The following is a 72,089-nucleotide window of genomic DNA, read 5'->3' on the forward strand; positions in this document are numbered from 1 at the left end:
CTCTGTTGCGCACGCGCCCGGCTGCTCTGTAATGCCGGGACGCGGCGCTGAACGAGAGAGCTTCTTACCGTTGCCATGGCAACATCTGACGAGCCCCCGGAAGTGACGTCCCGGTCGCCATAGCGACGGCCGGGACGGAGACAGGGGAGTCGCGGCAGCTGGGCACCGTCGCGGCTCGTAACAGTACCCCCCCTCCTTGAGGAGGGGTCAAGGAACCCCGACATCCAGGTTTCGTGGGAAATTTATTAAAAAACTCTTTAATGAGCCTTTCAGCATGGAGACGCTTCTGTGGTACCCAACATCTCTCTTCTGGGCCGTAACCCTTCCAGTGGACCAGGAACTGAACTTGGCCTTGAACCATCCTAGAGTCGAGGATCCTTTCGACAATGTATTCCTGGTCTCCGTTCACAATCAAAGGCCTGGGCCTGTTAGAGGAAGGCTGACTGAATTTGCTGGGAGCCGCAGCTTTCTTCAGAAGAGAACAATGGAATGTTGAGGGTATTTTTAAGGAAGGTGGTAGTCTCAGCCTGAACGCCACTGGATTTATCTTTTTCTCGATTGAAAATGGTCCAATGTATCGGGGCCCCAGTTTCTTGCAAGGTTGCCGTAACCTGATGTTGCGTGTGGACAACCAAACTCGATCTCCCACCTTCAGAGAACATGGCACACGATGGCGATCAGCGAAAGCCTTGGATTTTTGCGAGGCTTGACCCAGGGCAGAGTGCACCTTTTTCCAGACAGATCTCAACCTAGCCGTAAAAGCAGGTGTTCCAGAATCCCCACTGGGAACAGCAGTAGAGAAAGAGTTAGACTTCGGGTGAAATCCAAGGTTGCAGAAGAATGGAGATGTGTGTATTGTGGAATGGCAGGAATTGTTGTAAGCGAATTCCGCCCAGGGCAAGAGAGAGGACTTTATCATGAAATTTTGAAACATAGATGCGTAAAAACTGTTCCAAGGACTGGTTGGTTCTTTCTGTCTGTCCATTCGACTGCGGGTGATATGCTGAGGACAAACTGATAGTGATCCCAATGAACTTGCAAAAAGATCTCCAGAATCGTGCAATAAACTGAGATCCTCTGTCCGAGACGATGTCTTCAGGAAGACCATGGAGACGAAAGATGTGGGTCAGGAACAACGTAGTCAAAGTGCTGGCATCCGGTAGTTTGGGTAAGGATATAAAATGTGCCATCTTACTGAATCGCCCCGCTGTTGCGCACGCGTCCGGCTGCTCTGTAATGCCGGGACGCGGCGCTGAACGAGAGAGCTTCTTACCGTTGCCATGGCAACATCTGACGAGCCCCCGGAAGTGACGTCCCGGTCGCCATAGCGACAGCCGGGACGGAGACAGGGGAGTCGCGGCGGCTGGGCACCGTCGCGGCTCGTAACAAACTATAGGCCTTGTGTCACCCACTGCCTGCAAGATGTCTCACAGCTCACTGGAGGCTGGAGAAGACAATTCCACGTTGGTCCCAGTTGGGAGAGCAGACCAAAAGAAAATTGTCCAGTAAATGATACATTAGTCTTGGCAGCTTTATAGTGGTAAGTACCTCTTCAGCGATAGCTTGTAACTGTTGTACACCGCAATTGCGGGGTAAATCTGCAGAGACAGCCTCTTGACATGATTTGTGGGGACATATTAGCCTGGCTGTACTATGGGACCACGTTCTTAGACTGAGGTTGTGCTTTTCAGTGCCTACAACGCTTGTTCCATGGTTGTTGCAAGTGGAGCTTTTGCAGGCCACTGTGGTCTTTTCAAATAGTAAAGTGCTGGAGGCCTCCACTGACTGCCTTTGGTGTGAGTGAGCACTGCAGGTTAGAGGAGGGCACTGGAAAATAATGCGCCATAAATTGGGCTTGCGGACTCTCTGGGATGTGATAGGCCAGAAATATAGATATGGGAACCTAATCTCTGTCCAGCCAACTGTGTTGAGGAGAACACTCATGGATGTTCAAAATCTTTTGATGTCACTCAGGAAAAGACCTCTATAGTAAGTAGGAGATTCAAGCAATCGCCGAGCAGAGCTCTGTTAAAACATTTCTTCCATGCCGGATAACTTAATAACTGTGAAGGAATAACTTTGTAAATTAATTACTTACTCTACCCTAGTGATATTTTCAGGGTGACTAGGGGGTATATTTACTAAACTGCGGTTTTGAAAAAGTGGAGATGTTGCCTATAGCAACGAATCAGATTCTAGCTCTAATTTATTTAGTGCATTCTACAAAATGTCAGCTACAATCCCGCAGTTTAGTAAATCTAGCCCTAGGGCTTTATTTTGGTAGAATGTTGAAGTACATTCTTTTTATTTTATTTGACTAAGGGAAAGATAGTAAAATAGGCAAAAATAGCAAACCACGTTTTATCCTTCAATTTTTGCACAGTTAGTGAAACCCCAGCTATTTGTCCTTCAATGTATTTAGAGTTTTCTGATGGTTATAGAGATCCAAATTATGTAATTTTTGTTGAAAGGTTCATCTACATGTGTGCTCTACATTAAAGTTTATATAGAAATATGTGTTTCTAGGTGGAGAGTGTTTGTTATTACTCTGACCCAACCACAATAAAGGAGCATCTATTTTTCATTTACTGTAGCATGTGCTAACATTAGGCTTGCATGTCAGTTTATTAGAGGATGTAATAGACCGTAAAACATACATACATTGCCTTTACATTAACATTACATATCTGCCTCACTATGAAATAACTCCTTGAATTAAACTGCAATTTCTGCTGGCAATGCCACAACCTTGAATACATATAAACATATATTTATATTAGACATATAAATTACCAGGCACTATCACCAATTGTATCAAATAAGTTACCCTAAATATTAACAGCTATCAAGAACAATTTAGCATCCTCAAATATTGATTAACCTTATGGATTAAATCAGAAAAAATTGTTTAAGATTAACTTCTTCCCAAGGCTACTTTGCCTTTTCTAGACACTATCTATACGAGTTCCTCCCCAGGACTTTTAAGGGAATATTTAACGTGCACTTAACATACAATTCATGCCCGATGTGTCCCCCGCATATTTATTAAAGATGCATCACAGCAGATATCGTGGATATCTGCTGCTTTGCATTCTGCTTCGTTTTGGGGAGCAGTCACCATTAAATAGTATGGTGACTGCTCCCTTTTGCAATCTAACAAGTTCCGAAAAATAGTTTTTTTCGGGAACTTGTCTTGATAATGTACGCCAGCTGGAGCTGGCGTACATTATCATATTTGAGAAATCTCAGTGCTGTCAGCTCTGCTCCGAAGAACAGAGCTGGACAGCGCATGTGTGGAGGGATCATGTGATCCCTCCCTGTCACTCACAGCTCTCTCTCTGCAACGATAGTTGCAGAGACAGAGAGGGGATCTTTGTGTGGATGTCCAGTTCTTGGAACTGGACATGCGCAATTGAAGAATGAAGAGAAGACCCGGAGACAGCGCTTCCGAAGAGGGGGGTAAGTATGATTTTTTACATCACAGAAACAGCATTTTTTCGGAACTGCTGTTTCTGTGCAGGGCTATACATAAATGTGAGAAATAGTTCAATCCTTATAATTGCGATAAGGATTGAAAACTATTTTTCCCTTTATGTTAATATTGATAAATGTGCCCCTTAGTTACTCCAGCATTATGCATCTTTATTTGGCAGAAGAAAACGCCTGAGGCACAGAGAGCCTGATGCCGAGTTGGACTTATACCCATTGTGTAGTAGAAAATCCACAAATTTGTACTGCGCAAGCCCACAAAAAAATCTGCATGTATATACAGAGTTACACGTATGTAGAGTTGCACACATCCTGCCTCTCCAGTGATATCTGCTTGCAACTGGAGAGGTGGGATGGGCAAGAAATGTGGCGGTCTAACATAGCCTGAGTACACGGTCAGTACCTTTTCATCCACGGCTGGCAGTCCTTGGGCTGAGCTGACATTATTACATTATTTTAAGTCTTCCCAATATGCAGCCACTGCCAAGTGGGGTCCAATCCATGGACCCAACTGCCAATATCATTATGTATAGCTCAATGGGAAAGTGTGAGCTGCCTACTGACTACAGAAAAGTCTGTTGTCAGGCGCCGTCTCCTCACAGACACTTGGCGCAGGAGACGGACGCCTGCACCTTTTCGGTAGCCGAGTCCTGTTGCCTAGCAGTGGGACGCAGCTTGTTCCTTGCACGCAATGCATGTACATGCTCTGTTCAGTCGCGTCCCGTTGCTAGGCAGCGGGACGCTATGCCCGCTCACCTACCGCCGATAGGTGGCTGACCACCAATTCGCCATCACTCAATCAGGATGCACCTTATGGTTTATAGAGCAACCTCTGACACATGTTGGGTGCCAGAGTATTGGTTCACTCCTTTTCCTGCATTTCCTGAACTTCTGATCCACTGTTCTGGGATTCTGACTCGGCTTCCTGTTACTATTCTCCTGTGTTTCATTTTGGTACCTCGCTGCCTGGCTGGTTTGACTATTTGGCTTGACCTGACTTCTCTCTGGAACCTCCCTGTGTACCACACCGCTTGTTTGGCTTTGACTTGGACTGCCTGACTACGCCTGTCTACTACTGTCGCTACACCGGCGACTGTCTTGGAGAACTGCGACCTGCGTACCCTCTGCAGCCAAGCCCAAACTCCCTTGCGGAGGTCCCTGGTGGACACCAGGGTTACGTTAGACTCCGTGCCTCCCTGTTCAGTTGCGCTAATACCGGTTAGTGGCCATCTCTGACATTCCGTGACACCTGTAATGTCATTAGGGGCCCTGTTTGGTGCAAAGGAGAGCACTCTAAGATCTCCCTGGCCTTTCAACAATGATATACTTTATGCATTGTAACCTGGATCTGATATACCCTTTTGTTAGATAGTTTACACCGAATTTATAAAGACTGACAATAGATTCCTTTCCCTTACTCAATACCGTAAAATCAGAACTACTAGATGTTCTTCATTTTGACAGGAGGGCAACCCTCCCCGACACAGAGAACACTTTTATGCAAAATGGGGAACGTATATAAAATCCTTACCTGATGAAACACAAACCACTATTATGAAACTCTTTGATTCTACCACATGGTCATTGCTACGACATTTGTGACGAATATCCCTATATCACATATCACATTATGAACCATATAGTTACTGGAATTGCACACCAACTGGACAGTTTAGATGTATCTGTCTCTGCATTCCTGTTTTATTTCCAGAGCTATCATATTCAACCGAGAGCTCCCCATACTCTCCCCTCTGCATTACCAGACTTCCTTACTGTCTATTAGTTACATAATAACCCCCATACCCTGATGGGAGATCCTCCGGATATGCTCCCTGCTATTCCCTATCTCCTATGAGCGGTTTTAAAAATAGTTTTATACCTAAAAGATTAGATGTACAAAAATAACAAAATAATACTTATAACATAGAATATAAGTTATGTTATTGTTATATATCACCATGTAACATGTTGTTTCTCATTGTTCATACCACACTGCGGATTGTGTTTCTGTCTTTATTATGTATATAAAAAAGAATTTAACAAAAAAGACTGATAATAGGGGAGATCTGAGACAAGCTTCTTTGGTTTAAAAAAGGTAAGAAAAGTAAGAATATAAAAAAAAGTTTAAAAAAAAAAGGAAAAAATAAATCACAACTTTGCACCTAGGCCTTATAACTCTACCATACTTTATATAACCTATACATACGTTTCATTTCCCTATGGTCAGGAGAAGAAACAAATTATTTTGGGGGTAATATTCTGGGTTGCACTAACAGGGTTAAGGTAGCTATGGGAAAAACATGGACATTTATATTATTTTGCAAAAGTTGCATATTTTAACTTGTGCTACCATTTAAAAATATATATGCTACCAAAATAAATCCCTTACAGTCTTGAAAAAACACTGTGAAATTTAGTAGGATACATAAAGCAATTACAAATATTTCTCAGTTTAACTAACACATAGCAATGTCAAAACTGTGAAATGTGTCTTTTTTTGTTTTTGTTTCATTTAACTGGTGGAAGAACCTGTCCAATCCATCTAATGTACCCCTGGAGCTATACATGCAACCGGCTGAGAACTCCTGTATGAATAATATATATAATATGCCTGCCAATATGCCTGCCAACTTTTACACTAGTCAAATAGAGATTCTTAGATTATGAATGTGAACATGAATGTGGAGATAGTGGTGTATGTTAACATTAAATGCCTTGGCCATTTTTAAAATTCAAATAAACATAAAACCATATCATATCAAGTTGTAAACACTACAAATCACTAAGGATAATAAAACACAGAGTAAGTAAAATATGTAGATGACTAATATAGTAGAACATTTAACTAGATTATCTCCTAGGTAGTCACTGTTGCCCTTTTCAACAATAGATTCCAGTATCTGGCCAGGGGAATGTGGATACTACAATTTCATTTCCTTTGTCAATTACTTTATCTGCCTGGCTAAGATCTGAAAATATCACAGGAAAATATTTGCCACCTTGCAACCTATAACTTGGGTATTAGACCCAGGGCTTTTACCGTTGTGGTAAATTGAGATGCATAACATGTACATATGAGGAACATAAATGTAATGCTTTTTCCTCATTTGTGTCAGGGGAATGTTTTACAATTAATAAGGTCATGGACTGTCAGTCCTCTTATGTGATATATCTCATTAATTGTAATTGTGGTATACAGCATGTTGGACGTACGAAAGAACTCTAAATACCTGTTTTTTGTAGCATTGTCACAATATTCTTAAAAACATAAAAACACATAGTCTTTCACAAAATGTTAATTTGTGTCAGAACAGGAATATCGAAGGCATTAAAATAAGAGCTATTGAGCACGTCAGTATCACCAATAGAGGAGGAGATAGATACAACCTCTGTAAGCGTGAGACGTATTGGATCTTCAGGCTGAAAACATTGATGCCGTTAGGCCTCAATGATTCTATAGAGCTTAATAATATCTGATAATCATGTTTATCAGTACTAATACTTGTCAGATTGCAATTTGATGGAATTATCTACTCAGGCAATCTGTCACCATTGGCTCTTCAACAAGGAGCAGGTGCTGATAGTTCTTAGGTTTTATGGTCCACTATTTTCAGTTGGGTATCTAGGGTTTCTTTGCTATTCAATTTAGTTTAATTTAGCCACTAGTCCGCCACAGAAGTCCTGGGGTGAAATAATTTGTTTTTATAGTCTATTTTATTTTATTTGACGAATACTTAATTTTGTATTAATCTATTCACCATGTACATGTTATACATGTTACATATATTTAATAACTTTTCTGTATAACTGTTGTCGAAGTCGTATAATTGGATGAACGAAAGTATATTGGTTAATATTGTTTTATCGTGCGATTGCACTCAGTATGCCATGCTACACGTGGCATAACGCAATCGCACGGTAAAATACGCACACACACACACACACACACTCGCACTACAACATTTAGTTATATATATATTTCATATTTATATGGATTCCATTCCACAGTGATTTATGAGCAGATAGTATTTAGTTTATTATTAGTTTATATATTATGATTATATGTACACTTCAGTGTTATTTAAGGTTCAGGTTATAGGAAATGTGTCATATCATTTTAATCCCCTATTCCTCAGCAGATGTCCGGTTCATTCGCCGAAGAGATCGCATATTGCATACTCTAGTTATTGATGTTAGGGAATAAATAGTCAGAGTGATACCAAACTGTAAAATGCTAATGGACTAGTTGTAACTGGTTTCTGGGCGGGAGAGTCATCTGCAATGTTGACCCTCAGCCTTTGAGGGGTTTGTTTGAACTAGCCTATGACCTGTTTACACTGGACCCATCTGAAGTCTGGACCTATAGAAGCAAGCCACGTCATCTGCATTGTTGTCTCTGTAACACTGAGTGTATATAATATAGCTGTGCTCCCACTGGCTTCAGCCATTCTCTGACCACAGTATTCTGGAGTGAAATACTGGTTACTGGTACCCGTGGGAGCGCGGTATGTATTTATCTCTTTTTGGTATTGGCTGTACTGTATTATAATCATGTATTGAATTGTTAAACTTTGCATCTGCTAAAATAAATTACTTTGTGCCTTGGAAACACAATACAATCGCCTATGCAATGAGCCATGTGATATTTGTGTTACCAATATGTATTGAATATGTTTTTTCCTATACATTTTATATTTGTGATAATCTAATGAGTACTAATCTAAATAGATGATCTCTATAAAGTTATGAACAGATGGAATTTTATAATTATTCAGAATTATTGTAATATGGGATCTAACATTATATATTTGTCTATCAAATTTTAACCTTGAAATATAGTATTACAATGGGGACCATATTTGTGAATTTGAAACGTGCCACATGATGATCAGCTGATTATTATTTAATCTACCAGGTTTATTTGAATAGAGAGACAGATCATTTACTTACCTAAATTGTATGAGAGCCATCCAATCAGGCTCTATTATAAATAATTATCAAATCACTGAAATTGCATGGTAGATGAAACAAAGATATTGTATGACTAACTCTATAAGCAATTATTACGTGAAGGTTTTGGAGGGATACTATTACATGATTACTTAGAGCTTATTATATGTTTGCTATATGTTTCTTGCTTGATTGCACTATAATCAGGGAAAGCCTTCTTACATCGAAAACATTTGCTTCTCTTTGAAGATTTCTTATTAATTGAATACTAGGGGGTAAATGTATGAACGTCCGATTTCTGCAAGTCGCCGGAAATCGGCGACTTTGCAGTGAAAATTTAAAGCAGCGATGGCTTGTAAAGGCAAGTTTACCTTTACAAACCATCGCCCCTTTAGGTGACCTCTACTGCTAATTCTAAAAAGTTATGACAGTTATAACTGGCAAACTGTAACATTATAACCAGTCATAAAGATTATTGGAGGATTTTGTTCTGATGGAATCCAGACAGCCTTGTTCAGCCCAGGTCTTGGCCTGCCACATCCAGACTTTGTTCCAAGTGGCTCAAAAACGCTCTCTTTGCTTTTTTAGTGCAAAAAGAAGTGTACAAGTACTCTCAGGCAACCCTGGCGCTGGTTTCAGAAGACAAACTAAATCTCCCGGATCGCTTCTCTAGGGATCGTAAACTATTCGCAATTTCAAGGAAAGTTGCAAACTTTATTTTCGTCATAGGCCTTGCTCCTCAGGTTCTGAGCAACAGAGAGAGGGGACTGTGATCTCCCTTCTTCAAGACGACCCACAGACTTGGTTACGTTTGAGCAGCCCTTCACTTCAAAATGTTTATGCTTTCTTTAATGCTTTAGGGCTGTTATACGATAACCCTGACCAGGTGGTCTCTGCCAAATTCCATCTGAGATCCCTGAAACAGGGACGTCGAACTGCAGAGGAATATTGTACAGAATTCAGGTGGTGGTCCACTGACAAGAGAACGGAATGACCCTGCACTCCGTAGCCAGGACCGTCTCGGTCTCTCTGAGCAAATTAAGGACTCCTTGGTGCAGTATCCTTTGCCTTGAAAAACCTTATGCAATTCGCCATCAAAATCAACTAGCACATTAAAGAAAGGAAAGCTGAAAGGGACTCATTTTCTTCCTATTCTCAGTCGACTTCTTTTCCTGTTCCTGTGAATATCTCCGAACCTATGAATCTTGGAGCTTATCATCTCTCTCCGTTGGAGAGATTTATTAGACGTTCCCTAGGTCTTTACTTATACTGTGGCAATAAAGGTCACCTCCTTCACTCCTGTCCAATCAAGACAGGAAAAGATCAGGCCTAGTGGGCGAGGAAGAGGTCCATCTAGGTCTGCAGGATATCTCTTTAAAAAAATCTCTTTTGGTTCCGGCTCAGAATTCCTTTAACTTCCCCATGGAAACTGTCTCCACCTTCTCGGATAGCAGTGCTGCTGGTAATTTCCTGATTATTGAATTCGCTGAGACCCTAGGCATTCCTTCTGTGAAGATAGAATTGGCAATAACCAGGGCTGGATTTACAGCTAGGCAACCTAGGCAACTGGAGGAGGGGCGCTCCCCTCCGCCTGCCACCCCCCTCTTTCTGCCGGCATGTTGAACAAAATTGCAGCCGAGATAAGAGAGGGGGGAGTCACATGACAGCGTGACGACTCCCGGCAGTCTCCTCTCCTCCTCTCCAACTGAATGCTCACTGGAAATGACTTTGGGCGTGATGACGCCACGCCCGACGTCATTTTCAGTGAGGATTGGGCGAGGAGCAGAGGCAGCGCAACGTAGAAGAAAGCAGAAGGCAAGATAAGAAGAACAAAAAATAAGAGAAGAAAAGAAAAAAGGCAACAGAAAGGTAAGAAAAATTATGTTATATTATGTGTGTGTGGTACCAGTGTATATATAAAATGTGTGTGTGAGGGGCCAGTGTATATATATTATGTGTGTGGGAGGGGCCAGTGTATTTATATTATGTGTGTGTGAGGGGCCAGTGTATATATATTATGTGTGTGAGGGGCCAGTGTATTTATATTATGTGTGTGTGAGGGGCCAGTGTATTTATATTATGTGTGTGTGAGGGGCCAGTGTATATATATTACGTGTGTGTGTGTGTGAGGGGCCAGTGTATATATATATATATATTACGTGTGTGTGTGTGTGAGGGGCCAGTGTATATATATTAGGTGTGTGTGTGAGGGGCCAGTGTATATATATTAAGTGTGTGTGTGTGTGTGTGTGTGTGTGTGAGGGGCCAGTGTATATATAATACGTGTGTGTGTGCGTCAGGGGCCAGTGTATATATATTATGTGCGTGTGTGTGTCAGGGGCCAGTGTATATATATTATGTGTGTGTGTGTTTGTGTGTCAGGAGCCAGTGTATATATATTACGTGTGTGTGTGTGTGTCAGGGGCCAGTGTATATATATTATGTGTGTGTGTGTGTATGTATGAGGGGCCAGTATATATATATTTTATGTGTGTGTGTGTGAGGGGCCAGTGTATGTATATTACATGTGTGTGTGTGTGAGGGGCCAGTGTATAGATATTACGCGTGTGTGTGTCAGGGGCCAGTGTATATATATTACGTGTGTGTGTGTGTCAGGGGCCAGTGTATATATATTACGAGTGTGTGTGTGAGGGGCCAGTGTAGATATATTACGTGTGTGTGTCAGGGGCCAGTGTATGGATATTACATGTGTGTGTGTCAGGGGCCAGTGTATATATATTACGTGTGTGTGTGTGTCAGGGGCCAGTGTATATATATTACGTGTGTGTGTGTGAGGGGTCAGTGTATATATATATTACGAGTGTGTGTGTGAGGGGCCAGTGTATATATATATTACGAGTGTGTGTGTGAGGGGCCAGTGTAGATATATTACGTGTGTGTGTGTGTGTGTGTGTGAGGGGACAGTGTATATATATTACGTGTGTGTGTAAGGGGTCAGTGTATGTATATTACGTGTGTGTGTAAGGGGTCAGTGTATGTATATTACGTGTGTGTGTGTGTGAGGGGCCAGTGTATAGATATTATGCGTGTGTGTGTGTGTCAGGGGCCAGTGTACATATATTACGTGTGTGTGTCAGGGGCCAGTGTATATATATTATGTGTGTGTGAGGGGCCAGTCTATTTATATTACGTGTGTGTGTGTGTGAGGGGCCAGTGTATATATATATTGTGTGTGTGAGGGGCCAGTGTATATAAATTATGTGTGTGTGTGAGGGCCCAGTGTATAGTGCTATGGATTGTTTCAGGGACACGGGGGTCCAAACCAGTATCTTGCCTAGGGCCCAATGAGGTCTAAATCTGGCTCTGGTAATAACGGACTGTGGTTTTGATGGGAATCCTCTGATAAGCGGCAAGATTTACTCCAGGGGGTAAATGTCTAAAGCTGCGATTTAGAATTCCCAGTGATTCTTTCGGGCGAGTTTAAAATCACCTATATATTAACCAGTGATTTGATTTAAAATCAGCAGAGATGTGTTTCTCTCAAAATCGCCGCAAATCGTGGTCCCGATTTTTTGCCATTGTAGCTATACAAATTGCCGAATGTATGAAGCTGGAATTTTGCAAACTCGCCCGAGTTTGAATTCAAATTTGCCAGATACAACTCGCTGCTTTCTATAGGCGAGATTGGCAAACACATCACTGTTACACTGCAGGGCAATGTTAATATAACAGGAGGCACAATGGAAGTTTCAATAAACCATCTTTTTTTGTTGTAGAGGGTCAAAAGTGATTATGAATTTTGTTACGGCGGACAGTTTATTTTAAGAATAAATTAGTGGCCCAAATGTAATTATAGATTAAATGTAAGTTGTTGTTTTTTTTTATTATAGTGTTTACTGTTTCATTAGCAGTGGGCCAATATTTATATTTTTATGATATGTCAACACATACAATTTCCTAATAGGGATACCATTAAAAGTACATACCTGTGGCACTACAAGTGTCAGCATGCACATGAGCACTTGTAGTGTCACCAGTCTGTACTTTAAATGGTGACCCGATCAGGTTCTCACCAATAATAAAAATCTTCTCTACATCGAGTCCGCCAAAAGACTTAATTCTAGACAACAGGGCCGGATTAAGGAAATGGAGGCCCCTGGGCTAAGGGGGCCTCCATTCCCCCTGTGAGGGCCCCCCCATGATCCGAGCCGCCCTCCCCGGTGAGCCGAGCCGCCCCGCCTCCAAGGCACTTACCTCCTTCTCCTTCTGGCATTGCAGTCCTTCCCCGGCGCACTGTACGCTCTTTACTGGGGAAATCTCGTGAGAGTGAGACTCACAAGATCTCCTCAGTAAGGAGACTACAGCGCGTCGGGGAAGGACCACAGTGAAAGTGCTCAGCAGCATTGATCGCGCCGGGGGCGCCCCCGCCCCCAATCGAATCGATACTGCTGCTCAGCACTTTCAAGGGCCCCCTGGATGCCCGAAGGCCCCTGGGCTGTAGCCCAGTTAGCCCTATGGTTAATCCAGCCCTGCTAGACAAGTATGTTGGGCTTTATTTTTTTTTTACTTTTTTACAGGTTCATCATCACCTTCAGACCTGGGTCAAAGAATATCAAAGCTGATGCCCTGTCATGTAGCTTCATTCCTCATCACCAACCTGCCGCAGAACCCTTGCCTTGCTGAACCATTCCCACTTCGTCCATCTTTACTGGGCTGGGCCAAGATCTGGGTTCAACACTCCAGCAACTACATAACCTGGCGCATCCTGAAAGCCCTGCAAACAAATTATTTGTTCCGAACCATCTCAGGAAAGTAGTTATCTTGGAATCTCAAGCTTGTAGGACCTCTGGACACCCTGGTATCGCCAAGATCATAGAGAATATTTCCCGTTCTGTTTGGTGGATTTCACTGTCCACTGATGTCAGGGAATTTGTCCTCTCCTTTGAGGTATGCACTAGAAACAAATCCTCAGAAGAAATCCATCGCTAATTGATGCCCTTATGACTCACATATCTATGGATTTCATCATAGAATTACCCTGGTCCTCGGCCATAACACCTTCTGGGTCGTATTTGATCGGTTCAGCAAGATGGCTCATTTCATTACTTTTGCCAAGTTACCTTGTGCTCGAATCCTGGCCTTCCTGTTTGCTCAACGTGTGTTCCGGTTCCATGGCCTTCCTGTGGACATTGTCTCTGACTGTGACTCTCAGTTTGTCACACTATTCTGGAGATCATTCTGTACACTGCTCAATTTTAAGCTCAGTCTGTCTTCTGTGTACCATCCACAGTCTAACGGGCAGACAGAAAGGGTCAAAAAGTCCTTAGAACAATTTCTCCAACTATAATGTTTCCAAATTCCATGATGACTAGGCCACTTTACTCCCGTGGGCGGAGCTGGCTTATAACAATGCCTGTCACACTTCAAATAACATTTCTACATTTTTCTGCAACTTTGGATTTCACCCCAGGACCAATTCCTTGTCCTCCATTATTTCTTCTGGTATTCCAGAGATACACCATACTGCTTCCCATCTCAAAACCATTTGGAAGAAGGTCCATTCTGTCCTACGTCATGCCTCCTTTCTATCCAAGTTTTTTGCTGATTGAGATTGCTGAAGTTGCACCTTCAAGGTTGGCAATAAAGTCTGGCTCTCTACCCGGAATATCAAACTCCAACAGCCCTTTACGAAATTTGGGCCTAGATTTATTGGTCCTTTTGTTAGTATTAAACAGTTGAATCCTGTTGCTTTCAGATTAAGGCTTCCTCAGTCACTAACAATCCCCAACACCGACCATTGCTCCCTTCTTAAGGCTGTTAACTCTTCCAGCAAATTCAGACCTCGTCCATCCGATCAAGGTTGATGGGCGACAGGAAATCATTGTTGAGAAAATTCGAGATACCAAGAGAGTTCAATGTGGGGTTCACTTCTTGGTCCATTGGAAGGGATACGGCCCAGAGGAATAGTCTTTGATTCCCCTGAAGCATTTGCATGCTGACAGGCTTGTTAAAGAATTCTTCAACCATTTTCCAGGGAAACCAGGATGTAGGGGTTCCTTAACCCCTCCTCAAGGGGGAGGGGGGGTTACTTTCACGAACCACTTCATTAGTTGCGATGACTTGGTGAATAAGGACCTCAACCATGTTCCAGGGCAACCAGGATGCCGTTCTAACACTGAGTCCCGGCAATTAGCAGACAGCTGGGGCACACAGTTATAATTAATTATCAGCCTCCTGTGTGTGCAGTGTGTGGTCGGCCCCTCTGATTGGTCATCTTTAATATATAAGGCAGGGAGGGCTTAGCCTCCCTGCTGGTTTTAGCGTTTGTGCTTAGCATTAGCTGACTTGCTCCTTGTACCTATGGATACATTGACTCCTGGACCCTGATTGCTTGTTGATTGCCCTTGACCATTTGGCTTCTGGATTATCCTTGTTTGGTGCCACCCTGACTTTTGGCCTGGCATCCGAGTACCTGCGATTACATCAAACTCTACGGGAAAGGTGGCTGCTATAGGTGAAAACCTCTACTGCTAGTTCTAAAAGCTTACGACAGTTGCTGGGAAGCCATAACACAGCTCTCTCCAACTACTGATCTTTCTCTCATCTCCTTTGCTTCCAAACTTCTTGAAGCTTGTGTCAACCATATAACCCCTTTTCTCTCACTCCAAACACCCTCTGCAATCTGGCTTTCGCCTAGGACATTCCACCAAATCTGCCCTCACATAACTGACAAATGAATTACTCATGGTTATGTCAAAGGGTCACTTCTCCATACTCATCCTCCTTGACCTCTCTGCTGCTTTCGATATGGTGGAAAATCCTCTTCTCATGTAAATCATTATTCATCATCATCATTACCATTGGTCTTTGTCCTGGTTCACTGTCTACCTTTCTGAATGGTCCTTCAGTGTCTACTTATCGCAAATGCTCTCCTCCACTCCCACTATTTGACTCAAGGCTTTGTTCTTGGCCCTCTTCTACACCTAAATGTACCTCTCCTCCTCACCTCTCTTCTCTTATGGAGCCTAACTCTTCACCATTTCCATTTGGATATCCCAAGGCTACTTAAAGCTCAACATGTCCAAAACTGAACACATCATCTATACATCTATAAATCCTAATGTCACTACCCCCTCCCCCAGTGTCCCTCGCTGTTGACATCAATCTCCCTCCAGCGTGCAATAATCATTGTCTTTGTGTTATCGACAATTCCCTCCTCAGCTTCACTCCACATATCCAGTCCCTTGACTGTTAGGTCGCTCACTCCTTTGAAACTACCAGAATACACTCCCTTCTCACCCTTACAAAGACCTTTATTCATTTTCTCATTATCACCCGCTTTGACCTCCTACTATCTGGTTTTCCCCTCACTTATTTATTCCTGCTCCAATCCATCCTAAATGCCTCAGTGAGACTGATCTTCCTCTCTCACTATTCCACATTCACTGCACAACTCTGTCTATGTTGGCTCCCTATAACCTCCAGAATCCAATACAAGTAACTCACCCTCACCAACACCTCTCCTGCCTACATCTCTGACCTTGTCATGAGACACTCTCCCTTATACCCTCTTAGATCTGTCTTTGAGCTGAACCTTACCTCCTCTCTGATTACCACTTCTCACTTTTGCCTCTAAGACTCCTCCTGTACTATGCCTCTCCTATGGAGCACCTTAGCCAGCCTGACCAGAATCTTATCCAACTTTCAAGCACTCTCTCCAAACCTACCTCCAATCGATACTAATCCCATTGTACACTACCATTCATCCCTGTAGCTATTATCGTCTCAGCTCTCCCTCTAGATTGCAAGCAAAGTCCTATCTACCGTCTATATGCACCTTCACAGTTAACATAATATGTCCTTGCTCTGTTTGTATGCAGGATGTGTTTGTATGATTTGTTGTACCAACTATCTGGCACTGCAGAGCTTTGTGGTGCCTTATAAATTAACAATGATGATTCTCGTGTCTTGTATTTTATTCTGTCATCACCTCTAGATTAGAAGGATTAGTAAGTAGGGCTACTGTCTGTTTCTGTATGGTTTTAATCGTATATTGTACAGTGCTGCAGAATATATTGGTCCTATGAAAAATTGTGTAAGGCACAGAGATATATTATATACAGTACATGTTTATATAAGAATTTATTTTAAAATGTTTCAGTATTATTATCTTTACAAACTATGTCCTGGTTTAATAAAACACTTTAGAAAATGATTAATTATTGAACAACTTTCATAATGACTATGAAAAAAACATTGAAAATAATTAAACAACCATATGAACAAAAAAGTAATTAAATAAATTGCTATAACATGTCCTTTGCAAAACACACGTGCAGATTTAAATGTGAAGAGGTTGAAAGCAGCAGCTAGGACATCCGATACAGGTATCACTAGTAATGAAACCTGTATAACCTGTGAACAAAGGCACACAAAGGCAGATATTGCCATTGGGCAGAAGCCAACATTTGCACATGTCAGGGAGCCTGGTAAAATGATAAAACTTCAAATAGAGCTTGTCCTGAATGGACTTGTGTAAGATTGAAATGGAAAGCTTCTATACTTACAATGTTCATTTGAAAATAAAATCATAATGTGGTGACAGGTAGCTACCAGGCATATTTTATAAATGTGTTGCCTGGGCCCCCCTCTTGCCCGCAATAATTATAGTATATATCCAATTACATACTTTAAATGTTTCATATGTGTGTGTTGACCTCTCCTTTGTTACCCTATCCCCAATATATCTATATCAACGCCTAGTACAAATAGAGGTAGACTGAATGCTGATACTTGACCTAACCCCGGTATAAGAGGAATGGCTTTAGAGGAACAGACACTCCTGGGTTACATGGGGGAAGGAGAATTCAGTCACAATTAGCTACTAGTTTACTTGCTCGGGATCCCCCTGCCCTGAGTGCTTATCTCCATCCTTTGTGGAACTAAATACAGCAGGTATGCTGGGGTAAAGAATCCAACCCCCTCACCATATCCTCTGTATAAGAAATACTAATAGAGGGAGATAATAAAAAGTGAGGCCGAAAGATAATAGGACACCTTGGATAGATTGTTACTGCTGGCTTAGGTCAATGAGAGAGAAGGGACTGCTACAAAGCCAACATTGCATCCAAAATGCCCCATGGTGATCACAAAAGTGTGTGTGCCAAAAGTGAGCTGACACTGGAGCTGTACTGCTACATCACTGGTAGTGAAGGAGTCTGAAGAGATCAACTATTAGGTGACCTTGGTAGCTCTCTCTTGTATCATCTGGTAAGTTTATCCCAAGGGCGTTTGTTACGGAATACCATAAAGTTGGTTACACATTTATTGATAGTGATTGTAAGACCTCTTGTTGGAATGTGTGGGTGATATCATCAGGCCCGACATTTTCAGTAAGGAGCGGTGCAGAGAGGAGTCAGAACTTGAAGAAAGAAGAAAAACAGAAGAAAACAGAAGAAAGAAAGCCAAGTAAAAGGTAAGTAAAGGAGCGGAGGGACAGCACTGGGCTAAAGGGGGCAGTGTAATAAAAGGAAAACTGATGAAGGGGCACAGTGTGATGGTGAAGGGGCACAGTGTGATGGTGAAAGGGAACAGTGTGATAAAGGGGCACAGTGTGATGGTGAAGGGAAACAGCATGAAGTAAGGCACAGTGTGATGGTGAAGGGGAACAGCGTGATGAAGTAAGGCACAGTGTGATGAAGGGGAACAGCGTGATGAAGGGGCAAAGTGTGATGGTGAAGGGGCACAGTGTGATGAAGGGGCACAGTGTGATGGTGAAGGGAAACAGCATGAAGTAAGGCACAGTGTAATGGTGAAGGGGAACAGTGTGATGAAGGCACAGTGTGATGGTGAAGGGGAACAGCGTAATGAAGTAAGGCACAGTGTGATGGTGAAGGGGAACAGCGTGAAGTAAGGCACAGTGTGATGGTAAAGGGGCACAGTGTGATGGTGAAGGGGAACAGTGTAATGAAGGCACAGTGTGATGGTGAAGGGGAACAGCATGATGAAGTAAGGCACAGTGTGATGGTGAAGGGGAACAGCGTGGTGAAGTAAGGCACAGTGTGATGGTGAAGGGGAACAGCGTAATGAAGTAAGGCACAGTGTGATGGTGAAGGGGAACAGCATGATAAAGGCACAGTGTGATGGTGAAGGGGAACAGCGTAATGAAGTAAGGCACAGTGTGATGGTGAAGGGGAACAGTGTGATGAAGGCACAGTGTGATGGTGAAGGGGAACAGTGTGATGAAGGCACAGTGTGATGGTGAAGGGGAACAGCGTAATGAAGTAAGGCACAGTGTGATGGTGAAGGGGAACAGTGTCATGAAGGCACAGTGTGATGGTGAAGGGGAACAGCGTAATGAAGTAAGGCACAGTGTGATGGTGAAGGGGAACAGCGTGATAAAGGCACAGTGTGATGGTGAAGGGAAACAGCGTAATGAAGTAAGGCACAGTGTGATGGTGAAGGGGAACAGTGTGATGAAGGCACAGTGTGATGGTGAAGGGGAACAGCGTAATGAAGTAAGGCACAGTATGATGGTGAAGGGGAACAGTGTCACGAAGGCACAGTGTGATGGTGAAGGGGAACAGCGTAATGAAGTAAGGCACAGTGTGATGGTGAAGGGGAACAGTGTGATGAAGGCACAGTGTGATGGTGAAGGGGAACAGAGTGGTGAAGTAAGGCACAGTGTGATGGTGAAGGGGAACAGTGTCATGAAGGCACAGTGTGATGGTGAAGGGGAACAGCGTGATGAAGGCACAGTGTGATGGTGAAGGGGAACAGCATGATGAAGGCACAGTGTGATGGTGAAGGGGAACAGCGAGGTGAAGTAAGGCACAGTGTGATGGTGAAGGGGAACAGCGTAATGAAGTAAGGCACAGTGTGATGGTGAAGGGGAACAGCGTAATGAAGTAAGGCACAGTGTGATGGTGAAGGGGAACAGTGTCATGAAGGCACAGTGTGATGGTGAAGGGGAACAGCGTAATGAAGTAAGGCACAGTGTGTTGGTGAAGGGGAACAGTGTGATGAAGGCACAGTGTGATGGTGAAGGGGAACAGCGAGGTGAAGTAAGGCACAGTGTGATGGTGAAGGGGAACAGCGTAATGAAGTAAGGCACAGTGTGATGGTGAAGGGGAACAGTGTAATGAAGGCACAGTGTGATGGTGAAGGGGAACAGTGTGATGAAGGCACAGTGTGATGGTGAAGGGAAACAGCGTAATGAAGTAAGGCACAGTGTGATGGTGAAGGGGAACAGTGTCATGAAGGCATAGTGTGATGGTGAAGGGGAACAGCGTAATGAAGTAAGGCACAGTGTGATGGTGAAGGGGAACAGCGTGAAGTAAGGCACAGTGTGATGGTAAAGGGGCACAGTGTGATGGTGAAGGGGAACAGTGTAATGAAGGCACAGTGTGATGGTGAAGGGGAACAGCATGATGAAGTAAGGCACAGTGTGATGGTGAAGGGGAACAGCGTGGTGAAGTAAGGCACAGTGTGATGGTGAAGGGGAACAGCGTAATGAAGTAAGGCACAGTGTGATGGTGAAGGGGAACAGCATGATAAAGGCACAGTGTGATGGTGAAGGGGAACAGCGTAATGAAGTAAGGCACAGTGTGATGGTGAAGGGGAACAGTGTGATGAAGGCACAGTGTGATGGTGAAGGGGAACAGTGTGATGAAGGCACAGTGTGATGGTGAAGGGGAACAGCGTAATGAAGTAAGGCACAGTGTGATGGTGAAGGGGAACAGTGTCATGAAGGCACAGTGTGATGGTGAAGGGGAACAGCGTAATGAAGTAAGGCACAGTGTGATGGTGAAGGGGAACAGCGTGATAAAGGCACAGTGTGATGGTGAAGGGAAACAGCGTAATGAAGTAAGGCACAGTGTGATGGTGAAGGGGAACAGTGTGATGAAGGCACAGTGTGATGGTGAAGGGGAACAGTGTGATGAAGGCACAGTGTGATGGTGAAGGGGAACAGCGTAATGAAGTAAGGCACAGTATGATGGTGAAGGGGAACAGTGTCACGAAGGCACAGTGTGATGGTGAAGGGGAACAGCATAATGAAGTAAGGCACAGTGTGATGGTGAAGGGGAACAGTGTGATGAAGGCACAGTGTGATGGTGAAGGGGAACAGAGTGGTGAAGTAAGGCACAGTGTGATGGTGAAGGGGAACAGTGTCATGAAGGCACAGTGTGATGGTGAAGGGGAACAGCGTGATGAAGGCACAGTGTGATGGTGAAGGGGAACAGCATGATGAAGGCACAGTGTGATGGTGAAGGGGAACAGCGAGGTGAAGTAAGGCACAGTGTGATGGTGAAGGGGAACAGCGTAATGAAGTAAGGCACAGTGTGATGGTGAAGGGGAACAGTGTGATGAAGGCACAGTGTGATGGTGAAGGGGAACAGCGTAATGAAGTAAGGCACAGTGTGTTGGTGAAGGGGAACAGTGTGATGAAGGCACAGTGTGATGGTGAAGGGGAACAGCGAGGTGAAGTAAGGCACAGTGTGATGGTGAAGGGGAACAGCGTAATGAAGTAAGGCACAGTGTGATGGTGAAGGGGAACAGTGTAATGAAGGCACAGTGTGATGGTGAAGGGGAACAGTGTGATGAAGGCACAGTGTGATGGTGAAGGGGAACAGCGTAATGAAGTAAGGCACAGTGTGATGGTGAAGGGGAACAGTGTCATGAAGGCATAGTGTGATGGTGAAGGGGAACAGCGTAATGAAGTAAGGCACAGTGTGATGGTGAAGGGGAACAGTGTGATGAAGGCACAGTGTGATGGTGAAGGGGAACAGTGTGATGAAGGCACAGTGTGATGGTGAAGGGGAACAGCGTAATGAAGTAAGGCACAGTATGATGGTGAAGGGGAACAGTGTCACGAAGGCACAGTGTGATGGTGAAGGGGAACAGCATAATGAAGTAAGGCACAGTGTGATGGTGAAGGGGAACAGTGTGATGAAGGCACAGTGTGATGGTGAAGGGGAACAGAGTGGTGAAGTAAGGCACAGTGTGATGGTGAAGGGGAACAGTGTCATGAAGGCACAGTGTGATGGTGAAGGGGAACAGCGTGATGAAGGCACAGTGTGATGGTGAAGGGGAACAGCATGATGAAGGCACAGTGTGATGGTGAAGGGGAACAGCGAGGTGAAGTAAGGCACAGTGTGATGGTGAAGGGGAACAGCGTAATGAAGTAAGGCACAGTGTGATGGTGAAGGGGAACAGTGTGATGAAGGCACAGTGTGATGGTGAAGGGGAACAGCGTAATGAAGTAAGGCACAGTGTGTTGGTGAAGGGGAACAGTGTGATGAAGGCACAGTGTGATGGTGAAGGGGAACAGCGAGGTGAAGTAAGGCACAGTGTGATGGTGAAGGGGAACAGCGTAATGAAGTAAGGCACAGTGTGATGGTGAAGGGGAACAGTGTAATGAAGGCACAGTGTGATGGTGAAGGGGAACAGTGTGATGAAGGCACAGTGTGATGGTGAAGGGGAACAGCGTAATGAAGTAAGGCACAGTGTGATGGTGAAGGGGAACAGTGTCATGAAGGCATAGTGTGATGGTGAAGGGGAACAGCGTAATGAAGTAAGGCACAGTGTGATGGTGAAGGGGAACAGTGTGATGAAGGCACAGTGTGATGGTGAAGGGGAACAGTGTGATGACGTAAGGCACAGTGTGATGATGAAGGGGAACAGTGTGATGAAGGCACAGTGTGATGGTGAAGGGGAACAGTGTGATGAAGTAAGGCACAGTGTGATGGTGAAGGGGAACAGCGTGATGAAGTAAGGCACAGTGTGATGGAGACACATAATCTGCATTTATTTAAACAGTATTTTTGTAATGTCATGTTTCTACATTTACCATCAACTATTACCACCTTCATCTTATACGTATAGATGTATATTACGATATCATTATATGTGCATATTTTTAATGAAATGTTTCTTAAATGTTTCAAAAGTCATTGAATTAAAAAAAAAAAATCTTGTTCCGTGACATATATCTTTTTACGATGCTTTATGAAGAACTTGTCACTCCCACTCCTTAATTGAAATGCTTGGGAATGAGATAAATTTTAACACATAAGGTAGTTAATGTAGGCATCAATAAGCGCCAGTAACTGTTGCAGATGGAGGAGAGCAATCACTAGGGGATATAATTTGGACATATACAGCAATACTGTTGTGACACTATTGTGTGGTGTCACCCTGCACCGTTCCCACAGTTTGAGTGGTGTTGCTTCTTTGAAGCGCAATTTTACTTCTTGTATAGGCGCTACATATGATTTGACTACAACTTATATTATTTATTGTGATTGCTTCAGGACGGGATTATTTTGTTGCACAAAAAATGAAAAGATTTAGGAACACTGGAAAGAAGTGTGTTAGTGAAGGGAGACGAACCACAGACCACTTAAAAGAAAACGAAACATCACAGATACGACAATAATTACCTAGACTCCAGTTTTACGTCAGTAGACGTCAACCATGAAGAGCGTCCACAGTGTGGATTATGCCTAAAAATATTGTCTCCAGAATGCATGATTCCAAGCAAACGAAAACGCCATTTAGGACCAATCAACCTAAAAACCACGTGATTACTTCACCAGAAAGTTAAAAGAATTGAAAGAACAAGATAAAAATTTTTCAAACAAGCATCTATACCAAGCAATGCTTTGCTAGCATAGGAAATAAGGTTGGTATATAAAGTGGCGAAGTGTAAACAGCCTCACATCATCTCTGAAGAACTGATAATGCTTTGTAGATAGTGAATATATTGTGGAAGACCTTCTCTTCTGTAAACATATTACCGCTGTTATAAAGACACAAGACTTGTTTGAGATCATTGACACTTTTATGAGTGAAAACAACTTAGACTAGACAAAGTGCTTTGGTGTCTGTACTGATGGTGGCCGCTCCATGTCTGGCTGTTATAGAGGATTGCAGGCGCTCATAAGAAGCCCGTTCATTAAAGCAACTGTGTCCTCCACTGTGGTGAACTTCATAAAAACTCAGCCACAGAAGACAAGGTTTTCTTAAAAAAAAATGTGTGAGGATATGAGCTCTGAGCAGACATCTTTGTTGTGCTACTGTAGCTCGTGATGGCTCACCTATGGCAATGTACGTTCCCATGTCTTTAAACTATGGCAGGATCTCTGCTCCTATCTCATGGAAGTACAGGAGTGTGTTAATAAGTACTTGGATACTGATTTTTTTGAATTAGCATAACTGTGCGATCTCTTTGACTGAATGCATTGAATTTCTCACTGCAGGGAAGCAACACACATTCTTAAACTCTCAAGAGAAGGTATCAGCTTTTAGAAAAAAACTACTTCTATAGAGAAGAAATTAAGATGGGTACAATGACACTTTCCCCGTTGTATCAGTTTGTTACATCCAATATTTATTTGACACATGAACTTAAATCAGTTTTTGAGCAGCGCCTAACAAAGCTGTGACTGGTTTGAAAAATATTTTTCAGAGAATATGGATACATTTGTATGGATCCAAGACACATTCAATACTAAGACACCATCTCAATTTACTTCTATAGAAGAAGAAAAACTCATTGAGCTCTCCTGTGACAATTTAGCAGCATGGGACTTGATGAGTTTTGGATATCTGATGCTAAGTGCTAAACCACAGCCAATCCTCAATCCATTTGCAGCAACATATCTGTGTGAAGTTGGGTTTTCCGCTGTTGCTGTAAAAAAAATCAGGTAGTAATTGTTGAGCTGGTTATTTACTAATGCTAGTTATTTTTTAACCTTTATTTATATAGTACGAACATATAACATAGCACTTTACAGAGAATGTTTAATCATTCATTGTTTCTGCCCAATTGGCAGGGCCGTCGAGAGGGGGGGGGGGGAGCGGGTACATTTTACCCGGGCCCTCGCTTTTAATTTTTTTTATTTTTTTTTCATCTTGCGTTTTTTTTTAAATTTGTTTGTTTATTTTTTCCGCGGGGTGGGGGTCGGTCCATCAAAGATCGTTGGTGGGGGGAGCTGGCACAAAAAAAAGAAAATAAAAAAGAAATAATACTCACGTGATCGGCGCCGCGGTCCTCCTTCCTCTCTTCTCCATTCACACTGACTGCCGGGCGTGACATCATCAAGTCACGCCCGTCAGACAGTGAGGAGCGCCGCAGCCAGGACACAGCATGAAGAAAGCAGCATGACGAAAGAAGAGAAGACAGAAGAGAAGAGAAGAAAAGAAAGAAGCTGACAAAAGGTAAGGAAATAAACGGAGAGGCAAGGGGAGGAAAACAGAAGGGGACAGTACTATAAAGAAGAGGGAGTAAAAAAATGGGGGAGAGAGCCTGACAGTAAAAGAAAAAAGGGGACAGAGCCTGACAGTAAAAGAAAAAAGGGGACAGAGGCACAAAGTAAAAAAGAAGGGGGGAAAGCAGAATGGAGGGCGCAGTGTGAGCATAAGGGGACACAGTGTAGTTGTGATGAAGGGGCACAGTAATGTGTGAGTAATGGCACAGGGGGCTTGTTACAATGTAGTGTGTGAGGTAGGTGGTGGCTAATTAACGGGCGCTATTTTGTTTGTAGGGTTATGGTGAGGCAATTTAATAGTGGGGACTATTAATTTAAGATGGGGTGGTTTGGGGGCTATTGAATATGGGGGTGTGTTTGGGAAGAATGAGGTCTATTTATTAAATGTGACTAAGAGTTATTTAATGGCAGTGATGGTTGCGGGAAATAGGTATTGCTGTTTGCAGGAAGGAAATAGGTTTATTTATTAAATGTGAATAGTATTATTTTAATGTTGGGGCTGGAGAAAGGCCTAATTATTAATCGTGGGTGCTATTGATTTAACGCCGGTGCTGGCTGTAATTTTCTAAATGTAGCCATTTTTTTTCCCAAATAGGTCCTTCAACATTCAAGGATCCGGACAAGCCGCAACTAAAGAAAGCAGCAGGCACAGGTGGTGAAAGTGAGAAGAACAGGTAGGAGAGAACAGCAGAGTGTGTGAAATATTGTGATTCTAGTAGGGACAATGGCAATTTTTGGTGAGTGTTGTGCCCAATGTAAGGTGCGGGCAAAGACTGAACTCTTTGTTTACACACTGCATTCTTTGTATACTACACTGTGGTGCTAGATGTCTTAAAAGTCAGGAGTGCTGGGACATATGTGACGCTCTGGTGAATTCAGGACCTAGTGATTATGATGTGCTAGCCACGCCCCAACGGCGCATTGCCATGCCCCTGAATGTATAACCACACCCCTGAAATTATTTGCGCCGCCGTCGCAAAAATTTTAGGTGGCCTACTCGACTATGAGGGAGGGCCCCATGAATTTGTTGTACCCGGGCCCTAAATTCCTCTTGGCAGCCCTGCCAATTGGTGCTCACAGTCTACCACACAAATACACACACAATGGTTGACTTTATTAGAAGAAATTTAGTATATTTTTGCAACAGTAACTGGAGCACTCAGAGGAAACCCACACAAACACGGGAAGAACATACATAATACACACAGATAATGTCCTGATCAGAATCAAATCCATTGACCCAGCACAGTGAGGCAACATTGCTTATCACTGTGCCACCATGCGCTCACATAAAATAAAGTACAGCATTAACCCTTGCTGCACATGAATGCAGATCTACCAGTGTCCATGAACAGCAAGAGTTAATGGACTGGATCTTAATAGTTCCCATGTTCATAAGCCCAAACTGATAAATACACTTGTTTTTCTGACAGGTCTAGCTGCTGTTATCTTCTTGCTTGAACCTGGTGCTGTGCTTACTAACTTAAAGGTGGGATTAACCCCTGCCTCTCATGATGCAATATATAAAACACCATAGGCAAACCAAGGGGCGGTTCCCTAGTGCCTGGAAAACCCCCTTCCAAGCCTGGGGCACTTTATAATTGAGGTGGCTGGACCCTGCACCCCGCTTCACACTGCTCTGCTTGAAAAGGGAGAGCTGCGTGCCCCTAACAGTAGTGCACGCAGCATTGTCCATGTATATTATGGGGATAGGAAGAGTTGGAGAGCAGCCAAGCACTGTCTAATATTATAGCCACGCCCCCATGCATGCTGGTCACACCCACTGGCGGCGTGGTGTGGAAAATCCTCCCTCTACAAATCCTGCGTTTGCCCCTGAACACTGGTGGTTTCTAACTAGCAGCCAACTGGAGACCAATTAAAAAGAGGGAATACACCACATGAAGGTTGGACGAGCAGCAGCACTTCTACATACTGAGGCCGTTGTCTTAGCTTGTAAGGGTCCCTGCATCTGCCACAATTTCCCCTCCCTTCATGATAGATGCACCCCTGGCCCTGGCAGTAGAAACATGAGAATAGGCTATTCTCCTGCTGGACATAATTAGAGGGATAATGCACCAGGAGGTCAGCAATGATGCTGCAACAGTCTATATATCCACTTTTCATTATATTTTCATAATACAACCCTTTAATGAAAGGTGAAATTGTTCAGATTTTCTCCTTTTCTCCTAAAGTACTACTCCAGTGATTCGGCTTTGTTAATTAATCATAAGATTGAAGGGGCTTCAAAATTTACTTCTGGCAATTTTGTGTCAAACAGTTTTTTTTTTATAACTGGGCATAGTGCAAAAATGTGCTGTGCTGATTCAAAATCCTTCCCGATAAAAATGTAGGATGACATTCGATATCTGCCAGCCCAGAGCTGATGAAGAAATGAAGTCTCTAATGGAAATGGTTGTGCCACCCTCACACAGGGAGGAACGCTCCTAAAAATATGCTTCTCCACCCCTTTATTTCATTGCAATAATCACGCTTCAGAAACGAAACCTGCAAATTTAGTTAGTCCAAGTTGCCTACTCCATACTATGCAAGGAAGTCTTTCCACCCAACTCCTTCCATCAGCTGGTGGAAACATCTGCCTCTCTGCAAATGCCACCATCTTGTTCTGCAGACTCCTGCTCTTACCTGCGCAAATCAAGCCGCACTGCATCACCTTGTGCAGTTCATCTGCCTTCTTGTACTTTGAAAATGAGTGCCACTATGTATAAACAATACAAAAACTTTACAGTACACCCATCTCCTACACATTGTGAAAATAGTGATTTTCTGGGCTGATTCATTATTCACAAGAATGCAGCCTATTCATTCACTGAGAACCGATGACATCACTGGGGACACACAATAACAGTTTTGCTTAATGAAAAGCACACTCCTGGTTTGCGGACATGTTTCTCAACAGCTCGGGCACACCTTGGTGTGTACTGGCCATATGGGTGCACTAATGAAAGGGGTTTTGCACTGAACATCCTGTATGCTTTGCCATAACATCAACAAGAAAGGTGCATAGTACCCTGAATAGAATGCCGGTCTCATGAATATTAGTCAGATCTCTCTCAGTGATGTCATTGATTTCTAGGAAATTGACTGTCTAGCTCATAAAATAGATGCCTCAACTATGTGTAGGGAACAGGTCAATATTAAGCACATTGGCAGATTATAAGAACTGCGGGCCTGATTCATTAAGGATCTTAACTTAAAAAACTTCTTATTTAAGTCTCCTGGACAAAACCATGTTACAATGCAAGGGGTGCAAATTAGTATTCTGTTTTGCACACAAGTTAAATACTGACTGTTTTTTCATGTAGCACACAAGTATCAACTTTAAATTTCAGTGTAAAAATAGGCTATCAAGTATTTGTGTGCTACATGAAAAACAGTCAGTATTTAACTTATGTGCAAAACAGAATACTAATTTGCACCTCTTGCATTGTAACATGGTTTTGTCCAGGAGACTTAAATAAGAAGTTTCTTAAGTTAAGATCGTTAATGAATCAGGCCCTGCGTTTTGTGCAGGTAGCTCAAATCACACTCAAAAGTATAAGTAGAACACTGATAAGAAATAGAAACAATGCATATTAGCAGGGCTGGATTAAGGGATTGGAGGCCCCTGGGCTAAGGGGGCCTCCATTCCCCCATGAGGCCCCCCCGTGATCCGAGCTGCCCGCCTCCCACCGGCACTTACCTCCTTCTCCGGCACGCCGCATGCTCTTTACTAAGGAGATCTCGTGAGAGTGAGACTCACGAGATCTCCTCAGTAAGGAGACTACAGCAGTGAAGGACCGCAGTGAAAGTGTGAGTGGATAAGGACCGCAGTGAAAGTGCTCAGCAGCACTGATCGCGCCCCCGCCCAATACTGCTGATGAACACTTTCAAGGGCCCCCTGGATGCTATAGGCCCCTGGGCTGTAGCCCAGTTAGCCCTATGGTTAATCCGGCCCTGCATATTAGACATGACAAAATTAGTGTCACTAGGCCGAGTACAGTATTGTAATCATTTTCTACATTACTAGGACTGTCCCAGACTCCCACCATTGGTACGACTGTTAGATTTACCTTTCTGGATTATTTAGATTCCCAAAACCACAAATGCCAACATTATTATAGAATTTTCAATGATATTTTGCTGCTGAGTAGGAATGGTTTCCAAATGGAAACCTATCAATACATTCTCACTAACCATTTGTTTAATGTAATTTATTTTTATTTTATTTAATATACTACCAGAAAAGAGGGACAGTGAGGATAAGAGATAGTAGTGTACTACTGATATGTGGAACTGTTCATGAAAATTAGGGACAGTTGGCAACTCTAAGTAAAGCATATACACAAGTCCTGCGTGACTGGGTATTCAAAGTAAAGGAGCTGGTTAGAAGCAAGAGGCCATGTAAGGGAACCGATACTAAATTACAGACGTCTGAGCTATCAGACATCTGTTCAGCACCACTGGATTCTGTATTATAAACTCCTGGGCATCCTCCGCTATAATTACCCGGGTGATGGTTACGTACCACTGCAGTGTGATCTGGGTGTGGTTGCAGTATTTGCAATGGAAAGAGGAGAGGACAAGGGAGGGCTGGCAGCTGGCGGGTCTGCTCTCTGAGGTTTGGCCTTAATGCTGACGAGAGAGTCAGATCCTCGCTAAACTCCGCCCGCCCGCTCCCTCCCTCCCTCCCTCCCCTCTCATCAAGACGAGCAGGAGCAGCCCTGCGTGTGTCAGGCAGATCAGCCATCACTGACGCCGAGCACAATCCTATATCCCCAGAGTAGCGGCAGCAGTCTGCCTGGATCTACAGCATGGCTGCGGCACTGAAGGACGGGTTCGAGAAGTTCCTGCACCAGAAGAACGTGTGCACTGACCTCTTGGAGAAGATAGAAGCCAAGACGGGGGTGAACAGGCGCTACATAGCATTGGGTGAGATATATTACATGGCACTGGGTGAGACCCATTACATGGCACTGGGTGAGACCCATTACATGGCACTGGGTGAGACACATTACATGGCACTGGGTGAGACACATTACATGGCACAGCCCTTCTTCTTGGCACTTCAGTAGATCAGCTGATCCATGTGCTCCTCATAACAGGCAACATCTGTGTTTTGTATTAGGACATCACACAGGACTACTAGTCAGCAGGCCCAGATAGAGAGTCACACCTGGATGGGGATGCCATACTCTTTATTACCTCCTTTCTCTAGACAGTAATGATAGATTTACAAGTTGCCATTCAATGCTAATCTGCAACCACCAGTTGTTGCTGCTCATTTGACTGCATAGAATTAGATAGTTTAACAAAGAAACACCTGCTGTTATTCCAGCTTGTAACTGCTGACACCTGACATATGGTCCTTTCAGCCTTATCTCTCCCTTCATCAACTACAGAGACTCCCCCTGTCTTTCATGGACTATACGGATTCTACACTGTATTTTTCTGATCTATACGTTGGGCCCAGTGTGCTAACTGATTTCCATGATGTCGGAAGTTGCTTGTGAAGCCTGACATGAGTGTGACCACAGCAAATGTATTTATAGTTCAAAATCGTTTCTGATTTTTAACTCTAAAGCTTGCTTGACTTGAGAACCAGTGACATGTAGTCAGTAACAAATGTTTGTTTGTCAGGCAATAAAACCCAAAACTAGTGAAGTAAAAATATGGCAACTTATATTACCAGAGTACATATAACATGCACAACAACAATTTTTGTACATGAGTGGGCCTGTGTCTTTAAGGAGAGCAAGGCAAAAAAAAGGAGTAAACTTTGTCCTGGACAAACCGTGTTACATTACAAGGGGTGCAAACTAGTTTATTATTTTGCATGTAAGAAAAATACTGGCTGATTTTCCTGTAGCACACAGAAACTCGATAGCTTTATTATTTTCACTGAACATTTAAAGTTGATCTAGGACATGCCCAACCCCAAACATAAATCTGTCCCCACATTTTAAATTTACCCCCCCTCCCCCTCTCCAATGCAACATAGTTTTGTCAAGGTGCAAAGTTACACTTTTTTTTTTTTTTAAGCTTTGCTCTCCTTAATGTCTCAGGCCCTTAAGGATCTATGTATTGAAAGTGAGCAGCCAGAAATCTGGAGTTTCAGAAACACAAGAAAATTGCTTGGACTCAGGGCTATATATCAATTTGTAAATGCAATATATATCCTCTTTATTAGGTTGGATTTATTGTACATTCATTTACTTACTGTACGTTCCTTGGTCATGTTGTCATATTTGGAATAAATTAACCCATAAGGCGTTAAATTTGTGCCACAAGAAGCAATTCTGCGCTGAGAAATTGACAATGTAATTTGCGATTGGAACTTCTCAAGGTGCTCTTTTTTAACATTTAAGGACTCATTCAGATTTGCTATTAAATCCAAAATTAAGCTGGACAAATCATGTTGGGATTATTTTTTTTTTTTTTTTTTTTTTTTTTTTTAATGCATGAAAAATGCTGCCTGTTTTTATAAGTACCAGACAAATACTAGGCAGATTTTCACACTACCATTTAGAGTAGAGCTAGGACATGTCCCCTCCTAACTAAATATTTCCACACATTTTAAATCCTCTTCTAACTGTATGTACTCCTAATTTTAAATGAGGACCGTATAGCTTTCAACTTTGCATGCTGTCCTCTCCAGAAAGCCACTAAACACCAAGGGCCTGATTCATTAAGGAAGGTAAGGAAAAAAAATGAGTAACTTTGCACCTTTGAAAAACCATGTTGCATTGGAGGGGGGTAAATTTAAAATGTGGGGACAGATTTATAGTTGGGGTAGGGCATTTCCTACAGCAATTTTAAATTTCAATGTGAAAATAAAGCTATCAAGTATTTGTATGCAATATGAAAAAGCAGCCAGTGTTTATCTTATGTGCAAAATAATAAACTAATGTGCACCTCTTGCATTGTAACATGGTTTAGTCCAGGAGAAAACTTACTCATTATTTTGCCTTACTTTCCTTAATGAATCAGGCCCCAATTCACTAGACTTGATTACCTGAGGCTAGTAATGGATGGATATATATATATATATATATTCATACTATCAATAAAAATATATCTGCTATGCAACTCAGTTGCTGATGTTGGCAAGACATGTGACTTGAGTCACAGGGAACTGTAGTGTTATAATCTTCGCTGTGCAGACATGAGACTAAATGAAAAAAAAAGAAAAGTTTTTCACAAGTCCTTGTTAATTAGTTTTGTTTGACAGCATTTCAAGGCTTTATTCACATGCAGAAATCCATCTATTCCTTTCTTTTTAATTAGGTAATACAGTGCATTGTATTGCTTGCCTTCCATATATGTGTGTTGGCGTACAATAATGTGTAATATTGATCGCTATATCCTCATATTGAAAGACTTGTATTATTTAAGGCACATTTGTAGAAGGAATATTGGTTTCCTTAGTGTGAGACGTTGCTACACCTCAACAGATTATTGATTGTTATACAAACATAAACAAGTCATGTTAATGTATGTATAAACTCCTACAAATAATATCTGTGTACACGGTGAGTTCTTTAGTGTTTATTGAAAAATTTGTGCATTGGAAGAAATAATATACTCCGTACTATGAATGGCGATATTAGAAATCTCCTAAGGTTTCTGTGACTTGAATAAAAACACTCGCCTATAGCCCCATGCTTTTATATGTGTACAGATCTTCTTGCTGCAAATATTCATATAATTTACATAAGGGGTGCACTATCCTTTATATAACATTCCAAAACACTTCACATTTGGCGTTGTGTATATATTTAGGAATGGACCTTGTAAAAGTGAAACAATAAAGAACATAAACCCACAAAATGACAGACCGAGACCGGAGTCAAATGTTCTCCAGTCTGGCTCCATCCTCACCATGACTATCTTACAAAAAAAAAAATGTGTGTGTTCCCTTCCTATTAGCTATTATTCATTTATCTCCAGAGCAGGCTGAAATGATTAAGGGGGATGTTCTCACATTTTGTTGTTGTGCTTTTTTTTATTCAACCCCCATTATGACCTTCCCTCCGCTATCAGTAGCTTATTCCCTGCTGCTCCAAATGCAGATCAACTGTACCAGCTTTGATCTGTTATATTGGGGTCCACACAATGGGCAGTACAATGGGTATTTGTTTACCAAAATGGGCAACCAATTGCCAACCAAACCTGCATGTGTGAGGCCAAGTTACCTGTAATCCTGCCTGCAAAGTTGACTACTTAGTAGAAAAGTGTGGGGTACGTGGGAGCATGGATTTATTTTTTTCAACTGTTTTGATAACAGTATTTGATCATGTAAGGCCTGCACATTACTCTTACAAGAGGTCAAGGCCTGCACAGTAGCTGCCTTTTATCCCAGCCTCAAGCAGGTGTCTTCTCCCCCACGCCATTAGAACAATACACCTATGGCATTGTGACATGCGATGTCAGTTGCTAAAAGAAAAAAAACCACCGTTCCAGGTGTGAAACCTGTTTGAACTTCCACTTATGACTTGCATGACTTCCCACTGTTCCTGTTTTTCTCTCTCTCTTCTCTCCCTCTTCTTTTTTTATTATTAATGTCTAAGGACTTTCAATAAAAGTCTACAGTTTATTTGTTTTGTAGTTCTTTCACCTCAGTCCATTCAGGACTGTGGGGCTTTTATACGTCTAAAGAATATGACAACTTTGATACTTGTTTATGTTACCATGAAACCTCAGACAAGTTAATAAAAATAATTTAAATTTTTTTTTTTTTTAATTGTAGTATAAGAATTATTTTGTGAAACAACTGTGTATTTCCAAATTAAACTTGAAAAATGTATTAAATTAAATATTTATAATTAGAAGATATTATAGTCTAAAAGTCTACGATTTTAGAACTTGGAATACGCATTGTTTATTAGCTACCTAGATCTTCCTTTCTTTTTCCCTACTCGGTTCTGGTTTAGAAAGCCGTGCTTGGGTTTACATGGAGAGAAACACATGTGGCTATCACACGACAGCTGAAGCTGCGAGCTGGTGTATGCGTGTCATTTGCATGTGTAGGAGGAGAGAGGGAGGTATTTGGCATTTGTATAGTCGACGTGCACTGTAAGAAGCTGCAGCCAAACAGTCTGGAAAATGATCCGGTTCCTTGTAGCAGGTAAGCAGCAGAGCAGGAACGTATTCAGACTAGGTAAATAGTACTTAGATTAAAAAATAAAATGTCCCATACAGGTATGGTGGCATTAAGCATGGAAACCCCTTCTGTAGAATGGAAAGTGTTAAAACTAGTGCACATTCCCAAATTTTAAGTGGAGACGTCTGTGCTACAGATGCCGTATGGTACCAGCCCCACCTGTGTACTATCGTGGGGAGCAAATCTAAACAATATGCCATAAACTTTCTTAGATTCGTGCTTGATGATGACTTGCCTGCAAGGGAAGCTTGCTCAGCACTCTGGCATCTGTGAGTTTGAGACTGTAGTTTGGAAAACTCGTGTAAAAAGAGATCTCTCCTCCCACTAGTTTAGTAATAGAAGATCTTTGTTCTGGATGTACTTCAAGTAGTTTATGCAAGAAAATGTGTATAAAAAGTGTGCAAGTCTTCTGATCACTGTTTGATTTGCTGGTATTCACAGAAATGTCTATATATATTTTTTTAAAATTGTATCTTATTTTGTTTCCCTTCAACAGCAATCATTGGCATTTTAGCGGTTTACTTGGTGATCGGGTATGGGGCGTCTCTACTCTGCAACTTGATCGGATTTGCCTACCCGGCGTATGTCTCGTAAGTGCTCGTTACCTAGTTCATTTATGTCAAGATAACTGTTTTTTTTACTTCCTTGTGTTTTCAGATATGGTGTCTAATTAGCTTGTGTCATTATTCCCATAAGATCTTTCCTCTGAAAGTAACTCTTAAATCTCTGTCCCGTAATGCTTTTTATTCAATCTGTTTTCTGAAAATACTGGAAGTGTAATTTTATCTCACTTTTACATTTATCTATTTCCTTATATTTTGTATTTCTGAGCCTTTCTATCTGTTTATTATGTTTAATTTTAAAAGCTGGGTACAGCATAGTCAATAAAGAGCTGACACATTGTCTAGACGTCTCATATGATGTTTATGTTTACAAAATTCCGAATGGTACACAAGAGGGCAGGCGCTTGTGGAATGGACAGAACATATGGTTCCTGGGTTGTGCAATTGGTGGGGGTCAGACTGATATTTGGGAGAGGGGGTATAGTGGTCTAAATTAGAAATGTACATAATATTTACATCTTCTCTCAACTCTTCTCGTTCTATCTTGCCAGATTTCCTCTTTAGTGCAAGACAATGGTAACTAAAGAGATGTTTTTGTATACTTGTATGCACTCGGTGGGAAAAGTGCAAATCCCTATGTATTTGGCAAATCGTTTTCCTCATCATTTAGTATGTGTAACATTGCATACACTATGTAGCCACTTTCCACTGGTGTACATGTGTGGGTGCTAATGTCCGTGCACCTACTTCTCACTCAGGGTTCTACCAGGCTACATTAATGATTACATCCCTTTTGATCACAGCAAAAACTGAAGGCCATTACTCTCCTTATTCTCCTGGATTTCTCTGCTGCATTTGACACTGTTGACCACTCTCTCCTCATACAAACGCTTCAATCCCTAGGTTTTGAAGGCACTGTCCTATCCTGGTTCTCATCCTACCTATCTAATCGTTCTTTCAGTGTTAATTTCTCTGAATCCACCTCGCTCCGCTTCCTTTATCAGGTGGAGTACCACAAGGCTCAGTCCTAGGTCCTCTGTTCTCTATCTACACCACTTCTCTTGGAAAACTAATATGCACCTTTTGGATTTAAGGATCATCTCTATGTGGATGCTACACAAATCTATTTATCCTCTCCTGATCTCTCACCATCTGTGTTGTCTGTCTTTCTGCCATTTCATCTTGGATGTCTTCTCACCAACTCAAACTCAATCTTTCAAAAACAGAATTAATAATATTCCCACCCAAAAACAGAAGCTTCCTGCCTGACACTTCTACTTCTGTTGATAACATTACCATAAATACCACCCTGCAAGCTCGCTGCCTAGGTGTAATCCTTGACCCACAACTATCCTTTGTTCCCCACATCGACTCTATCTAAATCATGTTATGTACATCTAAAGAACATTTCCAGAATACGTACATATCTCACACAAGACACTGCAAAAACCTTAATTCATGCACTCATCATCTCCCGCATTGACTGTTTCAATTCCCTCCTTACTGGTCTTCCCAAAATCAGACACGAGCCCCTGCAATCTATTTTTTTCACGCAGCGGCTAGATTGATTTTCCTTGCAAACTCTGCTGCTCTGCTGAGCCGCTCTCGGTCTCTATATTGGTTGCCTGTTTTTCAACGAATCCAATATAAAATTCTTCTAACATAAAAGCCGTCAACAAAATTGCACCGACATACATCTCCTCACTTGTCTCAAAATATCTTCCAACTTGACACCTCCGTTCTGCACAAGATCTGCGTCTCTCTTCCACTTTCATCACATCCTCTCAATCCCGGTTACAGGGCTTTTTTCGGTCTGCACCCACTTTGTGGAATTCCCTCCAGTGGCGCACGCAGTGGGGGTTTCTGAGTCTTTAGAACCCCCCCCCCCCCGCGCTAACTAAGTGGCCACTGTCCTATACAGCAGCCGCGGCGCTGTCAAAGAAGCGTCCGCGGCCGTGCTGTATTGTATACAGCACCGCCGCAGACGCTTCTTAGACAGCGCCGTGGCTGCTGTTTAGGTTCTTAGACAGTGCCGTGGCTGCTGTTTAGGACAGAGCTGGCGAAACGGTGCTGCTCCGTGCGCCCCTGCCCTCCCTTGCACAAAAATTACTTTCCTCTAGTCTTCAAACCTTCAAGTGTTCTCTGAAAAACCACCTCTTCAGAGAAGCTTATGATATTCCTCAACCACCATCTTAATCACCCCTATTACCACCCTCTACACAGCTAACACAAGACAACAACCCTCTGACCAACATTGCTGTGTGACTGATCACAGAGCCCACTATATACTTTTTACCTTTGCATTCTAGCTGAACCAATGTGCAATATGATGTAGCATGTGCCCCTGTGTATCAAACTTCCATTGTCCCATAGATTGTAAGTGTGCAAGCAGGGCTCTCTTAGTGCAAGCAGGGCTCTCTTACCTCTCTGTCTGTCTGTATTACCCAGTATTGTTTTATTAATGTTTGTCTCCAATTGTAAAGCGCTACAGAATTTGCTGGCACTATATAGATGATGATGATGATCCCTGGGATTTGTGTGTTAGAATGTGGGAAGGGCCCTTGTACACGCCCATCTGAAAACCAGATTGACAATAGGGCAACGCGAATGCATCAATATAGCTTAGTTGTCGTACTGAATGGACCATTTCTCAGCAAAGTTCACTTTGTTCTAGAACACCTCCAGCAGATGGGCAGTACTTGCAATAAAAGTTGACAGTTGCTTAGATGTTGTGCAAGAGCTGACACTCCATTCCTTGGGGATAATCTGTATCTCATCTTCTGTAGAACTGTCCTGATCTTCCTAAATCATGTTTACACCAAAGTAATTAAGTGTCCCTTTATCTCTAGTCAGGAATATTGTGCAAATTACAGGTAAATAAGCTCTCTTCCGTCACTTCAGTCGTACTCTGTGGATTGACATGACAGGTTTGTTTGTTGACTAGATGCACTTCAGAGGGCCTTTTTAGTCATTCGCTCAGTGTACCTCTGTCTCTCAGCTTTGTTAGAATAAGATGTTAAACATGTTGAATTCACAACTCTGCACTTCTATCTCTTCCATTGTACTCCACCTACTCCAGGATTGAACAGGGCAATTTTTTAATCTGTCATTGTAAATGCTTTACACATAAGTATGTTATCAATGACTGTGATGGATTTCATCATTCTGTTATTTGTTATCATTTTTCTTGTTACATTTAAATAAAATTGGGTGAATTTATTTTAATGATTTCTTTTTGTTGTTGGTGTAAAGCATCTGCTTATTCTACAATGATGAGGTGTGGCTGCGGGGGGTGAAGTGCCTGGTGCTGTGTGTTTGCATAGAGCACAATGCTGTACTTGTCACATGTGTAATTTAATCTGACAAGGGTTCATGCAGGAAAGGTTCCAGTACAGGGCTTAAACTTGCTTTGTTTGCAACATCAATAACCGCATTTGTCAAGTTTGTATCCACACAGGTCTGTTCCCTACCGGTTACTATACTCTTGTTGAGCTAGTTATTTACCTGACCTACACTCCTACCCCAGGAAATATCCAAACTTATTTTGGTTCCTAAATGTTCACTTGTTAATATATTTTGAGCACTTGTTCCCAGGGAGAGTTATTGTAACATTGTTAAACCCTCTGGGAGAGTTTTTGTAAGATTGTTGGAGAGTGGATCTTACATTAGTGCATCATAATTATTTTACTCTGGACAGCAGATAAAGACCAAGTGGCCACCTAGTCTGCCAAATTACTTAACTGTTTATTCTCAGGACACACGTGTTAATGTCAAACGTGTTCCAGTGATTTTTTTCTAAAGCGCTGAGTATGGGCAATTTTATTTGGTAGTATTGTATCTGATGTGTGGATCATTAAAGAATATATTTGTATCATTAGGGCAGCCTCCTGATGACCCCAAATTAATAGATAAGTGACAATAGGTTCTTCAAACTGTTCTACCTTATTTAGCACTTGAAAGGAAGTACAACATAGATTTGATTGCATGAGCAAACTTCAGGTCACATGCTTGTCCCAGAAATAAGGAAGGCAAGGTTTATGTGGGGACAGAGAAGGGCAAAGAGTGGTATCATCAATGAAATAAGAGGACATACATGAGGCAAGGGATATAAAACATGGGGATAGGCAGGTAGGGTCAGGTTGGAAATAAAAGGGGGCAAAGGGAGACTGAAGAAAGGACAGGGCCAGCGTATTTACTTTTTTTTTTAACAATTTTTTTTTTTTTTTTTTAAGGTAAAGCAGAAGATAGGGGCAGTGATGAGGGTATGAATGAGGTATGAGGAACAGACTTCAGGTAAGCGGCTGAGGAGACAACAGTTGATAGGAGACGCTGAAGAGGGTGCTACGGGCAAACCAGACATGAAGGGGATGATCTGTGGCGATATTGTTACAGCAGAGAGCTAAATTGAGACAAAAGGATCAGATATGAGGCAGTGAAGGGCAGCAGGGGTACAATAACAGGCAGATGAGATGAGGATTGATGTGTGTGAGGAAAGGGAGCAGAGAAGGCTGTAAGGCAGTGTTTCTCAACTCCAGTCCTCAGGACCCCCTAGCAGTACATGTTTTCCATACCTCCATGCTGGAGAACAGGTGTATTCATTACTGACTGATGCAGTGTAGCAGGTGGTATAATTATTTCACTGGTCACCTGGCAATCTTGCACTGTTAGTGGGTCCTGAGGACTGGAGTTGAGAAACACTGATGTAAGGGATAAACATGAGACTGAGGGGGAAATAAGGTAAGAGACAGGGTCAGGTGATGGAGACCTCTATGCTGGAAGAGAAGGTAATACCCCCGTGACTCTGGAGAAGGAGGCAGTGTAGGAGAGGTGTCTGAGGACAAGGCAGGCGTTGTACATATATGTATTTTATGCTGTGGTTCTTATTAGGATTGTGTAAAAATTGTCTCTTGGTGCCATTGCTGTAAATAAAGTGGGTTGTTGGGTGGGCAGAAAATGAGCAATGTATACTGTAGGTATGGGAGCTACACTTTATACTAGAGCTTAGGAACAGACATCACAACTAATTTCATTTTTCATGCATTCGCAGAGCATGGAAAATGCATCCAAAAAGGTTGTGTATGGTGTATTGTTTTCTTGTTAAAATAAATTACAAAAAACCCCAAAACATCTATTTATTGTACAGAAATAACAGTAATCATATAATGGCATACATTGGTATAAAGACAAACCGTGAGCTGTACATCTTAAATTTTAACATTTTTAAAGGGTAAGGATAGGAGGAAAGGGCAGTGGATAGGGGGGAGCGAAGAAAGCAAGTTATGTAATACATGAGCACAAATTTAAACAGCAAAGATCATAAGGTTATGGTCCATCACTGGAACTTCCTCAAGACAAACAATTTGGTTCATTCAAACACCTTCATGATTTGAGTTTGTGTGTGACCATCTAAAGTTTAGGGATCTTAAATGAAGAGTATCTTATGTCAGTCTCCTGGACAAAACCATGTTACAATGCAAGGGGTGCAAACTAGTATTCTGTTTTGCACATAAGTTAAATAAGTTAAATACTGACTGTTTTTTCATGTAGCACACAAATACTTGATAGCTTATTTGTACACTGAAATTTAAAGTTGATATGTGTGTGCTACATGAAAAAAAGTCAGTATTTAACTTATGTGCAAAACAGAACACTAGTTTGCACCCCTTGCATTGTAACATGGTTTTGTCCAGGAGACTGAAGTAAAGATACCTCTTCATTTTAAGATCCTTAATGAGGCCCTAGATGTGTTGATACTTTTAATACCTTTCTAAGTCAGAGGACTTAAAGTGCCTATTAAGGTACAAAATATCTAGTAGCTCCAATGTGATTTCCATAACAGTTGGAGATACGTGTGAGATCCATTTACCTAAAATAGCTTTTCTTGCTAGCGTGACAATGACTGTAAATAAAGGTAAGACCAGAAGGTCTGATGGTCTTTCCTGCCATACAATACTTCATAATGATGCTGCAATTCTAAGTGACAGGTAAAAATAATTAAAGATGTTAATCTATTCCAGACTTTAGCAAGTTTCAGGCAGGTACAAAAGTTATGTTTCAAGGTGACTTTGGGTTTCCTACATTTGGGGCAAATGCCAGATTCGGAAACTATCTAAGGCTTCCTCTGGGCTTTGATATATATTGTTTTTTATCTTTAATTGAGTAAGAAAGATTGACAATTGCTACATGTTAAGTAGGACAACGCAAAATGCTGTCAACCCGAAGAGAGGAGTTGTCATAAACATCAATCCATTCTATTTTAGAGCCTTTTTCATTTCATTTGCATGTGTCCCAGTCCCTGGAAACTGGACAACAAGTACATGGATATGAATGCAGGCTTAGAAGTGCCCATGCAACATATTCTAGATTGTCACCCTAGAGAAGAACCCAAACAACGTTCTGTTCTGTCATTGGTTATGACTATTGTCTCCTATTAAACAATATATTGCAGTCTTTATTTAGGTGTAATTTCCTGCCACTTTAATCCTCATTATTTAACTAAGAGGTGTCACAATGTTCTTGCTTGCAGACTGCTTTGTGTGCTATGTATATGTAGCATTCATGTATTAAAAAGTGTGTTCTGTCATTGCTCTGAAGTGAGATCTTGTCAGATTGCATAATGTGCTTTGCTGTGGCTGCTTCCTCACAGGTCGCAGCTCTCCTGCTTTGTCAATGCTGTAGCAGCTATATGAGGAAGCAGCCAGGGACCGAGCTAAAAGCTGCTAAACTTGAGGTTCAGGTTTCTCTACAGACAATCTCTGTGGCTGTTCTTTTATCAATGCTTAGTGTGCAACGGTGGTAGTCATTTTATCTTCACTGACTATGCGAACAAACTTTACACCGACTAAGAAATACTGAAGATTGTCAGAGCGACAAGCTGAAAATATGCACTTACCATATCCCAGACGGTCACCGTTTTCCGCAGGTTTATTTAGCTCCAGATTTAAAATGCAATTTGTAGAAAGATCTACAGTAAGAAATGACGTTACTTGTAATGACTCTAGTGAAAACGACGCTTTTAAAGTGGCAATGGCCGGACCCACCACCTCCATAATGTAATCCAGGTGATGGGTCCGGCTATTGCCACTTTAAAATTGTCGTTTTCACTAGTCATTACAAGTAACATAATTTCTTACTGTAGATATTTCTACAAATCGCATTTTAAATATGGAGCTAAATAAACCTGCCAGAAACGGTGCCTGTCTGTGATATGGACTTACCGTATTTTGAGCTTATCGCTCTGAGGTCTTCGGTATTTTTTAGTCTGTGTAAAGTTTGTCAGCATAGTCAGTGCTGATAAATCCTACCAAACCTGTGTGCAAAAGGTACTATGCAAAATAGAAATGCAGTGGAAAAGGAAAAGGTTCTGCTGGAACGTAAATTTACTCCTCTATAGAGAGGGTTTCAGATGAGTCTCATGTTTCTCTTACCTTGCATAGTAGAAGCAGAGGTTAGAAGAATCCCTGCCTGCATTTGATCACATGACACTGCAGCTCCCAGTCACTGATAGGCTGGAAGCACACACAACAGTGATGACTGCAACAGCGTGTTTCCAGCCTATCCACTTCCTTAGCAGTAAGGTTTGGGAAAAGGGGCTGATGAGCGGGTGCTGTCCCAAGGTCTGCAGATGTACACTTTTATTTGTACTGTACATTCCTTCGCACAATTAAAGTTGGGTTGGCAGTCCTACTTAGAAATAGACCCTGATCTGATGCTCCATTTGACAAGTTTCACACTCATTGCAAGTCATGGATAAATAACCAGCTGTGAGAATAGCATGTGCCCTCCAGATATTGATGGCGCTAATGAAAATAGTTGCAATGCAGAAATGTTATTCAAATTGACATCCCTGCTTTACACTTATCTATCTGCAGTTTAAGTTGTTCCTTCTCTAGTGTTACCGTAGTCAGTTCGGTGGATCAGTCAGCTGCAGTAGGCGAGGGATTGCAGACAGGAAGGATACTGCTCGTGCAGATTGTGCCTCAGTTTTATTGGGGAATTGTCCCCAAATCATGGCAAAATGTAACTAGTTTCTCCTGTATTTTGTCATATTCTCCTTTTTATATTTCAAGAATTGTAGTTTTAGCAAATATTACATCAAACCTGCCGGGTCTGGCAGCATCACATTGATGACATATTTTTTTATTTTCTTTTTAAGTTGTGGATCTACAATATTTGTTACTGGTATAAGTATCCATTTGTATATTACATTCTGTTTCTGGGTGTCTCATAGAAACTAAATTGCTATGCCACACCTATTGGTGAAAAGTGATTAACTTACCACGTGTGTGTGTGTGTGTGTGTGTGTGTGTGTTTAGCAGACAGGCAAGACTGTCTTAATAAACTTTATCTAGGGGAGTGGGTGGTGTCAAACTTATTGAGGGCAAAACATGTGTTTGACATTTGTCAATCAGGATAGAACTGAGAAAGAATTTGGGATGTAAAAGGATTTGTATCCTGTAGGTGGGGGGATTGATGCTGGAGAAGCTGGCTGATTGAATAGATAAAACAGGGTTGTTAATCCCGAAAATACTTTGTGGCCATCATGATGGCAGTGTCGCATATATTCACCAAACTTGCATGAGATCTGGGTTATTTTATGCATTTATGGAAGTTTCTTGTGACATAATGTGTACTTTCTGTTGTCACATTTTTTAACTCTATAAAAATGTTAAATGTTTGCTGATTGTATTAGAATAATGTTAATTTGCAGACGTACATATCACAACCCAGTTGTCTTAATCATATCGTCGCTAGAGGAGAGATAAGGTCCCTCAATATTGAGTTGCAGTACGGGAGACACAAGTATCACAGTGAAATAGGCAAGTAGATCCATAGTGTAACATGAAACCTAATTCTTGCCTATTTGGTGCATAGATATTTGAAAGCATTTGTGTATGTATACAAATTTGAGTCAATCAAAACTGCTAATACTTTGGTCTAATCATTGAGCACTATTTTTTTCATCTTCTACATTTAAAGTAGTGTTAGCCCTTAGTATCATTGAAGTGAAATATTAATGCTATAGCATAAAATGGCATTCTAGAGAATCGCGTGCTTCCAACTTTTCTGCAACAGTTTGGGGAAGGACCTTTCCTATTTTAGCATGACCATGGCCCCGTGCACAAAGTGAGGTCCATCAAAAAATGGTTTCCAGAGTGTGTGGAACAACTTAAATGGCCTGCAGAGAGCCCTGACCTCAACCCCAAATCGTACATCTTTGGGATGTATAGGAACGTTTACTACAAACCCGACCTCACTAATGCTGTTTTGGCTGAATGGATGTGAATCCCGGCAGCCTTGTTCCAAAATCTTTTGGAAAGCCTTCCCAGAAGGGTGGAGCAAAGACCAATTCCATTTCAAGGACTATGGTTTTGGAGTGAGATGCTCAGCAAGCGCGTATGGTTGAGATGTTCGGGTGTTCATATACTTTTGGCCATGTAGTGTATGTCCAAGTTGAAATGTTTGACGTGGTATCTGTTCTTCCTGTGTAGCGAACCTCTAGCTATTGTACGCTGTTATCAACCATGTTCAGTTCATCCTTGAAGATGCAAACTGTTTATAGAAAAGAACGGAGCCACCCTAAGACATCTTCAGCATTTACATACATGAATATAGATGACCGTATAGTATGACTGTTATGGCACTATTATATATGGCTACTTGTTCTACAATTTCCTCTTCCCATTACTACAAGAGGTGACGGCAGTAAATGGAAGTGAAACATTTTATTTAATCGCCCATCATACATTTAGCTCATGTCTTTCACAGCCTCTCGCTGCTTGTATAGATCATTAAACAAGATGACTTGGAGGCATTGTTAGACACTAATCATTGCTTCATAATCCACAGTAAGTGCCCATGAGCAAAGCACAAAATCACAGCAGGTTTCCCCAAAGTAGTAGATTTAGTTTTGGTGAATATTTTTTTTGTTTTCTTTGTCTGTTTTAGTCACACTGTGAGTTGTGTGTTTACTGTAACATTTTATACTCTTATTACTCAATCACTGTTCAGGAAATGGTGGTCACAGAGACACAATATAATCTGTTGTCAGGATACAACAATGTGGGTGTGAGTGTTTCTGGTTATTTCCCTCTTCTCCTCTGTCAGTACCGGCACACACTGTGTGGCTTTTATTAATATTTAAGTACAGTGTGTATGTATGTGGAAATGTATATTTAAACGCCAAAAGAAATGTACAGTTAATTCTATTAAATTTAATTTGTAATATTTTTTTAATGTCAGTTTTTTTAAATAGTACAATTTATATATAATAGAATTGTATATTTTTAGTTTTGCGTTTAAATATAGATAAAAATAGAATATTCTGCGCTATAATTTAAATAATGATGATATATCTGGATGTGTAAGAGAAATGATCTTTATCATTGATAATGGTGGGTGGACAACAATATAAAAACAATAAATGCAAAAATCACATGCGCTTCTAGGCCATGAAGCCCTACTTCCCTTCTTTGGCTCAGGAGCTGGGCCCTGCACGCACAGGCGGTGCCCCATATCCCCTCCAGAGGGCAGGTGTTACTCTGCTCTTACATGGCACATATTATACACACTTGTTACACCCTATGTGATTCTGGTGCTTATACTAGTGATGCACAACTGGAAGCACCTTGATGTACGCTCATTGTTTGCGGGGGTACATATGTGTCCATCTCTACATGAGCCTGTATATGTGCGTATAATAATTGTATAGTCAACACAAGTTTATAGTGGAGCCAACCCTGTAAATTCTAAGGATATTAGAGTACAGCAGGTTGGCACATAAAAGCCACCAGGTTCCATGGTCCTATAAAGGAACAAGGCTGCGGGTCATAGAAATCCAAGGGGACTCATAATATCTGTAGCTCTTCTTTAGAATACATGTTTTCCTAGTGATCACTAAATTGATTTTATACATATATTTTATTAAGTTTAAAACTATTGGCATTATGCATGCAACCAAACTGTATATTTTACAAAGAGATATAGATATACTTAATATATTCTGAATAATAAATATAATTGGTTACAGGAAAGGGCCCTAGGGAATAAATTAATTACAGGAGAGGCAATTAAATTATATGAGTGGATGATGGGAAAACAAATATGGGGCAAGGGGGATAAGAAAGTATATGTATATATACTTGATCTTGTATGTTTGTATGTAAAGAGGTTATGTTAGTATTTGTGTTTACAAATAAAACTATAGATTTCGATATAATACTATTAGAATTAGGCAAAACATCCAGTTGAACCGTACACATACATTGGTAGTATGCTATAACCAAACACTTTGAAGAAAATGCATCTTTGATAAAGGAGTAACCTGCTTTCATTTTTCATTTTACTTATCATATAAAATGTAGACACAAGCATGGGAATACCTTTTTTATGTAGTTCAAAAATGGTGCAATTGGTGTAATTTCCCTTTTTAAGTGGCAGAATCTCTGAACTGATTAATATTGGATATTGTAGTTTTTTTTATTGGAAAAACTTCTATAAAATGCTGATCTCCAAAAAGTCAATTTTATATGTAATTTTTTATCAAATTTGCATTATATCATTCATGTTTAACTCAAAGCCATCAATATTTAGTGTAACATACCGCACAATTTATGAAAGTGCTTAAAATATTGGACAGCACAGTGGCTAAGTGGTTAGCACTTCTGCCTCACAGCGCTGGGCTCATGAGTTCAATTCCCGACCATGGCCTTATCTGTGTGGAGTTTGTATGTGCTTCCCGTGTTTGCGTGGGTTTCCTTCGGGTGCTCTGGTTTCCTTCCACACTCCAAAAACATACTGGTAGGTTAATTGGTTGCTATCAAAATTGACCCTAGTCTGTGTGTCTGTTAGGCAGTTTAGACTGTAAGCTCCAATGAAGCAGGGACTGATGTGAATGAGTTCTCTGTACAGCGCTGCGGAATCAGTGGCGCTATATAAATGATTATGAATATATATTTTTTTGTGTGTGCGTTTGAACTGGTTTTGTTTTTCCTGCACTGAACCGGTTTTTCAACTAATACATCTGTGATCTGTAAACGGCAATACCAAGATTTTAAATCCTTTTTTTTTCTCTATAAAGGACTCTTGGTGCCTGATTCAAGATCCAGAGTTTTTGTTTAATTGAGATTCTATTGTTTTGCAGAAATTATTTATTAAAATCGACTTATTTTTGGATTAAACGTCTTCACTTCATCTGAGACATTTTTAGGGTTGGGTAATATCAGTGTCTTGCTCAAGGAATGTGATAATTGAGTCATTACTGGACAAGGGTGTAACTTGCTGTCAAGGGCTGACATAAGTTAGCTTTCATCTCCTAATACATCAATTATCGATGGAAACATTAAATGTAATATAATAGTTTAGCTATAAAACATACAATAGACTAATTTGCAATCAAATGAACAAATTAAAATAAACTCAGACTAAGTACAACATTTTCATGTTCCTTTTGAGAGTGATGCACTAGAGACAAGTTGAGACTAGGGAAGACGTGGTAATGTATTTAAAGCCCAAGTTATGTCTGTATTCATTTGAAAAGCATCTTGTGACATTTGCACTTCTACATACTAAGATATAATTGAGTGTTCACCTCCCTCATTCAGCATGGTGGCTTGGTGGTTAGCACTTCTGACTCACAGCACTGGGGTCTCGATTCCTGACCATGGCCTTATCTGTGTGCAGTTTGTATGTTCTTCCTGTGTTTGCGTCGGTTTCCTCCAACACACCAAAAACATACTAGTAAGTTAATTGACTGTTATTAAATTGACCTTAGTCACTCTTGGTCTGTGTGTATGTTAGGGAATTTAGACTGTAACCTCCAGTGGGGGCAGGGACTGATGTGAGTTCTTTGTACAGCGCTGCGGAATTAGTGGCGCTCTATAAGTAGCTGATGAAGATGTTTGCAACACCATATATGGCCTAGCATAACTGATGGTCCGAGTCTGATCTAAAAACTGTAAGAAATCCTTTTGGGTACCTTGCCAACTATCTCTCTATAATTACTGTATATTGAATATTTACTCTATACTGAAACAATAATACAGATTAATGTGCCTGCGCATTAGATATAAGGCGAAAACTCCTTTATAGAGTTAGAGATTATTTAGGGCTAATGAATGCGTTTACCTGAAAAGGTTTTGTGTCCTGTGTAATATGATGTCTAGTGAACATACCTGCTCTCTAATCTGTGTGCCAATTGTCTGGGTTTCTGTTCCCCTCTCTAGAATCAAGGCAATCGAGAGTCCGAATAAAGATGACGACACTCAGTGGTTGACTTACTGGGTGGTGTACGGGATATTCAGCATCATTGAGTTTTTCTCTGATATCTTCCTGTCCTGGTTTCCTTTTTACTACATGATTAAGGTTGGTCAAACTATTTATTAACTATATTTATTGCTGTGTATCAGCTGACAAAATTCTGAGCAGTTAGTATTGGTAATGCAAATCACCCCTCCAATCGATAGAAACAATTTGGAGTTGGTGGCATAATGTAATGAATACAAGGTAGCACCCATTTGTTATGAAAATCAAATATAATTTAATTCACACACTACCCACCCCGTGTACTCTTCAGTGTCTGGTATTCATAGAAGTGCTGATTTACCAGTGAGGTTGCCAGTATAATCTGCTAGAATTAAGTCATACAATGACAAACAATAGGGACACCAGAAGAGGCAAGTCAACTACTTCTAGGGCAATGTATCTGTCAATCTTCATTATAAAGGACATCAAAAGTCACTGATTGCATAAACAAATATTAATTGAGTTCTGATGTCTTTACTTCACTGTTTAATAGGAACATATTTTATATTGTGTCTACGCCTATCATTCTGATGCTGTTGCTAGAATGAATGTACATTGACTGTTATAAGCACCATTTGATTTCCTTACCTGGTGTGGCACCCTTTTTTCTTTGGGCAAATATTGGGCATCTTTTTGACCACCTTCTAGTAGCAGATGCAGGACTGGCACTGCTCCTCCTGAAGCCATCTCAAGCAAGTCAAAATACCATCGTGGACAAGCAGCCACAGACTTCTGGGATCTAGCGCTTACCTTGTGACACCAAATGAGACCATTAACCTCCAAGTCAGTCACTTACTACAATAACCCTGATGAAACCTGAACACCTACTTTACCAAGGAAAAATTTGAAGAGCGAACCTAAACTAGCATTATTATTTAACTAGATGGAAGTATCTAACGAAGACTGGCTGCCCCATTCATTAATAGAAAATGTGTATTTACTTTGACCACAAAAATGCTGTAAAAAAATTCAAAGAAGGGATAACTCTATGAAAGACCCACAGCTTAGCTAAACACTGCAGTGTGATTAAAGCAGGTCTGCTGCCTGGCAATAGAGAAAGGAGTGGATATCGGTCATATTATATAGAGGGCCTGTAGATGCAGATGACTGTAAACAAAGGACTATTTTGACCATGATATTCATTTTTACTGTGACAGGATGGACCGCCTATGCCACCCTGTTGCTGGGAACCGACTGGGCTTACTTTGCCACCGTTCACTTTCTTTATTCCGAATACGCCCCTCCTGTCGCATTAGGAGGAGCCTGCTGCCATCACTGGACTCCTTTTATGGCATCCAGAACCACATTCTTTCTGGGGTAACTGTCGCTGCTAGGGTACCACATTGCTGGTACACCTTGGCTGGTACCCCTGACCGCTTACTATGGATCAGGGTGCTGTGGATGGATCCCCACTGGCCTATTACACTGGCCAGAGCTGCTGGGTTGCGGGCAGAGAGGTGGTACTGGATAGCTGGGTCCATACCTCAGACAGCCGGAAACGGATTTGATTTTGGGTCTAATCTGTAGGTCACAGGATTACAGCAATATTGAAGAAGTTGTCAAGCAGGGTCTTGAAGCAGAGCGTGATATTTATTTCGCTCAAGTGTCCTGACAAGGACAGTTGCACTGATTAAAGGTATCAGTGGTCAGGTCATATGGAACATCAGAATGATACATTTCAGTTTACATGGGCTCTCTTTTTATACAGTTTTAGACACCGCCTCACAGGCTATTTTTAGAATCGGGATGCAATCTGTTTGGGTAAACATGGATTTACATGCAATGCAAAGCTAACAATATTTATGCTTATCTGTGATATCCTAAAATCTTGCTGTGTCTTCCTGCATCTTATCTTGGACACAGTGGACATCTAACAGCAAGTCTAATTACCCCTTCCTTTCCCTTAAGGGGTATTAGACATTCACATCAAAAGGTCTAATCAACATGAGATTAGCATGGGTGCTTTCTTTCAACTGTTGCAGAATACACATTTCCTCCAAAGAAAAGATTTCCCCAAGAAAAGTTGCAAACCCCAAACAAGGCATTTCCTTACACCAAGATATACAAAAGACTTTCTAAACAAAATGTATTTGCATTATTTCTGAGATATATATATATATATATATCTATCTATATCTATATCTATCTCAGAAATAATGCAAATACATTTTCTCCTCTGATCCTAGCATTAAAGATTTCCTATAGCAAAACATACACAATATAAAAAATAAGTGCATCAGCCATTTTATATAAATAAGCGCCCTACGCTATTTCCTTTAAATAAATTGATACGATAAGTTATTTATAAGTGAACCAGTCCTATACATTGTACAGTACATATAGAAAGTAAGCACTTGCACTGACTTTTCTGAACATAAGGTGCATGTGTGTGTATGTATATACTACAACTAGGTCGTTCGTCCCCCTCCCCCCCCCCCCCTCGTGCTCCCTATACTATCAATGCATTCTGGTGTATAGATATCTTACAATACTTTTGTAGTTAGACTTTTCACTTGATCATTCTGTGTGGGAACTTTCTGATCATACTGTATGCTCACTCCCACATCCCTTGGTAAATATCTATTCATAGTAAGCCAACAGCTGGGTGTGTATAAAATGCTTTATATTAAGTAAATCACTCCTGGCACACCTAATGTTAAATATAAAGATATTTTAAGTCAGAATTTGTCCTGAAGTGTTCCATGTGCTCCTCCAAGCACACCATACAGCAGAGTAAATGAGACATTGCCATCCCAGCTCTATTCATGGAACTATGAATTCCTCAAAATGCAAAATTACAAATATAGTGCAGATGGTGTTCTATGGAGTAGTGATATCTTTATCTCCTGGATGTTGCTTTGTGAAACGTACATATATGATGTGTGTGTGTGTGTGTGTGTGTGTGTGTGTGTATACATATATGTATAACATATGGGTGTTTAATATAGATTAATGTATCTATCCTACCTAATGCTTTGCTTTCTCTTTATACTGACATCTTAAAACACAGCCCAGATCTGGTGGTTATAGCAAGGTTGGCTTTATAATGTGGTGAAACTGAAATCCGTGCTAAAATAGCAGTCTATGCCAGTAGTACTAATTAATAAATGTGAACATCTTTTCATTTGCATGGATTCAATTCTCAAACAACATTCAAAATAAAAACAACAAATTGAAACAATGTAGAAATATACATATCAGTGCACTGATAACACTTCTGCTCCAAATTGGAGTTAATAAATGATGTACTGTATACTTCAAGCTTGTTCGGTTATGATAATAAGATAAGGTATCTCTATGGACAAAAGATACTTGTGTATCAAAAAATCTTCGTAGTATTGTAAACTGAGAAAAAATGATCCACTGATAGGGAAGTGTATCAATCCCTACATATAATAAAAAATGTTAAATTCTCAAGATATTTTAATGATTAGCACGATAGAAATATCCTCCTCACTCATCAGAGTATATCATGAGTAGCAGCAAACAACGGAGTGATGTTCCATGGATATTTGTCAATAAAAAGTCATCCAACCTGGTATAATGAGCAATTGATAACAATGCATATAAATAAATGATTTAATACCTAAAAAGAATTATCCTATCTTAGGACAGGACAATGTACTTAGAAAGGTGTTACCAGAGAATCCTAAGGTGATATTTAAGAGAAATATTAACTTGAAGAACATCTTGGCCCAGAGTCTTCTCAAAAAAGATCAAACAGACTCTGATCGACAATTACAACTAAATAATTGGGTTCCTAATAAGACAGAGGGTTGTTTCAAGTGTGGGAATATAAAATGTATCACCTGTTCCCATCTGGATAATAGAAAGAAAGAAATCACTCGCATGGATAAAAAAATATAGCATCAAGGGGTTTATTACCGTAACTGTAATACGAGTTACGTTATATACATATTGAGATGTAGTTGTAATATGATCTATGTAGGGAGAGCTACTAGACCCCTTAAGGTTAGGTTTTTGGAACAAGAAGAAATATTAACAAAAGGATGAACCATGGTGTCTCAAGACATTTCAATCAGGTACATGAAGGGAATATTAAAGATCTGTCTGTTTGTGGAGTGGAACATATAAAGAGCACTCTTGGAGGTGGGGATCGCTATAAGAAGTTATGTACTCAGGAGGTATTTTGGATCCAACTCTTAGATACTCTGAATAAATACAGGACTTAAAGAAGTGGTGGAATTAAATTAAGTGTTTTCTTTGAAACACTGACTGGTTGTCAGATGTCATAGGATCCTCCTAATTTACTGTTTGGCATGGGAGGGGGGGGAGGGTACAAGTTTATATAGCACTATTGATGTAGGCTTATCCGAGTATGTGGAATCCATATGTAGAGATTATTGTATTAATCCAATTGTTTCCTATGTATTAGAACGTTAGTATAGCTTTGGATTTCAATGTGTTTAATATTGATAATATTATCCCAGTGACCTTAATGGTCAATATTGATAAACATTTTTTATATATATATATATTTTTATTATATTTTATTTATTATATTTTATTATTATTATTTATATCTCTCATATTATACATTCCTTATATATAGTATTATTGAAATTAGTGTTCATCTTGAAGTGATGATGTTGGTGTTAGGCGATTTACATGTCTATATACATATATGCTTGTTAATTCAAACTATGGTAGAAATTGTTTTTTATTTCCACTTAATGATAATGTCATTGTGAAGAATTAGAAAATTGAGGCGCTTTCTTTAATGTATAGAATTTTAATAAATGAATCATGATGTGGTGGTCTGTTGAAACCTAAATGAATGGGTTCACATCCAATTAACTAATCAAAGACATGCTTGAGACTACAGCTCTCGGCAGGAGAGAAATCTGACAGGTTATATAAAGATCCTCAGTGGGACAGAGACTTCACTACCTCTGATGAAATAATCTGTGTATGATGAAACGCGTCAGTACACATTAGGAAATATCAGGCACGCTGACTTTTTATTGACAAATATCCATGGAACATCACTCCGTTGTTTGCTGCTACTCATGATATAGTCTGATGAGTGAGGAGGATATTTCTATCGTGCTAATCCTTAAAATATCTTGAGAATTGAACACTTTTTATTATATGTAGGGATTGATACACTTCCCTATCAGTGGATCATTTTTTCTCAGTTTACAATACTACGAAGATTTTTTGATACACAAGTATCTTTTGTCCATAGAGATACCTTATCTTAACATCAAAACCGAACAAGCTTGAAGTATATACAGTACATCATTTATTAACACCAATTTGCTATTTCAGCGCTGATTTCAGTTTCTCCAATTTATAGAACTCACAGGTTTTTTTTATCAGCTGCGTTATAGCGGTCTTAGGCCAATCAAGCCAGTATAGACTTTAGTGTTACAGCGCCGGACTATTTTTTTATCATAATTCGTGTTTATAACGTGGTGACCTATAATGGAGTCTATACAGTATAATGTACCTTTGTGCAGAGATTACACCCGGTGGTTAGAGAGGGTGACATAATAAACGGCAGCAGGGTTTGTTGCAGTATATGAATAACTGAGCAGGATGGAGATCTGGCTGCAGTGACTAACGGTCCCCTTTATCTGTGCACAGTGTGGATTCCTGCTCTGGTGCATGGCTCCCAGCCCACGGAACGGTGCAGAGCTGCTCTACACCAGAATCATCCGCCCTCTCTTCCTGCAACATGAGAAGAAGATGGACAGCTTGGTGAAGGACATCAAAGACAAAGCTGCAGAGACTGCGGACACTATTGGGAAAGAAGGTAAATGACGGCTGATTGTATCTTATGGGCTCTCCTCGTATTTATATTTTGCTATATTTTATTGTTTTAATGCAAGTCCTGTATGTACGAAATGGTGAATGACAAACGGATGCAATGTGAATTATTGTGTTATCATGGATGATTGTGTTCCTTCTGATCTCCAAAATAACAGGATAGCAGTTGGCCATGGAATTAACATTAAAGACTGCTTATGAAAGGCCTCATCTTGATATAGTAGCCGTAACAAATGTCAGAGGACTTGTTGGGCTATAGGTCTGCTGCACATTTGTTGTAATGCACAGGTCCATTCTACAGAATGTGACGTTCAGCAAGATTCCAATTTCCTCTCACTGAGAAATAATGTCACAGGTGTCTTATTGACCCAAGACTTGTCTTAGGGTTGCAGTCACAAGATGTTTGTTTATAAGGTATTCATTACTAAACTTAGTCTGGTTAATTAGTGATTCTCCTTTTCCCGATGATCAAAATTGTAAAATTTAGAGTTGGTGTATGTAAAATGTAAATGGCTTTATATACACAGTCTCCACAATTGTTACAAGACGTCTGTAGTTGTACCTGTTCCCTAAATAAAGGGAAGGCAGCTATTTTGTGAACTGAAGCTGTATTCCTGAGAATATATCCATTCACTTCAGTAGGATTTGGTGATATCCAGGAGCATGTTGTGCAGTACTTTATGTGATTGGTTTCTAGTGACAGGATACACAGCGTTCTCAGCCCATTAAAGTCCTGCCTCCACTGAGTGTAGGCAACAGGTACTCTGTGTCTGGCATACAGTTAATATGTGCATTTATATCATACATGTTCATTTCATCACTGTTTTATATGCAATCTTTGAGATAAGTAAATGTGACTATATTTTGGTAAGCAGGTATCTATCTTTCCCTTTGTGGCTGACCGGATTGTAATTGTCTGTACTGTTCTTGGCTCCACTTCCCAGAAGGCTCCATGGTTGCTCTGCAGGAGTGTCTGAATAGTAACCTATCCGGAACCTAACTACCCTGTGGCATGTCTGGGCATTCTATTCTCAACGGCTTCTATAAACTGGCTGCCCAAAATGGATATAAAATTAATATTGCTCTAATGAGAAGCTTGGGTTGACAATTACAGTAGCGGATCTCACTTCAACTCCTTCATATAATAGAAGGAAGAGAACATACATAGTGAAGTACTGCATCGATATTTATTATAAAATATACACTGTAAATGCAATTTTATATAATTGAAACCAACAGGTTTATCAAGGTGCTACATTTGCCACAAGTACAGGCCTGATTATTCTGCAGTTGTTACAAGCCTCAGCCTGAAGGTTCTCCGGATACAAAAGTGGACTCGGTGTGGAATATGCTTGAGCTCATTTATTTCTTGCCACATGATTTTATAATAATGCGTTAAAAGCAGGAGATAAGCAAACTTGGATGTTAGTGGGTGTTGTAAGCCGACCTACTCTTTCAATAAGGACTGCGTAATTGAAACACAGGGCATTGTATTGTTGTACTGTGGATAGAAAGGGATGTACGATTTTAGGCAATTGGATCAACAAGATCACTAAGGATACTCTAGCTGGACATGTACACGTTTGACACTAAATAGATAAAGGTTAATATCGCCCCATGCAGAAAGATATAACTGGAACAGAAGACACATAATTGTCTCTACTAGGCAATCTAGAGATGCTGTCATCGTGATAAGTTTATTGGAATGACTTAATGCATTGGTTGGGCAGCACAATGGCTCAGTTGTTAGCATCCATATTCTGTGATTGTGTGTGTGTGTGTCTGTCTGTCTGTGTTAGGGGAATTGGACAGTAAGCTCCGTTGGGGCAGGGACTGATGTGAATAACAAATATTCTCTGGACAGCACTGCAGAATTGGGGGCACTATTTAAATTGCAGTGTGGTGATGAAACAAATTTTATTTATATATATGTATATGTATATGTATATGTGTATGTATGTATGTGTGTGTATGTGTATATATGTATGTGTGTATATATATATATATATAAATATATTATATTCCTCCTTGAATATTTAAGAAAATGAAGAATAATTTATGCATAAGGAACTTATGATTAGTTAGAGGTTACAAATAAAGTAAAGTGGGCAGAGTTCCCCTTGTTATCTCTGCCTTACAATAATGACTTGGGACCTGATTCAGTAAGGATCTTAACTTGAGAAACTTCTTATTTTAGTCTCCTGGACAAAACCATGTTACAATGCAAGGGGTGCAAATTAGTATTTTGTTTTGCTCATAAGTTAAATACTGACTGTTTTTTCATGTAGCACACAAATATCAACTTTAAAATTTCAGTGTACAAATAAGCTATCAAGTATTTGTGTGCTACATGAAAAAACAGTCAGTATTTAACTTATGAGCAAAACAAAATACTAATTTGCACCCCTTGCATTGTAACATGGTTTTGTCCAGGAGACTGAAATAAGAAGTTTCTCAAGTTAAGATCCTTAATGAATCAGGCCCTTGGTTCTCAATGTAATGTGGGAGGAAATGAACATTTACCTAAAATGCGTGTCTATATTTATGATTGCATGTTACATTGTACAGATATAGAATTTTGATCTAGTTGTTTTTCTCTCTTCTGTATGAATGTAGCTAAACGGGCCACAGTGAATTTGCTCGGTGATGAGAAGAAAAGCACCTAAACCTGATTATCTGGATGAAGCCGTCCCTTATAAGCAGATACCTATTATATGGGGCAGTGGTATCATTTATACTCCTCCTCTGCCAGGGGGCCTGGAACACCTCGCTGACCATTGACTGGGGTGCTCTGGGTTTCAGACCTCACTGGTGCTGAGGGGCATTAATATTGCCTTGAAAACCTGTTTTTGATATGAAGAAAAGAATGTGTTGACGTAGTTGTACTATTTGCTGTTGTCTGTAGCGGGAGGTGAGCATTTTTATTTAAAAGCCATCAAGTGTCCAAAGCTTCAATAAAATAAATGTGGGGAGCCTTTTAAATGTAATGTTTTTGTCATGCATTTAATGGTCCTGAATAAAACAAAGTAACCATACTGAACACCCACTTAGTGTTTTGTATTTATTGCTGATATAATCCAGGTATTATAGGACTTCTGATCATGTTAGGATGTCCTCTTCTGCTGCCATGAGGACAGGTGGCATTATTATTAACAGTGGCATCACACAGACACTTTTCTGGCAGTGTGTAGAGGGCTCCCAGTTTAAGTCATTTTTGTGAGTAAAACAGGAAGTCACACAAGCTCTTGCTGAAAGCACTTTAGACAGGGTTCCAAGGTGCTCAATAAAAACGTTCTCCAAATTGAAATACATTATATTAGAGCACACACAGCATTTTAAGCACTGTTTATAAGCTGAGAGATTGTAAGTGCTGCTCCTTTCTTGCTATAATTGGGCACGAGTGCTTCTGAAGACAGTTTTGATCATGAAATTTATAACTGATTGATATTTTACACTAGAGGAATTCTATACCCCATTCATACTGCACCAAAATCCCGGGTTTTTGCCGGGGCGAGCTCAAACGACCTGGGTCTTGGTGCAGTATGAATGGTACAAGTCAAAAATACCGGGTCTTCAACCCGGGGTTTATCGAGGGGTAATTCCCGGGTCGGACCCGGGTTGCCTGCACTATGAATGGTGCAACCTGGGTTTTTCAACCCGGGTTGCACAGAAAACAAGCTGATTGGCTGTCTGCCTGTCTCTGGAGGATGATGTCGTCGGTGGGAGCCACTCCAGGGGTCCACGACACTGCGGGCATGGGTTTGATTTAGCCTTATCTGTGTGGAGTTTCAATTTGGAATTAGGCATTTCTCATTCATTTTATGCTTGCCACAGAGAGGCCATTAATTTTCCATCTAGAAGTCTAGTCTTTTGGGGTAATCATTGAAATATGCAATGCCTAGCTTTAAAAGCTCCTACAGCCTTCCCTTAAATATGTTTCACAGTCCCTCTATGCCTTTCAGAAAGCCCTCCTAGACTAGTACGACTAAGTATATAATCCAATTGGAGGTATCCTTTATTCATTATTGTATTATATTGTGTATCACCATTTTTCAGCCAATGAAAACTGCTCTGGTGAAGACTCCCACAAATTGCCAGGGCACAGACTTGTGCAGTATGAATGGGGTCAACCCGGGAAATTCCCGGGTTCGAGGTGCAGTATGAATGGTGTTTCTGAGCTGGGACGCTCCGAGCCCCGGCAAAAACCCGGCTTGAAAAACCCGGGATATTGCTGGGGCGGCAGTATGAAAGCGGTATAAGACTCCTGACCTATTTGTACTTGCTGAGTTCTCCAATAGGCTGAGGACTTCTCAACAATAGTTTCCTTCTGTAAAGATTTTTATCAGAGGTGAAGTAACATTGGGTATACATCAGTGTATAAAGCCCAAATCAGAGTTTGAAAAAAAAAAAAAAAATCACTTTTTTTTTTTTTTTTTTTTTTGATGATCAAGTAAACAAATCAAGTAAAAACAATACAAAGTTCTTTTAAAATACTATATCTTTAATATATTTAAATGACTTGAGTGTCACCAATCATGGCATGGCACAGCAAACTACACACAAATCACAAAACAAACTACAAAAGGAAAGAAACAGCAAGGATGTTAAAATATACAATAGTTGTCAATTGCCTTGCCTGATATGTAAATCTGAATGAAACTACACATTAGGTTTACTGAACGCCTTAAAAAGAAACACAAGTTTTGCAGCTTTGTCAGTACCCAACCGATTTCTCTGTTTTGACTGCACCAACTCAAATGTGGAAAATATTCTTTCTACTGAAGCTGATGATGCCAAAGGGAAGGCACTACCCTCTTCCACAACTTCTGGGAGTGTAGGAAGATTAGGGCATTTTGGTAAAAGGCTATGTTCTATATAAATGATAACTTTAAAGGAAGTTTACAAAACAAATAAAAACACTTTTTTTTTTTTTTTTTGTCATTTTGAAATGTGGAAGCCAGAATGATCACTGAGGGCATTAACCCAATACTTCAAAAATGGACATCAAAAACCCCTTTCTGTATGAGCTAAAAACTGTATTACTTGACATAATTTATTTAGATAGAAGAGCAAAACGTTCAGATGTGGAACAACATTTTATGATGAATTGGGGCCCTACTTTGGAACGTTGGCATCTGATGCCCAGACCAGTATTATGATCTGTTGTTAATCTGTTCAGGAGAGCATGAATTTTATCCTAATAAGGGTTTATTATGGGACATGACCACCAAAGGTGGAATAGAGTGCCTCTGTGGCCACAACATATCCAACAATCAGGGGGGCCAGTAGAGAACATTTTCTTATGTCTCACTGGTGTACAGAACCATTTGTAGTACAATTTGTTAAGGTTTCCTTAATTTTTGTAGAAATGGAGCTTTTAGCGGTTCCCAGTCCCGTGTCCTCCCGGGCCTCCTTTAGCGGTTCCCAGTCCCGTGTCCTCCCGGGCCTCCTTTAGCGGTTCCCAGTCCCGTGTCCTCCCGGGCCTCCTTTAGCGGTTCCCAGTCCCGTGTCCTCCCGGGCCTCCTTTAGCGGTTCCCAGTCCCGTGTCCTCCCGGGCCTCCTTTAGCGGTTCCCAGTCCCGTGTCCTCCCGGGCCTCCTTTAGCGGTTCCCAGTCCCGTGTCCTCCCGGGCCTCCTTTAGCGGTTCCCAGTCCCGTGTCCTCCCGGGCCTCCTTGTCTGGCTGAGGTCCAAGGTCCTTCTCCCACTCCGCTTCATGGTGACTCTGCTCAGGTAAGTGTCAATCAAAGTACCATACATTTGGGATATAATTCATTACCTTACAAGTAGGATGCTGTCTGCAGATGTGTTCCAAAGAAATGTCTTTTACAGAATGTCTTGTCTTCAGTGTGTACAGACCTCACATGATGCTAATCATTGGTGGTTTAAAGATAAAGAATGCAGGAAATGTCATAAACAGAGACATATTGAAAGAGTATGCAGGTCAGGAAGAATGTACAATACGGTTATTGAACAACAAACTCACAGTGAATGAAATAAACCTTCATAGCTACACAAGGTGGTCATCTGACTGTCAGACAGCTGAAAATGATTTATCCTCTCTTGAATTGCACAGTATAACCGCAACAGACCGGCAAGTAATCTCCCCTGAAGTGGTGGAAGTTATGTAAAAATGGACCTGGACACAGGATCTGGCCTTTCAGTTATTACAGCAGAGAATATTACAAATTATTTGAAGAAATCCCATTATAAAAAATGTCTGCATTATTGAAGATTAACACTGGAGAAAACATGTCTCCTCTGGGGAAAAATAAAGCTGATGTGAAAGACAAAGAGAAAATGCTCAAATAATATCTATATGTATTACAAAATGGTGGACCGGCAGGGTTTGCCCATGAATGCTTAAGAAAAAAAATCAAGTTTACTGTCAGTCTATTAAAACATTTAAGGTCTCAACTTCTAACATATCAAATAGGCATACATTAGACCTTGGACCTTGTTTGGAAAAAAGATAGTAATGCCATCCTTTGTTGGCGTTACCAGAACAGAAGGATTAAAGAAATTCTTTGTTCTTGGAATAAAGCATTTGTTTACGGCAGTAATGTTTAAATTAAATTTGTATTAAATTATTTACATTTTTTTTTTATAAAAAAGAAATGTACTGAACCACTGTTTTCAACTCTCCATCTGCCTGACTCAACTCAGTGACAAATCCATCATGTCAGCAAGGTAATGAAAGATTTAAATAGAGCGGGTCAAGTGAAAGCTGTGGCAGGCAGCTATTGAGCTACTGTGGCATCTGTAGAACCAAAAAAAACAACCTATTAATTTAAAGAATAAAGTTTATTAAATAGTATTTAACTACTATGCAAATGAAAGGCTGTTATTTAGTCACAAAAAATGAAAAAAACCTATAATAATATAAATGTAATATATGCAAATACAGTACATACACTTACCTAAATAAAAGTTATATAACATTTCCCTCAGTATCTTTTGTCATCTTTCTGTTCTCTTCTGGGCTGGCCAAGTCAAAATGACGGTCTCCGATGCAGGGTGGTGATTGAAAAGGCAGCAAAGGGAGTGCATAGGCAGAGGTGACTATTACTGACCATCACTAACAATTGGAGGGGGTGCAGGGGAGCAAGACAAATGAGGATAGACACGGAGACATTGGTACACATACAAAATTGGAGACAGAGGGGACGATTCAATGATGAGCGAGGTGTCTGTTGTCTCGCGCATTACTTTTGTGGTAATGATCCCATGTTTCTTTTGCTCGCACCCCAGCAGGTGAGCGGATTTAAGCATATTTTTTCACGCAATCAGTATAGTAATTGCCTACAATGTCTGTACGGGTAAGGCAACTGCGGAACAAGCTTGTAGAGGAGGAATGAGTCAGTGGTGGGCTAGGGAGGAAAGGGTCCCCATTGATTGGAACACTTGTGGGAGGGCTGTGATTCATGGCCATTTTATCCGGCCAATAGAGGAATCAGGCAGAGGAGGAGATGCTTTAATCTGATAGCCAGTACAGGTAGTTGCGCTGGCCATGAGTGGTTGCCTTTCCATGGCAACAGGCAATGCATGGTACAAGGCAGATTAAGAGGCCTGATTAGTGAATTGCTGGGACGATGGGTGAACGGCCTCCTCTAACCCTGAATGGAAGGGGGAAAAACATCAGCAGGTGGCCTCTTGGGAAAAGTCTTTGTGAGGTGTATGACTAATTGGCCCCTGGTGTTACACCCATTGAATGTGCTCTTACAGATGGGAGCACCATGGAAATTCAAATTGTGCAAAGGGTTTTCAAGAGACAAAGAAACCCATCCCATCAGATACAGTCCTCAAATACTTTGACCCATCACTACCTATAAAGTGGACATGTGATATCTCACCTTATGGAATCGGGGCAGTATTATTATATATTCTACCAAATGGCAGTGTGTGTGTTTGCATGAAGCTCCGTAACAGTGGCTGAACATACATATTGGTCACTGACCACCAACCTTTTGTGTCTATATTCAGTCCTCACAAGAGAGTTTTGGCCAAGAAGATATGTTTCACTCTATATTAGTAGAACTGCTTTCAATAATTAATGCTATCATCAAGCGACAATCCAGAAATAATCCAGTATTATCTAAAGTCTATGATATTACAGTTAATGGTTGGCCAAAACATAAAGTATTCTCAGGAAGGAGATATCAGTATGTCAAGGAACATTAATGTGTGTGTCCAGAGCAATAATGAATACCAAGCTTTGTACAAGAATATTGGAAGAATTTCATGCACACCATCTTGGCACAGTGAAAATGAAGGCCTTAGCTAGAAGTTATGTAAGGTGGCCTGGAATCCATGGTCAGATGGAATCAATAACTAAAGACTGTGAAGGATGTCAAAACAATCAAGACACATCTCCACCATCTCCATGGCAAAGAGCTCATATTCATTTCACAGGTCCATTCATGGATCACATGTTTCTGATTGCAGTGGATGAACATTGTAAGTGTCCTGAAGTCTACAAGATGTAATCTATGTCGTCTGAGAAAAGTATTGCTGTTTTGAGAATTAAATTAGAATTGGATTACCCAAACAAATCTGTAGTAATAGTTTGCATCAGTTCATTTTAGAAGAATTCCAGATATTCCAAAAAATGTAATAGCATACAGCACTTCACTTCCAGCACCATAACACCCAGCCAAAAATGGACTAGCTGAAAGATTTGTTCAAACAGTTAAGAAAGCTCTCAAGGCTATGTGCAACAAGCAGATAACTCTACAAAACAGAATCGACAATTTCCTATTAGTGAAACTGCTGAACACGCTACTACATGGCAAACTCCAGTAATGACGTTCCTCAACCAGAACCTGAGATCTTGTTGGGACTTATTAAAACCAGCTGTACATGGGGGTGTCACCTAGCAGCCATAGTGGATGGATACAATCCTGCAGAGCTCTGGCCGATCTAGCTAATTATCTATAGCCATCGAGAATACCCCATCTCCAGATTCACTCACAACACCCAGAATTAGTTACTGGAAGCCTTTAGAAATAGAGTGGTGCCCACCTTCCTGAAGTTGGCCCATTAGATATATGCCTATGCAACAGGGGCAGACCTAGACTTTTCTTTAGGGGCGACGATTTAGCATAGCCATGCCCCTCCTTCACTCTGATTGGTTGGCCCTGCACCCTCGTTTCCTTTGATAGGACCTTTTGGCTGCAATTCAAACGTAGGAAGATTTCTGCTAAGGAGGGTGGATCCACCAGTACCATGTATTAGGCATCTCTAGGCCTCAAAACCACGGCCTGCAGACCCAAGTCCACCAGCAAAACTACACAGTTGTCCTCTGTCCCTGCCTCTCAGGGACACAAAGAAACAACTGGGGTCTACAGTGGTTCTGTGGATCTGAGGTCCTGCCATCTACATATGGTTGTGCTGCCAGTGCTGCTCCCAGATAAGGAAGTGGCACCTGAAGTGTTGAGCCACTGCCATCCGGTACCAGGCCCCCCACCCAGTCACCTACCACAGTCCTCTACTGTGGAGGAAACCTGCTCTGCTGCCCTAGGGCACCAGAAACATGGTTTCCAGCTCAGCTCTCTCTGATCCCCAGAAGTCAGCAATATCCAGCAATGTGAGTAACTAATCATTATTAACACCAAGGACTTTCTGCTGTGTTACCAAATGTCTAAAAGCTATGAAAATGATATTTGCAACACAGTTTTTAGCACTCTTGTCAATACCTCAAAGAGTTAACAGCAATACACAACTGTCAATCTATTAAATTCACTGCTAGTTCTGAAGTGTTCTTGCCGCCATCTAGTGGTCATGTAAAATAATGTAAATTCCCATAGCACTTGCTGCATTGTGAATACTTGAAAAGAAAAAAAATAAAGACTATGGGGGTATATTTAAGAAAGCACGGTAGTGCACTATCGTGCACTTACCGTGTAAATTAGGCCAGGATGTGCTCTCCGCAAATTTATTAAAGGTATATCATTGATATTTGTTGCTTTGCACTCCTGATCGTTTTTGCGAGCAGTCAACATTCAACAGAATGGTGACTGCTCCTGGCCGCAATCTAACAAGTCCCGAAAAAATGTTTTTTTTCGGGAACTTGTTGTGTTAATGTACGCCAGCTGAAGCTGGCTTACATTATAGGAAATGCCGGTAAAACTTCTGTTCTTCGGTATGTCCAGTTCTGCTCCGGAGAGCAGAGCTGGACAGTGCATGCGCAGGGAGTGATCTTGTGATCCCTCCCTGTCACAGCCTCAAGTTCTCCGGTCGGCACATGCGCAGTAGCATGAAGAAGAGAAAGTGCACCGAAGAGGAGGAGATTCGGAGACAGCGCGACGGAAGAGGCAGTGGTTAGTATGGTTTTTTTTTATCACAGAAACAGCAGTTTTTTGGAACTGCTCTGTGATCCATTTTTAATAAATTTGAGAAATACATCAATCCTTATCCATGCGATAAGGATTGATAAGTATTTCTCGTTTTGTCCGATACATGATAAATGTGCCCCTATATCTGAGGGGAACTTTCCTTCGTTGGGGTGTCAGTTACATAGCTAAAATATAAATTCCCTTGAATAGAAGATAGTTATAGTAATTTGTTTATATATATGGTCATTAGGGACAATTATCACATAAAGCAAATAAAATAAATAAAATATAACTTTATTTATCATACCCATAAAATAGAATATTTCCCTTTTACACATATATTTTAATATTAAAATAAGTGAGTGAACAGTGGGCAGATGTCACTATTCTCTGGAAGATCCTAAAAAGTATGCGATCTATTGGGACTTAATGATCAGAATATTAAAGTTTAGAAATGTATCAGACTAAGTTAAATATTAGTACTGGTAGTCAGGATGGAGCATTTATAAATAGTGCACCTTATAGTGATAATTATTATTAGTGCTATATCACTTACTGAGCTTTACTGCAGAGTGTAATCTATACTGTAATCTCCTGCAGATTGTAATACTATAATCTTTACTTTACAGTGTAAAGATTTTAGTACCATCAGTGCTCTCAGTACTGTTTATTAACATTTATTTGTATATTAATGTTGCTAACTTTTGTATTGACATATATGGTAACTATTTTCTGTTACACTGTCTAGTTTACTGTCATATACCGTGTTTCCCCGATAATAAGACACTGTCTTATTATTTTCTTTGCCCAAAAAAACTGCATAGGGCTTATTTTCGGGGTAGGGCTTATTTTTATTATACACAATGTATTGCGCTCAATTGCCCAAAAGACAATGGATAATAACCAGTTAGTGCTAGATCATAGATATAATTAGATGTAAACCAGTTCCTAATAGATCAGGAATATAAATGGGTATTGTATGAGACAGTATGGGGTGGAGAATGTTACAAAGGGTATTCAGATAGATGTATAGTGAATCTGTAAATATATAACTCAGTGAACATTGAGAGCCAATCCCAACGAGGATGTGATATAAAGGGGGATCAATGTAAATTGGTGAAGGAACAGATTTTAATTTAGACAGAGGGTCATACAAAATATTAAAAATATTAAATATTAAAAATACATCAATCACAAGATTGCATAAAACAATGCCAAATTATAACAGATAAAAAAGTCCAGGTTAAATCCACAAGGGCTTAATAAAGCGAGTCCTGCTAGTGGAGATGATAAACTATAGTCCAGATATCGCAGAGAAATATCCAAGGATGGAAAAAAGTCTCTAATGAAAGACTAAGAAAAACATAAATCGGTACCTCACGAAAGTCCGGGCCACGGATGGGCGGATACAGGGTACCTGACCGAAGCGTTGGATTCCGGAGACCGCGGTCCCGATGTATACCAGGCGGTTGACTACAGATGGAGCTCATAAGATGTGTTGATTTGGGATGATCAAGCGGAGAGATCAGAGTGCGTTCCAAGCTGGAACGCAGGAACCGGAAGTCCTATGACGTCAGCGGATGTAGGTGTGCCCAAGGCGGAGCTGGGGGCATAGGATTGACGCGCAGGGACCGGACAAGATGTGGAATTAGGTAGGTCTTACTTTCGGGGTAGGGCTTAATTTAGAGCATATGGAGAAAGTAGGAGTAGGTCTTATTATCGGGGTAGGTCTAATTATCGGGGAAACACGGTACCAGCTAGTCAGTTTGTTAATGTTTTCTTGGGGTACTGTCAGAAATATTGTTCTCCTTGTTTCATATATTTCAGACTATTATAATGTAATACTAATGAGATACAGGTATCTGAATTCTCTGTTTTTATTTATCAGATATAATCATAAATTTGTGCCATGTATAGACAACCAGTGTTCTCACATGCATTGCACAGCCCTAGTGATTATAGAAGTACATAAAGCAATCGCTTTTCTCTGTATAGGTTCGGAATTTATTCTGTCATATAGTTACTGAAATCTATAATTGCTAGTACCCTGATGCAATCAGGGAGATGGCGCTTCCAGCACTGACGTGTTCTAAAGCAGGGGGAAATGTATCTATGCGTATGGTCAGTATGTGATTGAAACCCTTGTATGAAAAATACATTTCTGCCATATATCCTTTATACATGTGGAATCTTGTTATACATCATTTTTATAAATAATTAACTTTTATCAGCAAATAGGTAGAAGTCTCTGCAATTCTTTTGCTGCAAACGGTATTGCTGTTTGTTCTTGCCATGATTTTATTGTTTTATTGAGTCTATCAATTATTAAATTGCAATGTATATACTTTTGAGTGCGGTATTAATGTAACTCTATTATACCATCCATCCTCTCCTTTAAATAATTTCCCAGGATCAGGCACTCTGCCAGCAATTTAACATACAGATCTTCATTATTATACGATTGCGCTGGGTCTAAAATTGTATCTATCGGTATATAGATTTCAGTAACTGAAATCTATATGCAGTAACTGTTTTCTTGAGTACCCCAAGAAAATATTAACAAACTGGGAATATGGCACTTGCCGTATATACAGACAGACACAACACACTGCAGGAAACACACAATGCATATGTGCAATATGTGCAGGTCTTCCCCTACAATAGTTTTTTTTGAAAAACTTTTTCCGAACTTTAATTATTTCCGCCTCACCAGCGGAATTACCTAGTAGTCTATCTTCACTCAAAGTCAGTTATCAGTATTATGCCCTTCAAATTATCTCGATAAACACCAAGAGCTAGATTTACTAAGCTGCGGGTTTGAAAAAGTGGGGATGTTGCCTATAGCAACCAATCAGATTCTAGTTTTCATTTATTTAGTACTTTCTAAAAAATGACAGCTAAAATCTGATTGGTTGCTATAGGCAACATCCCCACTTTTTCAAACCCGCAGCTTAGTAAACCTAGCCCCAAAAGTCTAAATACACCTCAAAAACGTTCTCTACTTCACACTTATATCAATAAACTCTATGCTGACTTAATTTTTTTTACAGGAAACCCATCTTAAGGGAGAGAACCATCGCTTGTCCTCGAGAAGATTTCCAGCGGTCTTCTACTCCAACCAATACACAGAGCGAAACAGAGTTGATATACTGTTCCGTAGCTCTGTTCCTCTTGTGATCTCAGACTTCATACATGACTCCGAAGGGTGCTTCCTCATACTCATGGGCACCCAACCCAGGTCACTCCACCATTTTCTGCACATTTTTCCACAAGCTGCATAAGTGCCAAAAAATCAAAGTCATAGTGAGTGGAGATTTTAATACTGTGTTATGCCACTCATTAAACATATCAGGTACCACTTCAACCAGATCCCATACTCTTGGATCCAAACCTCTCCATAAGCAAGTGGTCGAGGCAGACCTGTTCGATACCTGGAGAGTGCTATATCCTACAGCTAAAGACTTGACCTATTACTGAGATGCACACGACTCAAAATTGATGTGTTCCTTTGCTGCTCCTCTCTCGTTACTTCCCTCCCATCAGCCTCCATTTAATCTAACCCTTGGTCTGATCATTCAGCCAAAGAGGTTTTTATGAATTTAGCAACCTCTATGGGTGTCATGTTTTCCACCCTGGAAGTATTTGTATTCCAAAACAAATTCTTACTAGCCATCCATGCTTTATACACTAGCCCCACTTCAATGGTCATGAGAAATGTACAGATCTCTGACTTGTATCTATTAAGCAATGGAACCAGATAGGCTTGCCCCTGTTCCCACTACTCTTCGCCTTATCTATAGAGCCCCTGGCTGCTAAAAGTAGAGCTAATAGTAACATAACAGGGATCTTGCTTAAGGATCACCAATACAAAATCTCGTTTTTGCAGATGACGTGGTTCTTACAATGTCTAATCCAAACATCTCTATACCAAACCTCCTAAAGAACTCACACAATGACTCCTTGTCTGAAGCTCTGGTGCTTAATGTCCCCCACAAACAGGGGCAGGCTGGGCTGGGGGGCAGGGGGGCCCATCATATAGTGAGCTACCTTGGGCTGGGTCACCTGCATATTTTTCCTTTAAAATGTTCCTCATAGGCTCTGAAGTTGAGTCTTGCCCCCCCGGGCTAAAATTTGCATGCCCGCCCTCTTCGTTCAAATTCCAGTGGCGTCCTCAGGCATTTCTCTTCCTGGGTGGCCCTATTACCAAAATCTATTCCTGTTTTTATAAATCCAGCTACTCTACTCTGATAAATAAAAATCCATAACGAATTCTCGAAGTGGGAATCTCTGTATATTTCCTGGTTCAGGAGGATAAATGCCATTCAAATGAAGGTCTTACCGAGATTGCTTTACCTCTTTCAAACCTCACTGGTCCAGGTCCCTATCTCCACCCTGATAGAGGTCTAAACTTTTTGCAGCAAATTCATATAGGGTGAAAAAAAATCTAGAATCTACAATCAACAGAGGTCTAAGCCTCCCTCTGTTTTTTAATTACTATTTTGCAGCTCAACTTAACCATGTTGTTCCTTTCTATTCCAAATCAGGACATTGAGAGCACCATTGAGTCAGAAATATCTGTGACCTATCTACCATAGCTGCCCAGCATATACAGACATGCTTCAGCATATGCTTGCCCTACAATAAACTTTACCCTGTCTATGTGGGACACAGTGCATGCCCGCTTTAAATTTGCTCCTTATCCATCTCCTTTGTCCCCAATTTGGAAGCACAACAATACAAAAGTATATGGCCACACCTGTTAATTATTGAATTGAGGTGATTCAATCAGATCAATTGCCAGAGGTGTATAAAATCAAGCACCTAGCCATGCAGTCTCCATTTGCAAACATTTGTGATACAAAATGGGTCATTCTGAAGAGCTCAGTGACTTCATGTGTGGTACTGTGATAGGATGCCACCTTTGCAATAATACTGTTCGTGAAATTTCATCCCTGCTGGATATTCCACTGTCAACTCTAAGTGATATTATTAGAAAGTGGAAATGTTTAGGAACAACAGCAACTCGGCCACACAGCGGAAGATCACATAAAATCACAGAGCGGGGGTCAAAGACTGCTAAGGCACATAGTACGTGAAAGTCGCCAACACTCAAAAACTGTGCGTCGAGAACTTAATGGAATGGGTTTTCATGGTTGAGCAGCTACATGCAAGCCTCACATCACCAAGACCAATGTCAAACGTCGGATGCAGTGGTTTCAGGAATCCCAATATAAGACCATAGAGAGAGCGTAGTGAACAAAGTGTTTTTTATTAAACACCGGTTACTGGGATGCGCTGTGTAAACAAATCCAGAATGAGGAGGCGAGTAAACTGGAGAGAATTCTGTAGAATGTCGTGGTCTGCGGGGTGGACAGACTTGTAAAAAATGTACATCACTGGTGCAGTAAAGACATAGTTTATTGGTCCTTCTGCACCATCGCTCTTCTTCGGACAAGTGTGGGCGTGGAGCACCTGAGAATCTGACGTTTGATACACCATAGTTCCTAATCGATTGCAAACTTGTAGTGACATTATTGAGAGGTGTTGTTGGCACAGATACATTTGGTTATTCCCTGGGTGGATCCATTTCTGGACAACTTTATCTTGATTCTAGTTTATTACTAGGTTCAGACTCTGGAGGATGTACTGCAGTGATGACTTTCTCCCAGGAAACCAAATTTGTTACTCCATGGGGTAAATGTATCAAGGTGCGATTTTGCAAATCCATCAATTTTCTCAGAAGTGTTGAACCTCGCAGATGTATGAACCTGAGATTTCATGTAAAATCGCCAGAGTTGTGTTTCTGTCAAAATTGCTAATTCCAAAATCCCGACTGCTTGCCACTCTAGCTATACAAGTTGCAATTAAGCAAACTCTCCTGAATTTGCTTTTAAAATTGCTACATACAACACGCTGCATTCTAGCAGCTTGATTAGTAAACACATCACTGTTACACTGTTCTGTCTATAGAGCCGGAGGTCTCGGCAGCTGTCATATGTTTACAAATAGAGAAAAGTAAAAAAGAAAAAGAAAAAAAAAGCGTGGGGTCCTCCCGTCCTACCACTATTAACCCTAGTACTGCCAGACTACTGCTGGTTGCGTGAAAATCGGGGAAAAAATTTGCGTGGGGTCCCCCTGATTTTCACATAACCAGCACTAGGCAAAGCAGTCGGGGTTGTTGGCACTATAGCAGGGGGACACGCGGCAGGGATCCCCCTTGCAATAATGACTACCAACCGCAGGCTGTGGGTCTGCCGAAAAAAACGAGCGGGACCCCCTCTAGGGACAACCAGCCCAGTGCTGAAAGCACTAGTGCTCTTCCTATACCCCTGGGCGGTGGGTGTAGGGTAATAGTGGCAATAATAGAGTTAAAAAAACAAACAGATGCAAGTTTGTTTTGTGGAACTACAAGTCCCAGCCAGCCAGGGTGCCATAAACAGTGTAGGCATGCAGATGTTTGTATAACTACAAGCACCAGCATACCCATGGCAGCCAGGGCATGTTGGCACAAGTGCCAACATGCCCTGACACCCACGGCTGGCTGGGACCTGTAGTTCCACAAAAGAAAATGTTTACAAAACCAAAACACCCTCATTAAAACCCCATACTTTTAATAAAAATAATAAAACCCCAATAAAGACACTAAACACCCTCATTTATACCACATACTTTTATCAAAAATAATAAATCCCCAATATATTCACCACTGATGTTTTCATCTGTCGTCAGCAGCTTTTAATCCTAAAATGTCTGTAAACCAAGTCCCAATTAAATTTGTATCCAAAGTCCAGCTTGACAAAGTCCCAATTACATTTGGATCCAAAGTCCCTGCTTGAAATGTCTTCTGTTCTTCTTGGGCAAAAAGCCCCCTTGTTGTTTGAAGTCTGCAGTTCTTCTTGGCCAGGAGGGCCCCCTTGATGACTGAAGTCTTCTTATCTTCAGCCAGAAGGGCCCCATATTTGTAAGATCCCATCCGGAACATGTTTGTTTACAAAAAATAAAACAAGAGGAGAGACGCCGCAAACAGCTTCTACAGTGTAGAAGCTCCGATACGCAATGATCTTATCACAGCTGCAAGGTCTATTTATAGTATTATGGGATTTTCCCACCTGTCGTGGGAAACCCCTAATACTATAAATAGACCATGCGGCTGTGCTACACCAGGACTCAGAGGAGACGCAGCAGGAGGGTTGCTTAGCAACAAGGCTGGTATGGGAGGATCAGAACCTGTGTGACAGTTGGGGGAGACAGTTAGCACCAGCAGCTGGGAGGAGAAGGAAGGAGGTCCTGGGTCTTCAGGGGGGAAATGCAATATATGCTACAAAGTATTAGAACTCTAGAGGAACCCCTGTGAGTACCCCAAGGACTGAGAGGGTGAGACAGGATAAGTCTAATTGGGTTTAAGTTTTCATAAAGTGGATTCATGAGAAAAGTAGATAAACAGCCCACAATGTGCCTGCAGACAGGGGAGCAGGGAGAGGCTGACCTGAGGGTGGAAGTAATGTGTAGTAAGCAGTTAGTGTTGTGCTACTGATCACCTCACCACCAAAATGCATCCTGTATCAGATAAAATCCATGTAGGAGGAGAAAGTGAGATGCATAGATTTCATTTATTATTGCAACAGTTTAAGAATGTGCTGGAGTCAAGAAGGTGTGTAAATTAAGATGTTGTATATTGCCATATAGCCAGATGGTCTGGTGCCCAAATTATTGAATCATCTCACTGCACCACCAATTACATCACCTGGGTCCCGTTAACTACAAAGAGACTTTGTAATAAGATACCTCCAAGGAACCCCTGGTCATTTACACCCATGGCCATGAGCTAGCCAGGGCTAGATAAGGAGGGGCAGTGCCTAACCTGTACACCTCACACGGCAACCTTGCAGGAAGCTGGGGCCCCGATACATTGGACCATTTTCAATCGAGAAAAAGATAAATCCAGTGGCGTTCAGGCTGAGACTACCACCGTCTTTAAAAATACCATCTACTTTCCATTGTTCGCTTCTTAAGAAAGTCGCTGCTCCCAGCAGATTCAGTCAGCCTTCCTCTAGCAGGCCCCGGCCGTTGGATGTGAATGGAGACCAGGAATATATCATTGAAAGAATCCTTGACTCAAGGAGAGTCCAAGGCCAAGTTCAGTTTCTGGTGCACTGGAAGGGTTATGGCCCTGAGGAGCGATGCTGGATACCGCGGAGGCGTCTCCATGCTGGGAGACTCATTAGAGAATTTTTCAGGAAGTTTCCTACTAAACCGGGGTGTCGGGGTT

At 41.0% G+C, this 72,089-nt stretch overlaps 1 protein-coding gene across 1 annotated transcript; it reads left to right on the forward strand.

Annotated features, from left to right (window-relative positions):
- Positions 1-29,334: 29,334 nt before the first annotated feature.
- On the forward strand, positions 29,335-56,535 carry REEP5 (receptor accessory protein 5). Its single transcript, XM_075179763.1, has 5 exons — positions 29,335-29,600; positions 34,328-34,421; positions 47,618-47,756; positions 53,307-53,475; positions 56,106-56,535. Exons 1-5 carry the CDS (start codon positions 29,483-29,485, stop codon positions 56,153-56,155), a joined length of 570 nt encoding a protein of 189 aa, XP_075035864.1. The 5' UTR covers positions 29,335-29,482; the 3' UTR covers positions 56,156-56,535.
- Positions 56,536-72,089: the final 15,554 nt, after the last annotated feature.

Source organism: Mixophyes fleayi, chromosome 1, assembly GCF_038048845.1.
Source record: "Mixophyes fleayi isolate aMixFle1 chromosome 1, aMixFle1.hap1, whole genome shotgun sequence".
Taxonomy (NCBI): Eukaryota; Metazoa; Chordata; class Amphibia; order Anura; family Limnodynastidae; genus Mixophyes; species Mixophyes fleayi.

Excerpts from the sequence above, each read along its gene's own strand:
- REEP5 (XM_075179763.1), top strand. The coding sequence starts at position 29,483 with ATGGCTGCGGCACTGAAGGACGGGTTCGAGAAGTTCCTGCACCAGAAG. Across the intron at positions 34,422-47,617 it reads GCCTACCCGGCGTATGTCTC|AATCAAGGCAATCGAGAGTC; the intron begins GTAAGTGCTCGT and ends TCCCCTCTCTAG. Across the intron at positions 47,757-53,306 it reads CTTTTTACTACATGATTAAG|TGTGGATTCCTGCTCTGGTG; the intron begins GTTGGTCAAACT and ends ATCTGTGCACAG.